Raw genomic sequence first — 72,089 nt, forward strand, 5'->3', positions numbered from 1 at the left:
ACCAGAAGGAGATAATAGAAGTTCCAAAAGGATGGCAAGTGTATTAGCTAAGAAACTGAGGTAGCATTAATTTTGCCATCCTTGCACGTATTTAAGATGAAAAATGAAATGCAAACAAGTTAAACTCTAGAAAGTGAGTTCAAAATGTTAATGTGATGGTGCAGTGATAGAATGTTTGCCTGGTCTCCACTATCAAGTCCTTATCCTGCCCATCCTTCCTGAAAAGTAACTCCTGCAGCTCCCTGTGTAATGGGTCTCTCAACCACACAGAAGTTGCCTGCTGGTTGCCCATCTTAGGTCTCTTCTTGATCTCTGACTGGGAATTTCTCAAGGATGCTGTTTTCAAGGGGATACGTTTACATTTGTTCACCTTTGGCAGTGGTCAGTATCTCCTAGTAACAGTACCAGTTGTGGGGCTTGGCTCTCCGAACTGCAGAGCATCATACAGTGACCCCACTGAAAGCAAGGGAAATTCCATGCTTATCCACCTACTTTGTGTGGAAATCCCAAAGTGTCAGAGGCTGTGGGAAGTGTTTGTGGTGCCAGTGGTTGTGGCAGTCGGAGATGTCCCAACTTCCTGAGGCTGGCAAAGACCCTGTAATAGATCCAACAGCAGGAGTTGTGTTGAGGGGTTGTTGTCTGTCTGGTGGTTAGGCAACTTAAATAGAGGGTTTTACCCATGGGTTAAACAAAGTGAACTGGTTTCATACCACACTGTGTAAGTAACACTGTCAGGACACTGCTGTTGTCATGGTGCTCAATGGCAGCAAGCAGCAGGAGACAATAAGAGTGTGAGCTACTCCGAGAGTATTTTGAAGATGATCTCTAGCAACAATCTCGACTTAGGCACCAAGGTGCTGTTGTGTTGCTGCTGAAGAGGCCTGGATTAACATGGGCATGGTTTTGCTTTCATTCCCTCCCATTTATTTCTTTGCCAGTTGCAAAACTGCAGAACAAATGTTTCAAATGGAATACTGAGATCTGAGCGGAATAACAACAGAAGCAGAAGGCGCTCACTGATGCCAGTGAATTCTTCATAGCTGGAGCTTATTCATAAACATGAGTAGATAAGTATTCAAGGGGAAGAAAGGACTAATTTTTAAGTGATTGATGCAATGTTTCTTCATGCAAAGTATCTTATACAGCACTAGGCAAATGTAGGGAGAAAGGTAAAGTGTTGCTTAAGAGAGAAGGAGTTGACACAAATCTAATGGAAATAGATCCCAAACATGTATTTAGCAAAAGGCATTTAGGCTGATCTCTGCATCGTTTCCCAGGGTTAATAAAGGTCTCAGTGGCTCATGGGCCTTAGTTCAGCTCTCAGTTATATCTATGTTTGTGTATGGGACCAGAATGCAGCTCTAGAAAACAACTGAAAGGTTGATCCCCCCCCTTCCACCCCAGCACGTCAAGAGTAAGGCAAAAGAAGCCTGAGGAAGCAGAAAGGATGCTGATGGCAGAGATGGGAGCAGATGTGGGCATTGATTTGAGATTGTAACTGATGGGATTCATGCAGGTGTGAGGCCTGATGCTGCTTTAGAGCTGAATCCCTGTAACTGGGCAGTGTGGTTGTGTTAGGTTGATCTCAGCCTATTAAACTTGTATGAGAAGGATCCTTTCTTTCTACCTCCTGTTCTGAAGATGACCTTGAAGGGTGAGATTTGCAGTAGTACCTTGAAGAGCCAGACCCCACAGAGGGACATTACCTGTTAAAGCCTTTTCAATGTGGTGATGTATGTGCTTAATGTCTGAGGCAGAGCAAATACACCTTGGTGTCTTTGCTTACAAAGGGTTTTGCTATTGGGAGTAGCTGCTGCTTCAAAGCCCTTGCCTCTGCAGTGCCCCAAGAGAGGCAGAAGGAAGCATCACTGCTTCCTGCTTTTGTGGATGGGCAATATGGATTCACAGGGATCACATCTCGGAGTGTCTGATGTCTTTGGCAGAGCTGTGAATTAGGAAATGTGCTTTCAAGTCCCACTCCAGTGTGTGAAACGAGAATGTTCTTCCTCACTCCTAATCAGATAGCAATTAGGAAAGAAGAGCAGGAAAAGGCAAAGGGGAACAGTGCACCAAACCTATGCATAGATTTGTTAGCAATTTCCATTCTTATTTAACTGCATAAATAATCAAATGTGAGTATTGGAAAAGCTGAGCTATTCCCCTTGGGATCTAGACCTGCCTTACATGTTTAATATATGTATATATCTGAGCTGCTAATTCTTCCAAGTCTATCAAGGCTGAGCAGCTATAGGATCTGCAGATGAAAGATGGAACTTTAAAAGGAAAAGAAAGCCATGTGTTAGGCCCATTTAATTTAAATGTGCTGTATTAAATCTAAGGCACTGTCTCCACTGTGTCCATGCAGTTTAGCTCCTTGTTAGTATTACTATGAAAGAAAAAGAGATTTTAAAGCAGGCATGGTTTGAGATGAAGGTAATTTTAAGTGAGTACAATGGTTTAGAATACCAAGGCACTTTTGTACTCGTCTCATTGTACTCTAAGGGGAGAAAAGAGGCTGGATGTGTGACAGCAGTGCTTTGAGGTGATGACTTAGCTGGTGTGATTCCCACATCTCCTGAGAATCCAGGAAAAGGTGTTACCTGGTGGTGCAGGAAGGAAAGAACAATGAAGGGCAACACAGAGGGCTTGCCCTGAGACTGTGATAAGGAGGTCAGTGAAGCACAGCCCCGCTCCTGGTGGTTGTTCCATGGGTTTTAATGGAGCATCACTGAGCTACACAATGAGGGAACTTGGTTCTTGCCTATAGAACTGCTGTGAGCCATCAAAGCGACCAGGGGCTTGCACACACTGCAAAGCAGCTCTGAAAAACTCATCAGAGAAAGGGAATATCTTATTTATTGGTGTGGAGCTTGCAGGTAAAGAGGTGAGACACGAGTGTGCTTTGGGCTTTGTCACCTCATTTTGGGACAGAGCAGCACCACCTGGTGACAGAGGGTCCTTCCTAAAGGTCCCTGGCCTTTGTGAAAGGTTAGGAGTTAAGATGAAAATGAGATTGTCTCTGGTTTTGTCTCTTTGGGAGGCTTTATTTTTATGCTTGTGTAAGGCCTTTCATTATGGGGAGCTGGCCTGTGATTGGGATTTCTATATGGGAGTTTAATAAAAGCAACAAGAGCTCATTTTGTGCTTTAATAAAACCTCAGAGCCTTGATATTATGGAGGTGGCAGTGCAGAATAATGCATTGAGCTGCTTAGCACTGGGAGGGCATTGCTGCTCCAGTTCCACCAACCCTACCAGGGTTTGACAGTGACTCCTGTGCTTACAGTTTTCCTTAGGAGCAAGAAAGAGTGCCTGAACATATGGATAGAATGGGATCTTTTTAGCTCTTTATGGCTTTGATTACTGAGGGAAAACGAAGTAGATGTGGGTAACACAGTGCTCCCATACAGGAATCTTTGCTGTTCTTCCAGATGCTCTTTCTGTTTGGTTTCTTTTCCCATTTAAGATGTTATCAGACCAACCCAATGAAGAGCTGCACTAGAGCTGAGTAAGGATCTTGCTCCTGTTGAGCTGGGCCTTTCTGTAAGAGCAATGGCACAGGAAGAACTGTGTTTGCAGTAGCATTTCTATTTGGATTCTAAAACGGATGCTGAACAAGCAGGAGCATTTGTTCCCCCTCTATTTACAATCCCTGTAGGAAACCCCAGAGAGCTCAACAGCTTCTCTGCTGCTTGTCTTGAACCTAGAAAGAGACTATGGAGGAGATGAATGTAATCAGTGAAGCTTCCAGAGACACATATTAGCAACACCATCGTTCTCAATCAGTTACTACTCCTCTTGGGTGAAAATATACCCAGCATTAGGTAATACTCTTTCAGTAATTGCCTATTACAGAGGTGTTTTAAGCTAATGAATAACTAGTTTGGGTTAGTTTTCAGCAGGGTTTGGTTCTCTTTCTCTGCTAGCATCTGAATGCTGCCCATAAAGTGCATCTACAGAGCACTTAATGGCAGGAAAATTGTTTGATGGAACCATCCCATGTAATGAGATATTCCAGCAATTTATTCCTCACAATCTGTTAGCACCAAAAATGAGAACTTTGGGCAGGTGGGAAAACCTGATAGACAGAACCTGTTTACCACAGAAAATGTTCCTTAAGGATAGGGTTTTGTGTCTGTGTGAAACAAAAGCAAAGTGATGCACATCCAGAAACGGTCATTCAAGTCTATGTTAGTCGAGAAGATGAATTAAAATTTACCATTACCCTGTTTGACACAAGCTCAAACCTGGCATTTGAGATCTAGGAGGTTGTTTTAACGCAGAGGAGAAACGGGTTTTGAGGTCAGATGTCCTTTGGATTCCATTCTTATTTATTACAGTCTCTATATGAACTCCTGTTGCCCTCCATCCATCAGGAATCGAGCAGCAGAGAAGGGTTTCTCTGCTCCCTTCTCCAGGCCTTTCTGTGGGAGCTGGTGACACTGATTGCAGCTGCCTTTGCTCCTTGCCTGGTTCACTCAAAGTGGTGGGAGGGCAAGGTAAAAGCAAACAGAGGACATAGCCAGGACCTGACAGTGCCACTGGACTGCCTTGAGAGACGTCTGACCCCTACCCCTGAGAGAAGCTGTGAAAGGAATGTGCTGGTACCTGGTTAATCTGACGTGATGCCAAGCGAGAGCAATTGTGCCTGTTCCATAGGGAAGGCAGGCTGAGGGAGATCAGGGAGGGCATGAAGTTCTGAAGGACACCACACTTCAAGTTCCTTTATGCTGCTTAGACAAAAGAGGCCATAATTAGACATCAGGCAGGCTCCCAGCCTAAAGAAACCAAGTGGGAGTTTCTTTATATGTCAGGTTAGCGACAGCATCTCCTATAGCTATAAACCTACTCAAGTGTTTCCAAGACCTGGTTGGCGTGTGAGCTTGCTGGGAGCTTTGTGTATCCACAGCTAGAGGCCTGTCACTTGAATGGAACATCCATTTGCTGTTATTATTGCATTGTTATGTGGGTTTTGGTCTTATTATCACCACAGCCTTGTTTAGCAATAAGTACTCCCCTCCCACAGCTCTGCTGCTTTGCTGTGTGCATTCGGAGATGGCTCGTGCTGCATATCAATGGGAGTTGGGATGAAACAAGAGAAGTGCTGGGGTTTCTGTAAGCCAATCCCATCATCTGTCTTTTTGTGAGCTTGGAAAGTTGTCAGTCAGCACAGAGAAGTGATTGGCAAGGCTGGCTGTTCCCTTGGAGCTGAAGGGCTTTCTGGAAGCACAGCTGAAGTCATGCAGTGAATCCTTAAACAAGTCGGGAAAGGCAGAAGTGAAGGGAAATGGGGCAGTCAAGGAGGAGGCAGGGGTTGGAGCTGGATGAGCTTGAAGGTCTCTTCCAACCCAAACCAGGCTGGGATTCTATGAAATTCATACCTTCCAGTAAAAATAAGGTATTTATTAACCAGGAAAATCAGGTGCAGCTGAATGGACAGATCAGACACTGGCAATAAGAGGTGGTGTTCAGAACACCCATGAACGTGAAGACTGCAATCTCTCCTGTTGGATACTAAGGACAGCGAGCTGGGAAGCTCCGAGTCATTGCACACAGACCAGCGAGTGCAGCAGTGGGAGGTTTTGAGTTCACCTTTCACTTCTTCAGTGTTGGAGAGTGTTGAAGCCGGTTCAGAGTCCTCAAAGGCTTCTTTTGTCATCGTTTCTGCTGCTTTTGAGACGTTTCATGCAAACTGAAATGTGGGCCAGCACATTCTGCTGCTTCAGTAGTGTCCCTTTATTCTATCATAGCAGTGCTTCAAGCCTTTGCTAAGGTCAAAGCCCTGTGTTAAATGAGGCATTGCCAGCTCTTACCATTACATTGTCTGTTTCAAAGTCTCATCTGCTAAGAGGCTTTACACAGGGACCCCTCCCTGATTTTGCATGTGCTGTACTTTTAGCTGCAGTGTCTAGACCTGAGAGGGAAAAAACCCTCAAAAGCATAACTGGTAGAAGGCAGATTCACTGTACATACATATATACGTATATATGTATGTCTTCTAATGTTGGTTTGTGTTTTAACTTCAACCTTGTAAGCTTTTTCTGCGACTTAGGGCTGATAATAGCATAGGAGGCCATCTGGAAGGTCTTGCAAATACTGAGAGTACAGAAGCTGGGTCAGAGTTGGGATTCTCCATCCCCACTGTGTCAGTGTTAACATCTTTCAGGTTATGGAGATCTTTGCTGGTTGCAGGTTCTTCCTCAGAGCAGCTTCCAGTGTCTGAAGGGGGCTGCAAGGATGCTATATAACCTTGCTATGTGTTTGGCCTGACACCTTGCAGTAATGATATCTCTTTGTCTTGATAAGTCTTCTCTTTCTGCCACTCCTATTATATAGCAAGCATTTAGGGAGCAGTGTGTGGACAGTGGCATTATTGTTTGAGCTATTGCCATGCAGTTTTGATGTTAAAAAGTTCAACTTGCATCCTAAAGACAAGCGGAAAAGAGATTAGGTAATATATGTTAGATTAGGTAATGTATGTAACTCTGCTGATGTCAAGGAGGTCCATTGGAAGGGACACAGTGTGTCCACAGAGGCAATACATCAAATATGTGTGAAAATACGTTTTACAGGATCTTTTTCTTCAGTTTCCATGATGGATTATTATCCTTTTTTTCCCTTCTACTGATGTATAACACAGGCCAAAACCCCAGCTGATGTTAAATGGTGCAGCTCCCATAAATGCAGTGGGGCAGCTGACCTCTTTGACTCGGTTATTTTGGAGGGTAAAGCAGTGCAATTAATTGAAAAACAAGAAAAGGAGAGAATTGAGAGGAAGGAAAGGGCTTTTCTTGGAATCTTTAAAGTAGATTCAGTGGCAGCAGTGGAATTCAGACCATTGAACCAGTTCCTCTGAACAGCTTCTGTCCTGCTTACAGGATGGTGTGCCAACGATGGCATATTTAAGTGATATCAGCTGGGATGGTCAGTATCAAATATTGTCCACAGAAAGAATGAATAAAATAAATAAGAAGTAGCTTTGCACCATGCTCCATTATTTGAGGCTTTGATTTCAGCAGTAACTGCTTATACTGAGTGCCCATCCAGATGAGTGTGGCGTTCAGCGACATTGATGCCAATGATGACACTGATGTGACATGTCTTATTAGGTACCAGAATTGCTTGTCCTGTCTATCTTGTTGACCTCAGTTCCATGGTGGTGTTTGGTATCTGGCAAATGTTTTGGCACAATCAGCTTGACGTGTTGCAGTGATTCTCATATGGAAATTTGTACTATTGACTTCTTCCTGGATAATTACCTGTTGCAACAGGAACCAAACCAATCCCACTGTTAAACTATTCCTGATCTTATTGTAGTAACAGTTTTCTTCCAATACAATGTTTGCCATGGAAAACTGTTAACTTTCCAATTCCAGAGCTCCAGGATTTCTCAACAATTCGAATTCCAGCCTAGTGTCCATCCTTGTTTCCCATGAACCAGAGAGGTGATTAATGAATTGCAGATATTGAATAGTCTGTGTTCTCTGGGACTCATTAAAACATGGGACCAGTGTCCTGCTGTTATTTACCTCGTCTCCCAAATCGACAGTGCTTTCAATCCAATCTGATGACAGCATCGCCAGCAATGTTGAGTGTTCTGTCATCCCAAATGAATAGAAACTGCAACTGTTCTGTTATTTTCCATCCAGCACAAATCAGGTCCATGTCCTAAATGAAAGTTCGTGCTCGATGCACCTTTCTGTTTCTGCCTGTTGCATATTAACATTGCCAAGACACACGCAGTAGTTAGAGCAGTTTGCAATCAGTCTGCGGTTTTCCAAGTCTTGTCAGACTTTTGGCTCATCAGTATTCCTGTAGGTGTAGTGGTACCTGCAACATTTGAATTGCCACGTTGATAAGTCTGTGACAGAAATGGACTCTGACTGAATCTGGTACAAAATTGATGAGCTCTTGCAGGGAGGAATTGGATAAAAGGGAGACATCTGCTAATATACACTTGTTTCGAACTGGGCAGATATAAAACATGTCTCCTTGACATCCTCATTCCTGAGGCATCATTCAGAGGCTGCTTACATCAAGAAATGGAACCTTTGGGTGTCTGGTTATGGGCTCAGTTGTTGAGGCACCACCCTCATGAGGTTTGGCCTCTACCAAGAGGCTTCTTGGAACTGAGTGCAGGCAGGGACATCACTGGTTATGTGTGAAGGCAGCTTGGATTTCCCCCTCGGAAACAAGGCTAGGTTTTCCTGTTTAAACTCCTGGTTTAAATAAATGGAGAGTCTCAGCAGTCCTGAGCAATGTGATAAACTAAGTACGAGTTCATTAAAACACATAGAAATGCAGAGCCTTTCCTTCAGATGCATGCTACTAAGTCTTAAAGAGTTATAATGGCATCAGTTAAAACCCTTGTGACCCAGACAAGTTGTTTAATGGCATAAAATATGTGTAACTTAGAGCTAAACTGTTAGCTATTTGCAACAGGGATTCTTTTTTCTTTGTTGTGAATGGTTAAAACTGAAGAAAACCTGAAGATCAGGACGAATTATAGAAAAGGTTTAATATGTGATGCCCCAGTGCCTTCCAGGTCACAATGACGGCGCAAGCAGTGTTTTCCTGTTGCATCCTGTATATATATAATGAATGGGCTGTGCACAAAGAACCTGCAGGTATGCTTATTATTGCTAATTATATACTTTGCATTTAATAAAAGGGTCCTGTCTCCTGTCAGAGGGTTTAATGAAATGTTAATTTTTGCTACTAATCAACTGGAAACCTAATAGCAGCAGCTCACTAACAAATCCTTTGTGTTCACCCTTTGCTGTTCTGGAAGGTTTCCAGGTCCTTCCTAGGACAATTCATCTCTCCTGCAGACTACAGGAAAGTAGCAGCTCAGCAGAACACGTATAAATCCATCACATTCCCAACAGTGTGTAACCAATTAAATACTTACCCAAGTTGTATTTTAGCCTTAGAAAATGCATTTTATCAGGGCAGGTTTTCTTCTAAGCAGCCCTGCAAAGGTCACTCTGGAATTTTCTCCTGATAAATAAAAATGATGTAATGCTCTGTCAAATGTAATAACTCACCTACCTAAATCCTGCCTCTCACACCGTCTTTCTGAACACTACTTAATACTTGGAGTTCTTGTGAGCCCCAAAATCTTCTGAGAGCTTTGAAAACCCTGCTGTGAAGTGTATTTCAGCAAGCTGCAGTACCTCTTCAAGCCTGAATAAAAAGCCCTCATGATGTAGTGAACAAAAAGTGTTTGCTTCAGAGTAGAATGGCTCTGTTCATGCATTTCACTCTAATTCAGGCCCGTTGTCTTTGAGTTATGTCTTGTTTTAAAGGATCCATTGACAGAGGCAGTGTTAGATATAAGGTTAAATACAAGGAAGGAGTTGTTCCCTGTGAGGGTGATGAGGCCCTGGAAGAAGCTGCCCAGAGAAGTGGTAAATGCTCCATCCCTGGCAGTGTTCAAGGCCAGGTTGGACAAGAGCTTGGGTGATATGGTCTGGTTTGAGGTGTCCCTGCCCATGGCAGGAGGTTGGAACCGGATGATCTTAAGGTCCTTTCCAGCCCAAACTATTCTATGATTCTATCTGGGGAAGGAAAGGTTGGGAAGGAAAAGAATTATTGGGTTCTTTTGGTTTCTTTCCTCCCCAGCTTTGGATGTTGCATTTGTTCACATTGCTTAGGCATGTGTTCTTGAGTAAGCATTTTGTAAGAATATATAATTGAGGGGTTTCTGCGTGTTTGTGGATCAAACTCAAAGCATCAAGGCAGTGATTCTTCATCTTTCACAAGCTGTGGTTCAGGGTTTCCTAAGGACCTTGTATTCAGATACTCTGTAGATACTGTGCAGAGCTCAAACTGGTTAAGGATCTCCGCAGCCCCTTTGTGTACGTGCAAGAAGAGGCAGGCTTCCCTCTACATTGGTTTTATACCTAAATAGGGCAAAACAGCCCGCTGTCAGATTAGTACTTACTACTCAGTAGAGCTGCACATTGCTTTTTGTACCATATGCAAGAAGAGTTCCCTGCTCAAGGAACTCGTAGGCTGAAAGAGGAGTTTACCAATGACAAATATACAATAGCGAGCAGCTAGGCTGAGAATTCTGTGTTACCAGGCACAAAACAGAACATGTTCTGATGTACATCATGTGGAGCAGTTGTTGATTGTGAGAGAAAGCCATATGTGTGTTGGAAATACAGATGCACCAAAAGCCTGTAGGTATCAATGATGTACAGGCTGATCATCTCAGCGCTAAATAGCAGTGTCTTGCCTTTGGTGTTATCAGCCATTCATTCTTTATTCCAACAATGTGTTGCTTTTAGCATGTTTGTCATTGATGATCTTACTGCCTTCAAATCTGAATGGCTAAATGGAGTTTCCATGGAGCAAACCCGTGTTGCTGTCTGTTGACTGAAATTGCAACCCAGCTCTGATGAATGGCTAAAATCAAACCCGTGCCCATGCAGCTCTTCAGAGTGGAAGGATGCTCAGATGCTCCAAGGTTATCTTTCTGGATAAGGTGAACATTTCTGTACTGATAAGTTGCAATCTCTTTGCAGTGTTTTACTCAGTACCTTCCTTTCTGGATTCAGAATCTCACTGGCTCTGGTTTAGGTGGGTTTTGGCTTGAGTGAATGCTGAGATTTGCATCCTTCTGGCAGCTTGAAAATACAGGCCCTTGTACCATGAGAGCTCAGAGTGAGCTCTTAGCAACTGCTTCATGGCTGAAGTCTTTGAGTTTGTCTTCCAGGGGCTTTGAAGAGTTGCCCATGTAGTTTCAAGGAGTCTCATTTTGAAGTGCTTTGAAGCTTGTAGGTGAGAGCTGAGCTTGACCGAGTCCTACATTTGAAGCATGGTGGACTTTAAGGCGTTATTTAAATCTGTGGTGTGTTCTCTTCTGCCTTTCCCCACACATCAGGTTTTTGAATCAAGTATTTCTGTTTATTTTACAACCAGTTATTATTTTAGCATCTTTCTGGGTTTTTCCTGGACCATTTCACTGAGACAGAATGGCCAGAAGTACAGGGGAGATTTACTGCATCCAGTCTCGCACATGTGTGTGTTATCTCTGCCAACCAAGCACGCAGAGGTAAACTCAAATCAGGAAGGTGATAATTGAATATATTGAGTAGTTGAAGTAGGTGAATTTAAGGCAAGGAGTAAGGAAAGGGGGCTGAAAACTCAGCGTTTTAAATGGCAGAGTCTTGAAAGGAAAATTGAAGCCCTAGAGATAATGCTTGAGTGACCTGACATTATTTAACAGAGTACCAAGAACTGCAAGAAGTGGAGAAATTGAATTGATGACCTGGAAAATAAACTCAGATTAAGGAATCTCCTGATGAGGAGGTTGCTGCGAGCCTGGAGATGAGTGATGCTGAGGTGATTCTTGCTTTTTATACCTGTCCTTTTTGCTGTTAATGCATTATGGGACAGGCTCTAGGTTGTGGTAATTCTGAACTCTCTGATCATAGAATCCCAGACTGATTTGGGTTGGAAGGGACCTTAAAGCTCTTCCAGTTCCAACCCCGTGCCATGGGTAGGGACACTTTCCATTAGACCAGGGTGCTCCAAACCCTATCTAATCTGGCCCTGAACACTTCCAGGGATGAACCAGGCTGCCTTTTGCTTCTGTAGGAGGACATGGGATGATAAAGGAACATCACCATGAGTGTTGCTGGTGGCATGTGTGATGGCAAACAAAAATGGCTTTGTGTTTGGAGTTGTGGTTCCTAATTAGTATGTAAATATAAATCTATTGTCTATGGGGGAAATAGGATTGTGCTATAGAAACCAGGCTGTCCCTCAGTGTTAGGAAATGGTGTTTATTCAGGCAAGGCTGAAAAATACATGCCAGGCATCTGCTCCGTAATGCATTTCCTGCTGGGAAGCTGGTGTCTGAGCTCTTCAGCTAGTATTCTAACACTTGTTTGGAAAGTGGCAGTAGGAAGCAAACAGAGTTTTGAGACATCTTTGTGCTTCCCATCATTCAGGGCCATGGAATTTCTTTATGATCTCGGAGGGGTGGTGGCTCAGAAGCCAACGGATGCCCATAGCATCCTTTGTAATGACTCTCTCAGCATGTCCTTGGGTTGCTCCTCACTTCACCTTGGAAGTGGGAATGGTACCAAGAGGCAAATCCTTACATTAGCTGCCAAGGTAAAAGTCTCTGCAAAAAAAAGAACTTATTGGGCCCTATTTTTCTGTCATTTGAAGGCTGTTACAGGAAGATCTTCCTGTAAATGAAAAACAACCCCATTATCTGTAATCATCCTCCTCCTTTTCACTCTGTGTCCCCATCTCATTTTCCCTGGGTTCAAATAATTGGACAAACAAGAATTTGCCCTCTCGGTGTGAGCTCTGAGCTTTTGTCTTGTCCTCATTTTGCTCTCTCTGGCTGCTTCAGTCATTTCAGTTCTCAAGGTTGGAGTGTTTGCAGGGGAAAATTGAGGCTGGACTCTTCGGTTCTCTGTCATTGCTTCTGGATCTCGCATTGATTCACTGAATGGCTCTGGGCCATGTCACAAAGGCTGGTTTCGGTAACGCTCCTGTGACCATTAAAACCAGAGCAGTCATTCTGCCCCGGAAAGCAATTTAAGATGTAATTAATACTTGAGGGCCTCACTGCTTTGGTGCAATGAGTAGGAAGGTCTGGTGATTTCTGTACGTAAGTATCCTACATTTGCTACTGGTTAAAACACTGATTTGATAGTAAGAAAGAAAGCAAGGACAGAAGGAAGCCAAAGTGAAGCTGATGGCTCGACAGCCATCCATATTCTTGGGTCTCTTTTATAGTTGTAGCATTAGATGTAGATTGCTCCTATGATCCTGTTAGATGGGTTTCACAGGGGCCTCATTGGCTTCTATGGAAGGTTTTTAGCTCCTTGGAAATCACACCCTCACCCATCTCCTTACCCCCAAGGGGAGATGGACAGCGTGTGGTGTTCCACAAGGGCTGTGCTCATCACAGTGACCACTAAGGTTTTAAAAGGGTTTGATTGCAAACTTACACCAGTAATGGACTTTGCAAACCAGTCCCACTGGGATGTCTATGCCCACACTTTCAGATTGCTCCATTTTGGGATTGGTTGTTTCATTTTTAGTTTGTGTTTTAATTTCACCATTTCAATGCCAAGCAGGGAATGGTTGTGCTATAATTGCCTCATTTCTCCTGCATAATGTGCTTACCTTGTTCTGACCCAATTTCCTCGTTGCTATATGAAACCAGGGTTGAAGGATCAGGAGAAGAAACGTTGCTACCTTTTCCCTTCGGCACTCGGGGCTGTATCTGCACAGCATTTTCTCATTGGCCATAAATCAGGATGTGAGCGTCCTATAAAGATTACTTTAAAAACAATCTGAACTATGACACATTTATGGGATCATGACCATATTACTGTGATATGAGAAGGAGTTAGTTCCCTTCATTTTTTTCCCTTGCTAAATGAGAGTGGGTTCTCCCTTCAGTGAAGTATGCTTCATGATGTATGGAATAAAGCCGGCCAGTAATTTAGTTGGGATGATTTATATGAGCCATACCTATAACTATTTTTCCTCTTGCTCTTATGGTGTGGTGCCAGGAAGGCTGTAAACAAATCATTGACCTTTCTGTGAGTGTGTAACCATTGACCGGAGGGCTCCTCACCATCGATCCTGTGTTTCCTGGCAGTGCGGAGGATGCTTTGAGAGGAGGGCAAATGCTTTTGTGCCTGAGCCCCCCCGTGTTTGTGGGGGCTGTTTACATCGTGGTGTCCTATTGCAGCCCCCATCCTTCCTGTACGAGGCCTGTGTGTCCTTTTCAAGTGAATTGCTTGAGGTTTAATAAGGGCAAATCAACGTCCAATTCAGAGAGAAAAGGTTTATTGCCTAAAAGAGGTGGTTACTGCCTCGTTAATTATACTTTTCATTCCTTAGGTGGCCTTGAAGCACTTTACAGAGTAATGTGAATGTCATAATTGCCAGATTACGTCAAGTTGACCCAGCATTGCAAACCACAGAACAGACCCAGTGTTCTGCCTGCAAAATCAGGGACCTGGTCACTCTGTCCATGGCAGGTCAGCCCCATCCACCAATGCAGGGGCTTGCCTGGACTGGAGCCGGTCAGTGAATGAAGATCTGCTCTGAGAGTGATGTTAAAATGAAAGATGGAATGGTGTCAAACACTGAGCCTCTGTTTTCAGAGGGATTCAGTGCACAGCCTACACTTAGTGGGGATTGCAAGTGCTCAGGAGTCATAAACATCAGCCTGCTGCATCTCAGAGATGCCCCAAACACATCTGAGCACAATATTGGAAGGCTTTACTGGGAAGCAGTGCTTTTCTCCCTCTTTCTTCACGCTTGCCATCTCCTTAATTAAATCCCCCATAAGCCAACCGGATTTGCTCAGCCACAGGGAGTTAAACAGGCTATAGCTGGGAAGAGATGTCTGCATTCGCCTCATTCTCTTACAGCATCACCTTTTCACTGCTCAGGCCTCAAAACTGGGCCACGTACCACTGCAGAGTCATGAACATAGTCCTGAATGTAGTGAAAAATCAAGGACTTTTCATCTTTTAGTTATTTTATGCTTATCCTGCTGCCAAGAAAGGGCATTGAGAGAGCTGCAGGGAACAAAGAATCTTCTAACAACTTACTGTGGGCTCCATGCAGCATAGCCATATAGTGTCCACAGCAAAGATGCCCTCTTGCTCTGTGTCTCCCTGTGACAGCACTGTGGCTATTCCAAAGGAAGAAAAGGTAATCTATGATGGCATATTCAGGGCCAGGTTGGACAGAGCCTTGGGTCACTTGGTCTAGTGTGAGGCATCCCTGCCCATAGCAGAGGGTTGGAACTGAAATGAGATTCAGATCCTTTCCAACCCAAACCATTCTGTGATTCTATGGTCACAAGCAGTTGCTGATTGAGGGGTTACAGAGGGAGACCAAGTAGTTTAGAAAGGAAGAACAGATGCTTCAGTGTTTGCTGCCCCCAGAAAGTTGTCGCAGGCAGCCCTCTGTTGTCTGTGTAAGTGAATCCCCTCTATGAAACAAGGGCTTTTTCTCTTGGCTTGAGCCTTCATGTATTCTTTCCTCCAGCTCCCTGCGTTTCCCTTAGTGCTGTGACATCAGTGTGTGTGTGTTGCCCAATCCTGCTGCTGATACGCAAGGTCTAGATCACAGTGCGCTTATATTTAGCTTGGATAGATTAGCAAAACTCTGTTGAACAATAAAGCCATTTATATAGTTCACCATCTTAAATTGAATAGTATCATCTACCCTGGGTGATAATCTGATCCAGCTAGCTTGTGAAAGCTGTATGTATTTACCTTTATTCTCCAAGCCTTTCAAATGCTGTGGGAGTTGCAGACATCACCAGCTCATTGCAAAAGCTTCATTGTAGCTTTGCACATAATTACTTCCATTACTTGCACCTTATTTAATACCTATACATTTTTTTCCATTATGAAAGCGTGTAACATGAGTTATCTACTTCCAGCAATTACTTCTCTTTTATTCATAGCCATTCACAGAAGTCTTCCTCCTACCCTAGTTTCTCCTTCAGTCTTAAAGCTTAACTTCAATTATGAGTTTGTTCCATCCCACCATATCAGAAAATGAATTATAAAACATATATTCTCTTCTTAATAGTGCCTGACCTTTTGGGTTTATGGGATGCATTTTCTCCTAGCTTCTTTGTTGTAAGTAATCACTGTTTAGGGGTCAGGATGAGGAGTAGGGAGGGTAAAGAGACTTATGAACACCCACATTCTGCTTCTTTGAACTGAGCAAAAGGCTGATTGGGGCCACTGCTGTGGCGTTTGACTGCTTCTCAGAACCAAATGGGATTCAGGAAGCTTGTAGGACCCAGCTCAGGCTTTCTGTACCTCTGAAAATAGTTCAGTTCTGAGAGATGGGTCAATATTATTGAGCAGGATCAATCCAGCAAGATTGGATGAGCCCTTTTCTATTAATTGATCAGTCTAAATGAATTAACTATGCAAGACATGGATTGAATATGCCATTGGCAAGATAGGCTGGGCAATCTGGGACCCCCAGAACTCAAGTGGGTTTTGAAAGGCATATGTGATTCTGTGCTATTGCGAGAATCTTTGCCTTTGGCTCCATAATGATTCCTCACACAGCAGTGAAGCTCTACATGTGAAAATGTGTCCTTGACACTGGAAGCTAACTCGTTACTTGACTTTTAATTACAGTGCCTGCTGGATGGTGATGGGTTTTTTCCCTAGGAGACTGGTTCTGTTGTTTGTCTTGCATCAAGAAGCATGCATTAGAAAGAGCAACGAGGGCAAATGCATTGCTGAAATCAGAAAGGCCAAGGTACTGAAGAAGTCCCTGCATTGAAACCAGTGGAAGTAAATATAGTCCTGTCAAAATAATTAGTATGATGAGTAAAAGTGACTTTTATAGCAGGGAACATAATTGCATTGTCATGGCCCATTATTTGACCTTCTATGAACCATCCTTCAATACTGCTAATGAGTAGTTCTGCATATGCATGTTGACAGCCCTTGTTGGGAAATAAGCAGCACCTTGAAACCCAGTGAAATATTAAGCATACAGGATGCTTGTTATCTATTAAAGACCCCTATTAATGTAGTTCCTCCATGGTGTAGTAATTGGGGAGAGCTTCATAGGACTTGTTCCCCCTCTGTCACTTGTGGAAACTCAGGGCTCTTCTTTGTAACATCCTATAAGCAGCTATTTTAGTATGTAGCCCTTAGCTTATATGTTTTCCAACGTAAAGTTAATGAAATTATAATTAAGGGATAATGAACAGGAATTCAGTGCTAGCTGCACACTGCTGCCTGAAGGATTGGCATTGTCATCCGATTTCTCCTAACTTGCCTGTTAATGCTCTGCTCATGGACAGTGATATACCTCAAGGCCTGCATTTTGATGCCGTCCTTCTCGGATTGATACAAGAAGCCCCTTATGTGGTGTTTAATTCTGCAGCTTCTCATTCAGAGGTGCTGCTTTAGACCAAAAGGAATCATTCTGATAATCAGCTTCTGCATCCCATGAAACAGGGACGAGAGAACCTTCCCTCCCAAACATCTGCCTTACACACACTTAATGTCTCTGAGAGCTCTTGAATGTGTTTTAGAAAGAAAGCCTTGATTTAAGACTCCAAGTGAGAGTTTCCCGTTCTCCTAAATCCACTGTGGAAGTCATTGAGTGCTTTCAGAAATGGTGCCTTTTACCTAAATTCGGGTCTTCCAAGCATCAGCTTTTGTTTTGCTGAATCTGGGGGGGCTCAGCTATTGTGGTACCTCTTTCATCAGAGATGCTACAACCTCAGAAGCTGCAGCTATTTCAGTGCCTCTTCAGCTCTAAAAACTTGTTCTCTAACTTGCTTGTGTTTTGGTGTAGAACAAGCTCTCTCTGTGGGTCTGGAAACCATCTTTTTAGCAGCAGCATTTTTTGCTATTTCTATAAATGCATAAAATATTTATCTGTATAATTCTGTGTATGCATTTGAAGGCTGGTTCGCTCCATCCCTTTGAACGCAGCTGTGTTCCTACATCTCCGTAGGAATCAGAGTTTCAGTACTTCAGATGATTCGTGTGTCTTTAGTCTGAATCTAATCAGTCAGCCACCAACTTTTGCCAGCTGGTGCCAAGAGATAAATACACAGCTCCCTAATCTTAAGGAAAGCTGAGAAAATAAGACCTTACAAATGATGATCAGGTCACCAACTGGACTCTTGAACAAAGAGATTGAGCTTCTGTTCATAGGAAAATGGTTTCATGATCAATCTCAGCTCTCCATAGGCACAGCTGATGGTGGCTGCATTGATGTCCAAACTCTGAACACTGGTGTCAAAAGTGTGGGATTAGAAACAACCCTCTTCATCTCCCATTTTAGGTGGCTTATGTTTCATTAGGAACTAAGAAGCGAAACAATACTGCCAGCAAAAGCACTTGCCAAATATTGCAGTTACCCCATAAAGCATTAAAACATAATGGGGGTTAGATCTGTGTTGCCAATGCAGTTATGGCAGTTGTAGGTACCAACCTTCTGTTCTAATAACCTGCTATGTCCTATTACTGTCAGCAGTTGTCTTCTGTCTTGACTGTACCACAAGCATCTCTGTGTGGTCACTTGAAGGGATGGAGAGAAGGAAATCAGGGGGGTAGTTAGAGCGTGTTGAGCAGAGGCTGCTGCAATCCCTACCCATCTGTTGTGAGCTTGTCTTGGGTTTATCCAGGCGGTTTCATAACTGACTCTTCTGGTTTAATTAATGTGTTTCAGAATTAATTGATGACCATGCTGTTGATGAACAGATCTGCGTAGGCTTTGTGAGTACAGTTGCAGCCACTGCTTACTGTCATTGTAAAGGTTTACAAGACAAAAACGTGCGTATAAGATGTATAAGAAGCATTCAGGAGATGGGACTTTGGTCCCTGACTCTGTTGCAAGGGCAATGAATTCCTTTGTGCTTTATACATCCCCTGAAAGATCCAGGGAAAGGTCCCCTCACCTATTGCTTGCCTGTCTTCTCTAGCATCACTAGTAGACTCCAGCTGGTTTAAGTCTTTTCACCTACAAGAAACATCTTCATTCTGTTTCTAGTTACCTACCTCTTGATTACTGTAGATAATGAGACATGGCTAGTGGGAAGTGTGGACATAAATCTGTCACTTTGGCTTTGAATTCGTTTCCATGACCTGGGTTTGTGCCTGTCTTTGTTGAGAGAACCTCTTGTTGCAACCATCTCTGCCGTTGCTCTGATGAACTGCAAATATGCCTAAGCTATTGCTCTCTTTGTGCAGCGAGACTGGTTTGCATGTACAGAGCTTAGGAAGCATGACCTAAGGGTGCCTCATCATCCTATACATTTGAAGTCTTGTGATGGTTCTGGTGCTAAGCATTTTTAGAGCATAGAAGGCTGTTTCTGAGCAGGCAGCTAAAGGATGCTGGAATATCCACCTTTCATTGAGGTCAATGAGACTTGGGATTCCTAAAATTGTCAGGGATCTCAGGTTAGGTGATTTGCACAGTGGAGCTCAATATTAACAACTTATTTCCTGCATTTCATCTGTTTCTTGCATTATAAACTCTTTATTGACTCCTTTTTAAAGACTTTGTATACGAGGCTGATTATATCCTTCCTGTTGAATCTCCCTGCTTCTGTAGTGTCTATCAGTACTCAGTCCTAAATGGAATGCCTCAGTAAGGCCACAGTCTGAATGCTTAGAGCTAATGCTAACCGTGAAGTAGCTGGTTTCTGGTGTTACTCATTTACAGCAAGCCTATTCCATCTGGAAAAAGACAATAACAGGGGTGTTGAAAACCTGTCTCTGTTCAATTTAGCATCAGGTGGCCTGGAGAAGTCATTAATTTTGTAGTGGTACCTGGGATTGTGTGGCTGCTGTATTGGGAATTTCCATTTCCTTCCCTTGCATTGAAAGTGAGGGCTGGCATTTGAAATGTATCCTGACAGATTCAACGGTTTTCCCTGTGCAATCAAAGGGATTAATTATTGAGCCTATTTTCAGGAAAGTAGGTTTTAATGGCAATTTATAAGGATAGGAAACGGGTTTGATTTCCTGTCTGTAGAGGATGCCAAAAGATAGGTTGCTTCAGGCTTGAGTATTCAGTCTAATGAGGTCCTAGGGGATAAATAGCAACAGCTTGAGCACCCTTGCTTGGAACTAGCAAACACACAGGACATGCCTGTTGAGAAAAAGGCCAGTTCTGGTTTCTGTGAAGCATTGTGGCTACTCTGCTGACTGAGCAGGAGCCATTGTCTGCACTGATCCTATGGAAGTTACTGAGAAACAGGCAGGAGAACTCATTCCTCACACCCAGTGAGCTTCAGCTCTGCTTTAATGTTGTCTTTCTCGCATCCAGGCTCCTGCCAGTCCCGGTATTGATGCTGTTCAACTAGCAAAGTTCCTGCCAAATGTGCTGTGGCTCTGACAGAGGGATAGGGAGTAGATCCTCTGCCATCACCAGAGTAGATCCAGCACTTACAGTGGCATTTCCATACTTAAGATATAAACTAACATGAGCACAGAGTGGTTTATTTGAGGGGCTTTTTGGTTGGGTTTGGTTTTTCTATTAGAGCAATTACTACTTTCCAAGGCGAAGAATTAGGACAGGAAAATCAATGTGCATCCCTTTGCAGTAAGGAGCAAGCCAGCACGTGTGTCTAGAGGAGAATAACGTGGGCTGACAGCAACATTTGACCTGGGCTCCTTGGAGAAAAAGACTCTCCTGTGCAGAAGGATGCTCAGTCTGGAGTCTGAATTGATGATTCCTGCTCTGTATCACAGGATAAAGTGTTATCAAGGAGGTATAAGCCAGATGGTTTCCCTGAACCACTGACATTAGCAGCCTGCAACTAGATAAATAGTTTAAATTGCCTGGTGAAAGAAGCTCTGGAATCTTCCCACAGTTGGCATTAACCTTGAGGGAGGAGAGGCTGGATTCTGGCACCAGTTACTAGCTTGGGAATTGCTGAAAATCATATCCCCTTCGACTGAAACAAGGAGTCTGTCTTGGGCTTAGCTCTCTTAGCCCAGCAGCCTCATAGGAGACTATTAATGCAATAATCACGTTACTTACTCCTCCCTTAGTTTGATATCTTTCTAGTGCCATAAAATTCCTACCATGGTTTGCTTTCCTTTTCATTTTCTGTCTTTTCCTTTCGGATTACATATCCCCCCATTTCTTGGCTATCCTGCATTGCTGAAGTGAGTTGTGAATCCCATAAGAACACAACTCAGTGCTGTCTGAGTGGTTCACGAGGCAGCTAAAGGAAATAAAATGTTAAACCCAAGAAGGAAACAAATAATATCTCAAATGTCAAGAGGAACTTACTCATCCAAAGAGAGGGAGGTAACAGAGAAGAAAAACTGAGGACTGGTCTAGGCAGAATTAGATGTCTCTCCGATTCCAGTTATCATTAGCATGGAGCAAACTTGAATGTTAGGGTTTCTAATGAGTCTAATCCTTCCAGTTGCAATGAGAGCAAGAGAGATTCCTGCTGTGACTGTGCAGTATTGGATACACTGAATTAGCAGCTCTGGGATTAACTGCAGCTCCGGATGAAAATCAAACCCAAACAAACCTTGGTTGTCTCTTGGCTGCATCCTGTTGTTAAGATGATTTAGGAGCTGGGATGACACTGGAAGCCCAGGAGATGCAGGTTTGTTGACACACAGGTAACACATCCCCAGCAAACTTTGCTTTTGAGCTCTGTGAGGGAAAACATTTTGTGTCAGCACTTGGCACCTCCTTCACACCACAGCACAAGACTTGCTGTCGTTACCGGTACTGGAGGCATCTGAGGGTTGTGTGACAACTCGGGGAGCTGAATTTATGGCCTCCTGAAGGCAGTGTTCTGTAGAACAGAATTCCCCTGCTAACAACATTCTTGGTTGGTTGTTTCTTTATGGAGCAGCTCTGGTTGGAAATGGTCTTTTTCTACTGGGAGCTTCAGGGTTTGTGTTTCTTTCTCCAGCCAAACTGTGCAACACTCATAGCAACAGGTTTTCCTTTGTCATTAGACTTCCGTGATTGAAAGCAAACCAGGCTTTTATTCCTCAGGGATGCCACTGTTTCTGAAGATGAGGTTGGGAGAAGAGGGGTGGAAATACCCTTTGCAACAGAAGTATTAAGGAGTTCAATTTATTAAGTTAATCAAAATACTGCTGAAGGAAAGTTGATCACAGCCTATCCCCACCGGGAGACGTTACGTGATTATAAAGGGCTGCTTATTCTGAGAGATAATGAAATAACAGTTTCTGGTAGCTGGAAGTTGTGTAGGAAGAAATCCCATCCCGTGCCACAAATCATGTGCAAACTCTTACAAATGAGTATTTGGAGAAATTGCTGCAGTTGTGGTTTATCCATCACTTGAAAGATGCAGCAACAACCCATGCTGAGGCTGCAGCCAGCCTGTGTGAAACAGCTTCCTATGGGAACCAGAGCAGAACAACACCAACATCTGGGTGCTGTTTCTGCCTCTGCCATTCACCTCCTAAGTGACCTTCTGCCTTCACATCACTCCTCTGCCTCAGTTTCCCCATTTTAGACTGACAGGAGAGGGATTTACCTCTGTTTGTTATGTTCTGTTGATGTAAAGCCATACATGCAAGGCTGCTGTCATCTCTCTAGGATCATTGACTTGTGTGCTTCCTTTCAAGCTCTGTTTATGGGTTTTCATAGTGAAGTTCTGCTACCCCGTTTCCTCCTGGACTCATCAAGGCTGCCTCATCAACATGGATCTGAAGTCTCCCTGCTGCTGAGTTTCACTCTGTACATTGCCACCGTGACCCACTTTGCTTTCTCAGATAAAAGCTGCCCACAAAGCAGCATCATTTTCATTCTCTCCACTCCCACATATTCTCCTTTACAAACACTTTATTCCTCTCGATGAATTCTTGTTATTGCTGCCGTAAGTTACTGATCTGCTTAAAAAAACCCACGTCTAAAAAGCCTTCAATTGAGATTTCAGAAGAATGAATGTAATGAGAAAGAAGACTCTATAAAACACAAGTTAATGGATGGAAACACAACCCCAGGTCTCTGCAGGTTCTGAAACATTAACTAATGCAGATAGAGGTGTGCTGCTGCTGTTTGCTTTGCTGCTGTTTTACTTGGTTTCACTTGGGAACCAGCCCTGAACAGAAGCCCAGAGTGCTGAGCACCAGAGCAAAGGGCATTTCTGAAACCCAGGAGCTCTGCACAGCTGAAGAACTTGCTTGAACCTTAGTGCCTGTCTCCCTTCTTCACACATTCACCTTGCAGATGCCCTGGTGAGAGGAGGCAGGAATGGTTTCGCTGGCTTCCACCTTCTCCTTCTTGTTCAGCAGACAGCCTGGTGTGTCCCAGGAGCAGCATCATTATGGTCCTTTGCCTGGGATAATGATCTTATCATGGGGAATGAGGCTGGTTGCCACATGGTGCTGCCTCAGCGATGCTGATGCTCGGTGCAGAGCTAACGTGTCTGTGCTGCATAAGCACATCACAGGGGAAAGCCCAGCTCCTATGGGGTGTCTGAGGGCTCGTGTTGGAGCAGGCTGCTGAACCAGGTCACCATGAGGAGATTCCATCTGCAGGACTCCTGCATGGAAACAGCTTGTCCAAGGCTGTTGGCCTGTTTAGGTTGGCCCTAAGATCGGGATAATCTGGACTGACTTATTGATATTGAATTATTTTGTGTTTATAATGTTAATTGTAGGTTAATTTTATGGCTAAGTCAACTGAATGGGGACATCAGGGTCCATTGCTAACGCCTACCACAGATCTTGTAGCATTAATAGATATATCAGAATCTCTTTATCATAGAATGAGAGAATGGTTTGGGTTGGAAGGGACCTTAAAGCTCATCCAGTTCCAACCCCTGCCACGGGCAGGGCCCCTTCCACTGGAGCAGCTGCTCCAAGCCCCTGTGTCTGACCTGGCCTTGAGCACTGCCAGGGATGGGGCAACCAAATCTCAGTCTCTGTTTCACTGGTTTTGGAGCTCAAATCCTTAGGGAAGATAAAACCTAAATATTTAGCTTTAGGGAAGCTCTTCCCTAGCTCTCTGCCTTGTTTCTATTTCTTTTTAATACCCTGTTGGAGACTGGGATTTCCCTGGTATCCATTCATTTTATTTCCCTGAGAATGGTCCAGAGCCTGCAAAACTTCACAGTTAGGGTTTTACTTGGCTTCGTGTCAAGAGCCATACACTGATTTTACACGCAAAGATCCTAGTTAGGCAGCAGGTGATAAAGCAAACTTGAGCTTGGCAAGGATTCTGGGGCTGCTAAATGCCATCGGAACTCTTAATGATCCCAAGTGCGCGGTCGGGTAGTTTTGCACCCCATCCAAAAGGAAATGGCAGGAGGGTTGTGTGTGCAGATTGGAGGACATCTGCTACAAACCATGGGGATGTGTTTTCTCAGGAGTCAATGGAAGTCTTACTGCTCCCTAAATGCACAAACACAGACGTTCCAGTCCCAAGCCCTCTGCACATGTGGATGGCTCTCGCTCTTGCTAAAGTAGTTCCTTCAAGCTTGCAGTTTGCAGCCCATGTCCAGTTAACTGTTAAGCTGCTTGGGAGGCAGATTAGTAGCTGGTTCCTATTAACCTGGTCCCTTCCACAGCCACAAGCCCCATTTCCTTACTGGTTTACAACCTGCTCCTAGTTAGAAATACTTACGTTCTGCATCCTTGACCTGGTTCTCCATCTGCCATTAGTAAGAACTTGGAGTTACCAGCTTTTGGCTGCACATGTTTGACAATGACAAGGACTGAATCACAGCTACAGGAAGCTGGCAGCTGGCACAATCAGCTTGGGTAGGGAGCATTTTCTCAATGGTTCATATAGATTTCACCTTTGCACCCCATTCCCAGGTTTGATTCTCAGCTGGTGGAAGTGAATTTGCTTCTGCTCATCTAAGGGACTTCTCAGTGCTTAGTTCTGATGAGCATCCAGCCCTCAGTTACTGTCTGTCCATTGAAATGCAGTCAGCATCCCAGCTAGATTTTTCTATCAGTCACTTGCAACCTGGTGTTTTTCCCTGCCTTATAGTAGGAAGAGCTCTGTTGGACTTCAGAGAGTGCCACTGAAGGGGAAGAATCAGATTGTTAAATGAATTGGGACTCCCAACCCACTGTGAATTTAAGTTGACCTAATTCAAGTTAAATGATATTGGAATCCTGTGTAGACCCCTTAATTCATAATTAAGTAGTCTTAATTTGCTTCTGTAATTCATAGAATCCCAGAATGGTTTGGGTTGGAAGGGACCTTAAAGATCCAACCCCATGCTGAGAGCAGGGACACCTTCCATTAGACCAGCTCAATTGTCTTGACTTTCAAGTGTTCTCATAGTGGTTGTAGTTGCAGTACTCCCTGTCCTGGCACAAACAGATCCCTACTCTTAAGCCTCAGCCCCCACCTCCATCAGAGGTGAGGACTTATTTGTATTCCTATATTTATAGAGCATTTAAACAAGCTTCTTCCTTCTTCTGCCTGCTTGAATCTTATGTCTAGGAGGAAAGGGCAGGAAGCTCCCCCTTCATAACAGCTACAGACCACCAGCTTGATTCCCCACCACTTTGATGTGCTTGTGCACTCGTTTTGCACAAGTACAGAACATCCCCACCTGAGGTGAAACGCAGGGAAATCAGATGTGTGGCACACTTGAAAGCTCACTGCTCCTTAATCCTCTAACCCAGTTTGCTGCTGCTTTTAATGTAACCTCTGTGTTGGCAGCCATGGGAGAAAGAGTGAATAATAAAGGGAGAAAACCTCAGTTCTGGGTGTAATGCTTTTCTAGCGTTGAAAACTCAATAGAAAAGCAAAGGGTGAAGAAGATTTCTTTAATGTAGGAGAGGCTTTCCAACAGCATGATAAATAGGTCTCACTTCTCCCATTCTCTGCTACAAATCAGAACAGACTTCCCTGGAGCTAATGATGTACTAGCAATATACCAGTATGAAAGGGGGATCTTGGCACTTGTTTTTTGCTGTTCTTTAATTCATGCAAATGTTTTAGGCTCTGGCAGGTTTTAACCCTCTGGGTTCAACTGTATTTGAGGTGTGTGTGAAACCTGTTCATGGGAGAACTTCCTGGCATCACAGCCCTCACTTTGAGATACCAATGGCAAAGACTTGAGCTGCTGTTAAAGGGTCCTTTGGTTTGGATGGGCACTGATTTACACCAGTCTCACCTCAGAGCTGGCAATGAGAAGTTGTGGGCTCTTTCTCATCTTCTGTAAAAGCACCTTTCTATTGCTTTGGCCAAACAGAGCTCTTTGCCTGTCATTTATCTCCAGTCTGAGCCTGCTGTCAAATAGCTTTGTGCAAATGAGATGCAGACGGAGCCAACCACTTGCTTTGTCCTAAGCTGAAGTACCCATTTCTGCTGATTAATCTGGTGTGTGTTGGGAGGGGAGCTGCTGCTGATGCTGTTTCCTGCCCAATTGTGTTAAATTCCTTCATGCCAACGATATTTGTGCATGCCTCTTGTGCTCCCGAAGTCCAGACCTGGAAGCAGCCACAAGGCTCGGAAACCTGGGCTCCTCCTTATAGCTTTCACTGCTCAAACAACTCTCTCCTCCGTTCTTATCCTAAAGAGAGGCAAGAGAGAAACCTTAGGCTGTTGCTCACGTTGGTTGCTGATTTAAGAGAAAGCACAAGAAGTTAGTGGGGTTTTATGGTGCATGAAGCCACAATGGGTTATAGATACACATGTATGCCAGGTTGGATGGGGCTTGGACCAACCTGCTCTAGTGGAAGGTGTCCCTGCCCGTGGCAGGGGTTTGAACTGGATTAGCTCTAAGGTCCCTTCCAACCAAAACCATTCCATGATTCTATGATAGATTTCCTTACCCAATGGATGAGATATAGGCTATTCTAGGATATGTGGCCATTTCTACCCCTTTGAAAGACCCCCAGTGTTAATTCTTGTAACCCTTCTCCTGTAACTCCAGATGTTCTTTATTGTGACTCTCTATTCTGACCTCTTGTTTTCCATGGTACCTAAATCCAATGCTGAAAGAAACTGTATTTATCCTCAAGGATATTTATCAATGGATGTACATTCTGTTTTCCCTAGGGATTATTTCCTCATACTTTCCCTCTGTTATTAGGTATTTTCCTCCTTTCTAAGATAAACACTAGTGATTTTTTTCAATATCTGTAGCATGGGTGTTAAGAAAAAAAGGCTTTAAATCATCCTATTAAACGTAATAGGAAATGTTGGCTGTGCTATATAATTCTGCTGGGGAGCTTCTAAAACCCTACAGAAAGGTTATCATTTTCTCTAACAAATAAGGACTTTTAATGCACTTTCTCCAAAATCCTATTGGGCTTCATTCCTATTAAACTCTATAGGACTGAAGATGCCCCTAAGGATTATTGTGATAACAGCAAGAGCCCATTTTGCTGGGTAATGTATCTGTTTTCAAGCTTGCTTTTTTGCAATTATCTGGTACAACTTTATCACCCTCCTTTAATTTCTCAGCTGTCTTTGCCATGCTGAAAAATGCTGATGAGCTCTCTCTTCCTGCATTTCAGATGATAAGGCTGTCAGAAGTGTAAATATTTCATAGGTGATGATGTGGCTTTCCCGATAAATGAGCACTTCTTGAAGTCCCCCAGAACTCTTTTTGGGCCGGGTTGATAAAATGTTGGCAGTTATTGTACCAGCACCTTGCTTCTGCCTTCCTGCTGCAGAAACATGCATGGAATCTAATGGCCACGTGCTTTATTTTGTGGCCACATTGATGCTGTGAGGGCTGGAGCAGCTCTGCTCTGGAGCCAGGCTGAGAGAGCTGGGCTGGGGCAGCCTGGACAAGAGAAGGCTCCTGAAGGGGAGACCTGAGAGCAGCTCCAGTGCCTAAAGGGGCTGCAGGAAACCTGGAGAGGGGCTTGGGACAAGGGCCTGTAGGGACAGGCCAAGGGGAATGGCTTGAACCTGCCCAAGGGGAGACTGAGCTGAGCTCTGAGGCAGAAGCTGTTCCCTGTGAGGGTGCTGAGGTGCTGGCACAGGGTGCCCAGAGAAGCTGTGGCTGCCCCATCCCTGGCAGTGCTCAAGGCCAGGTTGGACACAGGGGCTTGGAGCAGCTGCTCCAGTGGAAGGGGTCCCTGGGTTGGAGCTGTATGAGCTTTAAGGTCCCTTCCATCCCAAACCAGTCTGTGGTTCTGTGATCCCTTTCATGAGGAGTTTTTGTAGATGATGAAGGAAATGCTGTGTTGACACTGGCTTTTTCTCCCTGTTGCTTCTCTGCTGTGATACACATGCTAGTTGGTCCCTTCTCCTTTGGTAGCAAAGGTCTTGGAGTACCCTTCTTCTCAAGCTCCAGATTGCCCCAAGCTGTGGAAACAGTCCAAGAGCTATTCAGACTACTTTAGATCCATCTTAAATGCTCTCTTTCCTGTATCACCATTGCTTTCTTCCCCTCCACAGGGAGCTTTGCTCAAATCCACTGAGTTTCACCTAAATTAGATCCTTGAAGTATCCATAGTGTGAAAGCCTTCTCCAGGGATCACAGTGGCAGTTCTGCCTAGGCTTGTGCTGCACGACATCTCTCCAAATGAGCTGAACATCAGGACATAATGGTCCTTGCTGGCAGTCCTCTGTGTGCCATATGTTGAGTGCAGCTGGTACGTGGCACCGTCGCTGAAGCAGGTCATTTACTGCAGGAAGAAGAAACAGACTGTGCATGCCTATTTATCAAGGTTAAAAACAATGGCAAGGAAGACAGCATGGAAAGGGATGGTGGAGGAAGATCTGGACCATTTTTTCCTGAGAAGGAGTAATTCTATAGCAATTCTTTACATTGTTCTGCAATTTATTCCCCTAAAGGGGAAGGTGAGGACTGCGCTAGACAAGGATTCCAGTACATTTATTGGAGATGGGAACTCCATCTGATGCTCCAAACCTTGGCATCATCCCCAGTTGGAGGTTTTTTTGCAGGGCCCTGTGCATGAAAGAGATGAGCTATATCTATAGGTGTGAACTTGAAAGGGAGAAGGCAGATTTGGATCATAGTCTTACCTTGGGGGGAAAAGTGTGATGCGCTGATAAGATGTGGTGCTGTGAGACTGGGAAGAGTTGTGCTCCTTCTGTAATGGTGATGTTAATGTTCCCTTCATTTACTCAGCTGATTTAGCTTGGTTAATCCAAGTGGGACTGACTTTCCATGTGGGTGTGTTTGGCCTAGGGGGGCCGCAGTCTTTGCTATGTCTATACTCCATTGAAGACCAGATTTATTACAGTTGCATGAAATAATGGATTTCATTCAGCATCCAGTTTCCTGAGGTTGCTCTTTATTCCCTTTGTCATTCCCACAGCACTGAATCCTACTTTGTATCCTCATGTTGCCTTATGGAAGTAGAAAATAAGCAGTCCACCTGGATGTAAAACACTCCCTGAATGATCATGCCTAGCACCTTTCAAAAGTAAGCGCGCGCTACACATGCTTACCTTTTATTCCCTGGTTAGGCTGAAATATGTCTGAACGCCTCACATTGTTATTAAAGCACTAGCAATGATGTTGAGCAACATGATATAATTAGAATAAATCTGAGTGGAGTGTCTTAGGAGAGAAGAATCATCATTTCTCAGAAATATCGTTAGAAGAAATCGGATTTCATGCGATGCTCTCAGCCAAAGTACCATGCTAGCTCATTTTGGCACATTGGGAATGAATCATTGCCTCTGATTGTCTAGTCTAGGAATTCCCATTTATCAACATCCTTCTAAGAAACGGCAAGGAATACAAGAAAGCAAATTAACTTTCAGGCACCCTTATTCAATCCTCTGTGCCTAACTTAGATGAGATTAGGGATTTAGCTTCCCTGGCTGGACCCCAGGACTTTTTCCTATGATTAAACATAACCAAACAACAGCTTAACACAATATATGTCAGGATCTTTTAGAAAGCCTGATTTTATCTTGCAAGATAATCGTGCTACTTCATTAGGAGCTGGGTGGCTATTTTGAGCCGATGCCCAAAGGATGAACATCCAGCACTGAAAACAATAAACCTGCATGGATTGAAGCAGCAAATGTGTAAGTTAGTTGGTTTATTGGCTGATCTACAGTGGTGTCAACAAAGGGCTCCCTTCTTTCATATCTAAAGCACAGAGTCCAAGAGTTAATATCCTGAATTGATGTAAAATTGATTCCATAACCTTTAGGGGGAAAAAAAACAACTACTTTCACGTGGATAAGAGGAAGCAATTTGATAAAACCAGGTAGAAAATACCATGCATTTGGGGGTTGGTCCTTTCCATCCCAAACCATTCTGTGATTCTATGCATTTCTTGCCCAGATATAGCTACTGGATTCTGTGGTTTCAATTTAACGTGATTAACTTCATCCAGGAAGATGTGAATCATTTGACATCTGCGATTCAAGGCCTTGTAGTGACTCTTCTAATCTAAAGACAAAGCTGGAGCTCTAAGTTCAGGCCTCTGGCAGAGATTAGTGAACGAAGGCATCAGCACAGAGCCCACAGCAAGTTGTGTTCTTCCCACGCACCCCCTCATCACCTTTATCCAAATGGTTCAAGCTCACTCCTAAACCAGCAGCTTTGTTCCTTCCTTCAAGACAGTTTGAGTCCTTTTATTTCCCCTTTTCTCCCCCACTAACTAAATCACATTGGACATTTCACACTGAACACGCTGATAGTCTCTAAAATATCAAATGCTTTATCCCTGGGAGCCCCCTGGGAGCTGCTTTTTTAATGGATTAACTATGACAGGGACTGCACTCCCACAGTTTTTGAACTATACAATAAGTATATTACATACTTTCAAAGCTATAAATAAGATTTATACACAACCCATGGGGATTTTCCATTAAAACTTCATAAATCACATCGTGCTTTTTAATCCTCAGCCTTGCAGTGTTAGGCACCAAAAAATTACATTTAACCCTGTATAAAATTCAGGAGCACGTATAAAGAAGGGTAACAAGAGCTTTTATGTGCTCTGGGTTTTCTTACCCTAATGCATTTCCTTTCCCTGGCAATTATTTGTAATAGGAGCAGTTCTCTCTCGGCCCTGCTTTAACTGAAAACCTGCGTGCTCTGCCTAAATAGGTCCAGTACAGACCAGCAGAATAAGCTTTTCCTGTGTTATCCTCCCTTTAACTAAAGGCATCCCTGTTATTTGGTGCTAGGAGAAGGGAACTTTCAGATTCCACACCTCATTCACTCTCCCCTTACTGATCAAGCTCTTCCTTTCCATTGAGCAGCGTAAGAAGAGGAGCACTGGTCTAATTGCATCCCATTGAACTGCCTTCAGCTGTTTGACCTGCTTGGTATGTCTCAGGATTCAGAGTAACAGAGACTACCATTGTCTCTGCCCCCTTGGCAGTGGTGTTCCATAGGAGCTATGTGATTCCCTTTCATACCCCCTTAATATTTTGGGAACAGAACAAAAATGAGGCCCTCTGTGGTAGGATCTTGGTTCCAGGGAAAGGAAGGTGTTCATCCATAGGAAAGGGTGTTGTCTCCTCTTTCCATGCATTTAGGCTGTAAGCTCTTTAAAAGCAGGACCATCTCTTCCCCCTCTGAAGAGTAGAAGGGAAGGATGCATTCAAAGTACATGTGCTATACTGTCATAGTCTTCCAGCGAAACCCCATCACCTGCAAGGTGATGGACAAGCTAACGTGTTGCTTCCGTGTGTTTAATGATGTTCAGGATGTTACCCAGAAAATAATGACAACGTTCTTGAACACTGGGATGCTTCTAAACCCCTGGAACATGCAGTGCAGCTGCCTCCCCACCAGGAGCCACTGGCAATGGGACTTAATTAGCAGATCCCTTCACATCTTCCAGCAGGGATGTTGTTTTGTGGAAGAGCATCGTCCTCGGTGCTAGGAAGAGCACTGCAGAGACAAGCAGCAATCTGGATCTTGCTTTAGAGGCTTTTAGAAACAAGCAGCTCTGATTAGCTTATTGCTGGCCCAGCCAAAATAATAACTCATCTGGCTTGGAAGGCTCCATTTGGGAGGAAGACAGGAGGAGCTGCTTGGTTTACAGGTGTCTTGGAGGACAGGCAGGAATTTCATGGCAGAGTAGGGCAGCCTAGATGCTGTGGTGATGGATGGGGTAGATCCTGTCCTGCTTTAGATGGATGATAATCCTCAGCCGAATGGTTAACTCCTGTTTTGAGGGGTTCTGTCAGGAAAGCCTCCATCTGATCATGGATGTGAGGTTTTTCTCACCCAATGCAAACTATTACTATCCTAGAACAAAGTGCAGTAAGAACTAAAGAGCAGAACTGTGCTAGGAGGAACTGATACCTGCCCAAGTCAACCTGCAGCCTAAAGATGAGCTGCAGTCTGGAGACAGAAGAAGCAGCAGAGTTGTGGAGTGATGGGTTTTTTTTTACTTGAAAGAGAGAAACAAAGGCAAATACAGAACCTGTTTGTCTGTGTGTAGATAAGAACTGTTATCTACTGATCTACAGTGCTTGTTTAATCAACAGGGTGTTAGTCTGGGAATGTGTATCCAGTCTTACCCCATGAGAAGTTCCTGCAGGGGACTTGCTGAGTGTCTGGTTGTGTTCTCCATAATAGCATAGTTTGGGTTTGAAAGGACCTTAAAGTCATCCAGTTCCAACTCCCCTGCAATGGGCAGGGATACCTCACACTAGACCATGTCATCATAGGTGAGGGATGAGATTCCAGTGTGGTGTGTGAGACAGCAGAGGAAATGAGAAGGTGACACTGGGAGATATTGGTCAGCAGTGTCCATTGACCCAGATGACATGTCTTTAGTACAGAAAACAATGACATATCACCCTTAGCTTTAGAGCTGCATGTCAGCTCCTGCTCAAAGGTGAGAAGGTTGTAGGGAAGCATCCTTGGCAGCTGGCAGTGGAATGGGAATGGAGCCAGTTGATATCACACTGGGTGAACCACTTGAGAAGTGCTGGCATTTGTGCAATGGCATCTGCTTACACAGCCCATCGAAAGGCGCCAGATGCTGTCTGTGCAGTTAAGAGCTTCTCTGCTTTGGCATTTGTGTCCTGCAATTTACAGCTCTGCCTCATCAGTGTTGGGAGGGGACGAGCCCATGCAGCTGAGCACAAATCCAGCTCAGAGAGGTGAGCTCTGTGTGGAAGTGCCTTGTCTGATCCCAGGTAAACTCCTTCCCCATCCACAGAGCAACTTGAGATCTCTGGAGATTCCTGGCCCTGCTTTTATGTCTTGACCTCAGTGCATTGGACCAGTTTATTTAGCATATAGGTTTGGGAGGAATTACCTTTTGTTCTGTAGATCTTCTACATGGGAAGTGGATTGATTTACAGGACACCTTGTGCAGGCTCCCTTTGACATCTACATTTGCCTCCATCATGCTAAGTTTTAGTGGCAAATGTGAGGAGAGCATCTAACATGAAAGAAGGACAAAACACAAGGGACTTGGGGTTTGGTTGCCTTTGTGGAGGGGGAGGCTCTGATTTCCCTGCTCTTTTCTTCCCCACAGCCCAAGAGTAGCTGACAAATATAAATATGCATGAGATGAGAAAGAACAGATACAGGTCAGAATGTTTCATTAAGCAAGGTCAGGATCTTTCACCCATTTTAAAGGGCAGGACAGAGGTGCATCCCTTAGGATAAAATAGGTTTTTCTTCATGGATTTCTTTTTAGGTTTTCCCTATGAAGAAAGGTGTTTGCCATAAAAAGTGTGGGTATTCTGTCCACGTAGAGTGTAGGGCAAAATCATTTGGGTTTATACGCTCGCATTCCATATGTCAGGAAATTAAGGAGTGAATGTAATGTTTGAATGTACTGGTCAGATATTTGTGATTCCTGGTGCAACAGTGGTGTTTTCCCTTTGGGATCCAGTGCAGGAAACAAATGTGGCTAATGAAGGACTTAGAGGGCTAATAAGCCCTAAATCAGGTTTCCCAGCTTTTTAATTATGCTGCATAATTATTGGAGGTTTGCCATCATCTCTTTAATCTGATTGACTAATAGGTAGCTTGGCCAATCCACAGAGCAACCTATTTACACTTCCCTGCTGATGGACTATCAGTTCAAGAGCTACAGAGGCATTGCCTAAGCAGGAAAAAATGTATTAGTCTCTTGTTTGTATGGAGCACATTTATCATGTGTGGAAAACCTCAGCAGAGGATTTGTTTCTTGCTTTTAACAGGTCAGGAAGTGATCTGTTTGTCAGCCCAGGCTCTTCAAAGGAAGCCTAAGACAACCAGAGTACTTCCAGAAGGGGCACAATGTTAGAGGAAGAGGCAATAATTGTCCTGGACAAGAGAAACAGGGCTGTATTTATAAGTGAAGCCCAAAGGCAGATGAATGCTGGTTGGGATGGGATAAGAGGAATAGGGCTGCCTTGCTACGTGACTGCTGCTCTGCTGCTGGATGTATTGGTGCCAAGGGAGGAGCCACTGGTACTTAAGCTGCCTTTGCTCTGCTGTTCTTCTCCCCACCTTTAAGTCCATGCCTGCTACTGACCCATCTGCACCCAGCCTTTTGTACAACTGGAGTTCAGCTGGCTTTTAGGCAGGGTGTTTAGGGAGTGTGTGAGCTCATCCGTGCTGCTGGGGTGGGTGAATTAGCTTTCTGTACATAGAATCATAGGTTAGGCTTGGAAAGCACCTTAAGATCATCCAGTTCATGAGCAGGGACACCTCACACTAAGCCATGGCACCCAAGGCTCTGTCCAATCTGATCTTGAAACCTGGTCCAACATGCACCTCTGCAGAGCATCATGCTCTGTGGGTGGGTGTCTAAAGGGTCCCAGTGGATCCCTTTGCTACTCTCAACCCACAGCAGATGCATGACTTAAAAATGAACTGGAAATGATTTTTTTACCCCTTCCAATGAACAGTTTTTCCTATTTATTTCTCTTTTTTTACAGGATTGTACAATAATTCAGAGCAGGTATTGCACAAACCTGCTTTCTTCTGATTCTGAGTGGTACGAGGAGGGAATGCTTTTGCTTTTATATAGGGGTTGAAATGTATTATTAGATGCAAAGCCCATTTAAAACATGTATCTTCCAGCAGTAGAACTCACCACCACTTATGCCTGATCCTTGCCTAATACATGCTCTGCTACTTCTGAATCCGTTTGAGCTAGGCTGCTCTGAGCAGATCTGACCCATCTTTTTTAATGATACACCTGATTTCTTATTTGTATATCTATTGAATTCCACTTTGGAATCACATGTGTTTTAAATGGTTATGTATGCTGTTTAGGGCTCGAGAGACACTGAGCACATTGTGATCGCAGAGATTAGGATCTGAATACCTCCTCCACCTGCATCCCTCTTGGAATAAAGTGTGCCAAGGTAATTACAGCTTGGAAAACCTTCTTGTGCTGAATAATTCAGTTGAAACAGGACATATCCTGAGCTCCTTGCACTGCCTGGATCCTAGTGGAGCTGGAGGAATGCTTTAGGCCTTGGTTTTTTGCCCTTTGCATAGGAATGGGATTCAGCCTCATTTTCCTGAGCACATTTCATTTAGTTCCTTCCATTCTTGTTCCCGGGATGAGCTGTGGCACAGGCTCTGTCATTCCCTCAGTGACAAGCCTGGTAAACCACTCAGCATTGGTTTTGACTACTGATGGTGCAGCCTGTTCTGGAGCAGAAAGTTCAGCACAGGTATGTTTTACAGCATCACCACCATGCATATGCACAGATGCCATTCGCAAAGTCCCCTCCCCGAGCCATTCTTGGCAGTGAAAAGCCAACTGCAGTGTTCATAGGAAGCAAACACAAGATGTGGGCATGCAGGCAGGACTGAACTATATCTGGTTAGCCATGGCAATGAGCAAGTATGATGAGCTGCTTGTGCGGTTCTCTTTCAAGCTGCCCATCACTAAGCTCCGACCTTGTATTTAATGGTTTCACCTATGGCTGAACATCAGAAGTGTTTGAATGTCCCAGAATAAGGCTTATGAAGTGCTAATTCCCCATTTAGGAGTAATTTCCCTCTAGTGGAAGGTGACCCTGCCCATGGCAGGGATTTGAAACTGGATGAGCTTTAAGGTCCCTTCCAACCCAAACCATTCCATGATTCAATTATTTATATACATCCTGTATATGTTATAGATTTAAACAGGTCTTCATCTTTTATCAGCAATAAGACTGAGTTCTTCACATAGAACATGGACATTTTAACTACTTGGTTTGGGATGTTTTCAGGGCTTTTTGTTTGCATCTCATCTTCTGCCATTTGTAGGGTGCAGATCCACTCATAACTGTGTGTCTGGTTAATGCCATGTAGTTCAGCTTATGATGCTGGTAAAGCTAAACCCTTAGTTATGTGATAGAGACAGAGCATCAGGCAAGGCTTTTTTCCCTTTCTCAGGGATGGTTTAGACCTGTGGTTCTGGTTCCTGGCTCAATCCCTAGTTTTAACAGTGCTTTGGATAACAGGTAGGACTGTTACCTATTCAAATGGACCCTCTCTATTCAAATGGAACCAAAACTCCAGCTAAATATAATTGGTTTCCATAATGAAAATGTCTATCAAATGTCAGCCAGGAATGATTTTATATCTTTTTATATCTGTTTTATAAACCTCGGATATAAGAGGTTTTAGCACAACTGCTGACAGGCTCTTAACTGTAGTAGCACAAGAACAACAGTACAATATAGCGTGACAGATTTTTCCATGTAGAGGATATGTGAGCTGGTGTAGGATAGGTTGGACCAAAATTACCCCCCAAAATTGATTAGATCATCATGTAATGAGAATCATCATTTTAGCCGTGGCTTTTTGACATCCTCTTGACAACATAATTAACCTGGGAGATGTTGAGGCAATGAAAATCAAAAGGAAACCTCTGTAATTATGGGCCATAAAAATATAACCAGAAATGTTACAGAATAATAAAAAGCTTCATCTTTTGCCTTCCAAGCATATTATCATAATTGCACCTTTTAGACCATTGCCCCACATCCTGATGCTGTCCTAAATGTAAAGGCTTTTTGGTGAAGAAGCATCTTCTCTCCATCGCTCTGCTTGTTCAGAGTTGCAGGCAGGCTCATCAGTGGATTTTTACCACACCCAGTTAAATGAATTAAGGAGAATTAAGTAATGCCTGTTATTAAGGAAAAGGTGAAATTGGGTAAGCAGTGCTCAGTGAAGAGGAAATTATACTGCTCATAACTGATGGAGCTGAATGGAAATGTGTCCGTAAAGTTGCAGCATGCCCTGAACTGCCACTTTTGGCAGGTGAAATATGTAGCTTTTAATTACCTTGATTTAAGGCAGATAATGGAGTCACCTCGAGTATAGTTATGTTATTGTTATTTATCTCGGCCCAACATTTAATTTTATAGGTATCTTCATAAACCTGCCTTCTGGCTGAATATATACCTGGTAATGCTCTCCAAACATGCTCTGCATAGGGCATTTGTTGTACAGTAAGTTGAACATATACCTATCCCAAATGGCTGTTTTCACCTTCCTTCCCTCTATGTGTGTGTTTTCTCCTCTGGGTCATCTTTTAGCACTAAAGGGGCTCAACAGGGAGGGAGAGGTGCTACTTGTAGTTCTCTTAGCCCCATAATCTCTGCAGTCATTAATGCCAGCATGAAGAAGGGAACTTGCAGTGTTCTCCATCGCTGATGGAAAAGACTATAAGAGATACAGAGCAGTAGGACAGGGTTGTCGTGTGGTCCATGTAAACATCTTGATTTGGAGTCAAAGCATTTTGGCATCAGGTTTGCAAAGGCTTTTCCAAGGTGCCCAACAACTTCAGTACTTCAAGCTTGCAAATGTGGAGTAAACTCTTAAGGCCTCTGTTAAAGACAGTGTTGAGAACTACCATGGATAAGCCCCATCTCTTTAATCTATAGAAAGGATGAATTGAATCTCAGTCCTGCATATTCCTCCCTTTGTAGGGGACAGACCACACTGTGCCATGCTGATCCATCCTTAAAATAACAGCCCTGTACTACGTAGGAACCTAACTGTGGACACAAAGCTGTGCTTCCCGGTGCCATTGTAAGGACAATGAAACCTCTTCCTTAGGAGGAGCTGGAAAAATATGAGTCCAGATTGGTGAGGTAGGTTATGGTGGATCTCCTGATCTATTCCCATATATGATACAGGTGGAAGAGGATCTTCCTCTTTCCTATCCCACCCCAGCTACCTGGTGTTCTCAATGGCCTTTGGGGAAGAGGGGAGGGATTCTAATGCAGTTCTGGCTGTGATGTGACAGAAAGTGTGATGCTGAACCTGTAAGAACAATGAGCTGTCAGCAGACCTCACTGTGCATGAAGTTGTAATGCAAACCTAATCAGCTTGAAAAGAGCTGCTAGCACGATGTACACCACCTCTTCAGCCTATAAATAATTGCAAGTGACTAGGCTAGCTGTTTTTTAATCATGAGCAGAGGGTGAAGTTAACCCCTGCATGGAGGAGCCATTGCAGAATAGGGTTTCCTGGCTTGTGTTTTGCTCTGGTCCTTTGCTCGGTGTCGAGATGCTCTAAACACCCTTTTTGAATCTCTCTCTGTCTTTTGTCTCATGATCTCAAAGCACTCTGCAGTAGAAATCAATTCAGTAGAGAATCCCAGCCTGGTTTGGGTTGGAAGGGGCCTTAAAGCTCAAGTAAGGCTCACAGCATCCCCAGGAGGTGGATAAAGGGGAGCAGATGAGCTGCCAATGAGTGGGAAAACACAAGTACCCATAGCAAGTGTGTAGGAGCAGTTAGAAGGGATTCCAGCTTTGGCCAGGGAACAGGGATGCTGCTTCAGGAATGTTTTTGCTAACAAACTATGTGCAGTTGGTCTCAGTTGTGGCAGTGAAGCAGGAGGATGCAATGACAAGTGTGAATGGAGGTGTGAGGATGCGGTTGAATTGGTTCAGGTCATGACAAGCCCTCAGGCTATGCCACCCTATGTCCCCTGTCCAGTAGCATGAAGTGCAATAGAGTTCAAGCTGAAAGTAGCTGAGTGGGTGGGGAAAACCTGGGATTAGTGCCTATGACTGACTAAACTAGTGTGTATATGTACTTTCTGCATGGTTTTAATCATCCCATTGCTTCCCACACCTCACTTCTTGCAAAAGGGGGTGTATAGATTGAGCTAAAAAGGCTGCACATGGCCACAGCTTTTGAGAGCATCTCACATAATAGGACCCAACTTCTACTACCATTGGGCTTATTTAATAAAACCCCGTGGGTGATGAGGCACTGTGTGATGCCTTTAGCAGGTGATGTCCTTTGGAGGTGAAATAGCAGGAATTGTTGGCTTTTAAAGAACTGAGATTTGGAAAAGAAAAGGAGGCTGTCATGGAACGTGCATCCTTCCATTCTCCTGTGAATGGTTCGGCTTTCCTCCTGTTCTTCCAGTGTACATGGGATGAGTACAGAAGGAAAAGCAGATCTTTTCCATTCCATTGTAAGGGAAGCAATGCCCCTATGGTTGTCTTTAATCTCTTTCTAACCCATCAGTGAGAGGGAAGCTGGGTGGGGACAGAGGAGCACAGGAGCGATCCCACACCCTCACCAAAGGGATGGATGAAGGATGCAATTACTTGGCCTGGTTTTGCTCCAGTCTTTCTGCCTTTGACAGCAGCAGCAGGAGGAAAAGGCACCCAGGGAGCTGGAAATGGAGCTTAAAGCTGAATTTGATACGTGCTAGCAGGGGTGATGAGGTGAGGGGGTGGCAGGGAGGAATTGCAGAGCCTCTCATTATATATTGACATGGTACCTGATCTTGCCATCAGAAATGTGGTTAGGGAGGGAAGGATTTAATAGAAATATGTGAGATACATACACATTTATGCATTTACACATTTGTATGAATATGTGCATATCTTTTGGGTGGGTGAGCTGCATATATTATTATTAGGGGGAGTGATCTGGAAATATATTTTGTGGTCTCTCTGCATGCACTTTGCAATCCCTAAATCAGATTCCCTGTGATGTGCAATGCAGCTGAATGTTCAGGATAAATGCAGTGATTGCTAAATCAAAACAAAGCATTTAAAATTCACTGGCAGCTTTTATAACTCAGTGACCCAAGATGTAAAACCCCAAGCACTGGGATGTGTGTGGTTTTAATGTCACCTTGTAAATCACAGTGGTAGGAAGCGGGAGAGGAAGATGGTGTTTCCTGAATGTGTATTTGTAGAGGTGGGATGAGCAAAGCATTTTAGATGTACAGCTCGCATGCCTGTGTGCCACAGGAGGTCTGAAGGCTCAAAACCTGCTCAGGACCATCAAGTTTAGCTCTCATCCCAAGAATCAATGGGCAGGCTGGCATCCTGCACTGGTTTTTCCCTGTTGGAACTGCCCTGATCCCACCAGTGGAGGTGGAAGCAGGATTAGGTGCTTTTCAAACGCACTCCAGCTTCTGCAAACAGGATAGGAAATTAATGTTTAGCATTTAAACCAATGAGCTGCACAAAGGAAAGGTAAATCAGTGCCACTATCAGTTCATGGAGCAAACAGATGCCATGATCAGCATTGGAAGAACTCGGGCCAACATTCTGCTTATGTAACCAATATTTAGGCATAGAATATGGAAACTTGAGCTCAAGTTGAATCATTGCAAGGCTCTGTTATAAAATAGTTGCTATATATTTCAGTCTGACTCGGTGTGTACTGAGATTGGCAGCTGCCTTCCTTGCATATGCTGGGGAAGAAACCCAAAAGGTTTGGAGGTTCATTGCAGATATTCCAGTTTGTCCTTGGCTTCTTTGAAGCATGAGAGCTCTTGAGGTGTATAAAACGGGGCTGTAAATGTAGTGGAGGGCAGACTTTGTCAGAAGATGCTGTGGTTTCCATCTCTGCCCTTGTTTGGAGCTCATTGGCATGAAGAGATGACCAAAGATGAGAGGAAGAAATGCAAACACAAAGGGAACGTGCAAAGTCCATTTGAGTTGTGGTTTGACTTCTGAGCCTGGGGATGGATTTGTTTAGCTTGGCCTTGCTACTGAGCAGCTCCACAGCGTTAACATGAGGGGAGCCAATAACACCTTTTTGTCCTAAACTCCATTGATTTACATGAGTCCAGCTGACTTTGGGCAGGGGATTGTGTCTGAAATAGATTGGACTCAATTATCTTTGAATAAGGAGAGTGGAGATGGGACCTTACCAGCCTTTTACCCCACATTGGCCTCTGTGTGATGTCCCTGTTTCCATAGGGATCTCTCCATAGAGAAGTGGCTGGTGGGTTTTCCTGGTTTCTGGTTGCCTCCTGGAAATAAGCAGATTTCCTGAGCATGGGAAAGCAAATGCTCTGTTATGTATGTGGGTCTTTAAAAGAGCTTCAAAGTGACTGCTGATGAGGTGGGATATAATAAGGCAGTGCAGTCCTTGCAAGCCCAGTTGTTGGTGGCTATGAGGGTGTACTCTTTGCTTCATGTTTGGCTTCTGGTGCCACTCTCCTGATGTGCCAGGCTCATACAGGACATTTGGACCCGATAAAGCCTTTTTGATAGCTCACTAAGTGCTAAAGTTAAAGCAACTGTGGCTGCCCTGAAGGAGGGCAGTAACATCACCACTTCAGCATTGCTTATCCTAATTCTGAGTGAATCCACCCTGTGGTGCAGGCTATCCAGATGGTGTCTTTTACACCTCCTCTTCACCAGCTTGGGTGTATCTTAGCACATTCTCCCTTGTCATCTTCCCTGGCTTTGACAAGACTCAGAACCCTGTTTTTTCCTGTGTTTAAGGTCTTGTCAGTGCAGATGGGTGAGATGGGCTTTGAAAGGCCAAAAGGTGGCAATTGGTGCTGTTGAAAATGAATGGCCATAGGGACTGAGTGGCCCAAAGGAGGCAACAGGAGAGAGGACAGTACCTGCTTCATAAATACTGAGCTTGAGGTTTAACCACCTCTGATAAAGGTGGAAAATGAGGGGTCTTGTGCATTGTGTTTCTGGGAGTTGGTTGTCCATAGCCATTAGTGACTACTAAAGGAAAATGAGGCACTGAAATTTGCTGGTTATAGGTCCTGGCATTGCTGTGAAGAGCAATGAACCTGAGGGTATGAAATCCTAATGGTTGTGTTCCCTGGTTTGTTTGCTATTAGCAATGAGCTCTGTTCCTGTATTAGAGCTGTGATACCCTGAGCAAGAACAAGCACTGACCAAAGCCTTTGTTGGAGGCAGCGCTGATGCACTGAGGACGGAGAACTACACACTAGTGAGAATACAGCACCTAGAGAGATGGTGTGATGTCTTTGAAGTCCTGTGGATGGAATGGGGGCTCCATTTCTGTTTCCTGAGCCTTTCTTAAGCTCTTTCTTTTAGCCAAGACCATTTTGTCATGTGAGGGATTCCTGCTGAGAGCTTTCTAGCCTCCCTTGTTTCAGGGTTAATTCAAATCAGGCTGAATTAGAGGAGGAGGAACTGGAAACCTCAGTCAGCTCAAGCTCCCGGAGAGGGATGCATCCAACAGATGTCTGTCTCTTGTACCCTTTTGTAAGGAGAGCTGCTAGCTGGCTCTGCAGAGCACAGAACAGTGTGGTTTGTAACACATATGCTAGAGAGGGAGGTGTCAATAAAGGTTTGTGAGGCCAGAGGAATGTCCTGCAGGCAGATACACGGTCAGGGCACATTAAATTGATAGAAGATGTATAAATTCTCTCTGACTGCATCCACATTAGTGCCAACTGACACAGACCACAGCAAAACAAAGCACAAGCAGCTCCAGAGGCTGGGATCCTGTGGATAACAGATCCCTGTGGCTCTGCAGGTGCTGCACAGCAGGCTGGCTCTGGAGCTGCTCCCTGCAGCAGCACAAGCAGAGCATCAGTGCCTGCAGATGCTGGGATAACTCTGGTTTGGCCCGTTGTTTGCTATGGGCTGTTGTGTGGATGGCCTTTGGCTCCTGTAGGTGCAGATGTGACCAGCAGGAATGTGTCAGCCCCATTGCCCTGAGCTGAAAGGAATCCAGCAGTGTTATCAGTGCTGGCTGCTCACAAACCCGGAGTCAGGTGTGCTAAACCAGGAGGGAGCAGGGCGAGAGAGGGGTCAGGTTTGGCCTGGGTTTTGAGGCTCAATGTACACTTCAGTTACGTGTTCAGTTACGTGATGGAGGTTATCGTATATGTACAAAGAGAAAGAGGGGGTGGGAACCTCAAGGATGCTTTCTCAGGCACCAAAGTGTGGCCCTATGGAATTGGCAGCTACTGAATATTACAGGAAGCAGCCAAGAATAGCATGGTGGCCTCTGCCCCTGGGCAGCTCAGTGCATCTTCAGAATGGCTGCAGGCAGGGCTGAGATTGTCCAGGCTTCTCTTGGTTCTGATCTCTTTGCTTGTCCTGTGTCCTTTTCTAGAGCCACACCATTGAAGTTTCCTCTCTCCAACCAGGAAATATATTAGGAAGAACGATTTACAGAAGCAGTTAATCAAGCTGAGGGTCAACTGAGAGGCTCAGGCACCCTTTCTGCTTATAGCCTGATGCTAAGTGCTGGCTTGGAGTCCAACTGATGGAGAGCTGGCAAATAATGCACTTAGTGCATCCAAAGCAGCCAAAGCCACAGTGCTTTGTGGAGAAGGGACAGCATCCCTGTGCTCAGTAGCAGTGGTGACACTGATGTGGTGTGGAGCAGCTCTTATTGTCAGAGACCTAAGTGAAGACTGAGCTGCTCTGGGGGGAGATGCCCACTAGGGCTTGGGCTGCAGGCAGTGCCTGGTGTCCCACATGGAGCCTGGGACAGGGCAGAGATGCTCACCATGGAGCAGTGTCTCTTTGGCATGGAGGGGAGCTGCAGGAGGGAATCAGGAGGCTGTGCTGCCTCTGAGATGATGGCAAAGAGAGCGGTCAGGTCTTTGAGACCTTGCCCAAAGCCTTGGCTGTACCAAAGGCAGTGCCAGCAGCATCTGTGCTTGGCCAGGTGAGAAGTGGAGACTCACCTCATGATGACAGCTGGATGCTGGTGACTTGTGGCTATAGAAGCTTTGTTCTTAATGTGCAGGTGGTCAGATTCAGGAATAGGTTTGCCCAGAGAGGGTTTGTGGACTCTCCATCCTTGGAGATACTCAAAGCTCAACAAGACAAGATCATGAGGGCTTGCTTTGAGGGGGGTGTTGGATTAGACCATCTCCAATGGGATCCTGCCAACCTCTGTGTGGTTCTGGGTGTGAAACTGTGAAGCTGTCCACCTTTTCACTGCAGGGTTGGCTGTTATTAACCAGCTAAAGATGGCTCAGAACTCTTTTGTGCATGCTGTATGACTACATATTCGGAGTTGGATTGCCTTGCTATGCTAAAAGAGCACAGGCATTGAGGGAAAGGAATTCCTTTTTATCTGTTTAATTTCTGTAATGAATTTCCTGGGATTTGTCCCTTGCTGTTAGCATGGGGGTTTGCTTTGAAATAGAGGTTGACTTGGAATGGGAAGTAATGCCAGCCTTTTGTGCGTTTTGTTTTTGTACAGATTACAAAGAAGGAAGAAAGAAAGAAATGCACCTGGGCTTAGATCCAATTGGATTACTGTCAACCCCATCCAGCTGAGAAGGGGAAAGACAGATGTATTGATGGGCACTGAAATGAGATGGAACAAAAGACGACAACCTGAGCAGGGAAGAAAAGGTACTCTTTTAAAAGGGCTGTATTTTGATGGTGCATTATCCAGGTCTTTCAGAGCTTCCTGCATATCCCTGTGTGCCAAGTAATTGCCCCTCCTTTTCCCCCCCTTTTTGCCTCAAGGACTTTCATTATTATTATTTTTGAACTCAGAATTGAGCTGTTCTCCTTTCTTCTCCCTGTCCTTCATCGCAAGCAAAGTGGCACATTTTTAGACCTTTATAACCTGCATGAATCTGCTGCTCTCCCCTTCTTTATGATCCGGAAGATGCAAAGCCCTGGAACCTAGGGCTGAAGAAAAGGCCTCTCGGTTCCTTCCATTTGTCCGTTGTGTTACGTTTTCTGTGTGTACTTTCCCTTTTGGATGCCATTGTAAGGTCTGAGCTCTCATATTGAGTGAAAACATCGGTTTTCTTCCCCACAGCGTGCTCAATGAGTCACCAACCACACACAGTTTTGGCTGTTAGCTGACTTAGCTGCATAGATGCAGACAGAGATAAGTCCAGCTGGCACCGTGGTGCCTGATGGACCTCAAACGGTCCAAGCCTCCCTGTGTACCATTTGGTTAGATCATTGTGGTCCAATCACAGGTATTTTGGTACCTAACTTCTATTGTGGTGGCAGGGACCAGTTGGCTGAACACCTTTAGGATCTGTCAGAAGTCCTTCCTTGTTTTGCTGTAGACATCCTCCAATATAGCTTGCCTTCTGGAATGCAATAGTCTTGGTTGTTCCATCCATCAATTTGTGTTTCCCTCTGTCTATTGGTGAAGGAACAGCCCACCATCTCCAGAACACACAAACTCCAACCACATAGGTATAGGCTTCATTTTAGCCTGATATCCCTTTGATTTGGGTAGATCAGGAGCACACATCCAAGTACTTCCAGTCAAGGAGGGTCTACACAGGAATTTGTCTACTGTGGTTTGAACTGTTAATCTTTGCCTTGATTTACCTGGTTTTGTGTAATGGAGAAGTTGATGCCTTCCTTTCTGATTCAAGCTTTGTGTGTTGATTTATGGGAGTCTCTCCACTGAAAGGTGCTGTGCTAAAGTGTGAACTCTTCTTATTATTCCTCTAAAGCATGTTGTCCATAACTGACAGCAAACGCAGTTCATGAAACATGGTAGCTATGCAGTTTTCATTTTTCATCCTTATTTATTAATGCCTGTTCAGAGCACTTTAGATAAGTATTTGGAAGCCTAGTTAGAGGAAAGTTGTCTTCTGCACGTTTCCCTTTAACTGGGTAGAATATTGTTTTCTGATTTTAATCATAAAAATGAAATGCTCCTAATAGAGCGGAGAAACCCAATTTCCTCAAGAAGCATTTGCAGGCTGATCTGGCTCAGATATTCCTGCCAGCACAGGAGAGTAATATCTTGGGCATGAGAAAATGTTCTGCAGTATACCTGAAACAAATATAGCTGTACTGGACAATTATGTGTTTAGCATCATTGACTTCCAACTCAATGGCTAAGATGCTCTTTACTGTCCATTGTCAATTATTAACCTTCACAGCTAGAGTGCTGCTTAATCCTGGGTGTAGCGTATGCATCAGATGGAGGCAGCTGGAGAACATGCCATCTAGAGCACTGTAACACGTACAGGGTTTCATGAGGGCTCTGCTGCATTGGCTCAGTATTTGCACCTTGCTCCTTGCCTCTTCCTCCTAAATATTCCCCACATGAGCAGTTTAGAGGCTCAGATGGGACAAACTCTGTAGGTGCTTTTAAGAGTCAGAGCTTAGGGATGAGCTTAGGCTATGGCAGAGTGACAAAGTCCCACCAGTTCAGTCCTTGGCTAGGACCATTCCTCCCTATAAACTCAACCCTGCTGGGTGCAGTGGAGTTGTCAGCCTGGATTTACAATACAGCAGGGCTGCTGAGACCTGAATTTATTCTCCATCACTTTGGACCAATCAGGCGGTGGAGGCAAGCAGGGCTCATAATGAAGGATAGTGATTTCTCATTTTCTCCTGGATTGAATTCTTTTGTTCTCCTTAGTATTTGTCATTCCTGGCTTCTCATGATGGTGTTTGTGCCAGACCCTCAGTTGGTATCATCCCACACAAGTCAGTGCAGCTACACTGATTTACACTAGCAATCATCTGCACCCTGTGTATATAAAAACACCCAGTGAGTAGAAGGGATGCTCCTTAACAAAGGGTCAGGCACAACAACATCAGCTTCTTGTCCTATGGGTTTAGGCTGAAATTCAGTGATGCCATTTCTTTGACCTATTCTCTGGCCTTTTTGTTTGTATCTGTAGTAAACTTGCTGCTGCATTAACTCAAATTTAAGCTTGTTTTACTAGGCGTTGTTTTGCAAACTGTAAATAGAGACAAAGTGTAGAGAAAGAACAAGAGCCCCTGCAGTGGGAAGCAGCAGGTTGCTTACTTTATGCATTGTAGGCAATGGAGATTTTCCCCTTTCTGTGCCCCTCCTTCCCAAATCTGAGCTAACATCACTTGATTTTTCAATATATATGCAAACAAATCCCAGCGAGTGATTTCATGGTCAGTGCTAACAGAGTGCGTTTGGAGCTGCACGTTTGGAGAGCAAGGGGATCAAACATCAAATTAGGTTGGCAACTTGTAGCTGGGACTGTGAGAGGATTCAGAAGCTTAATGTGGGGACTGGAAGTTGCATTATGGGATGAGGAGGCAACAGAAAGCACTTCAGGCAATGCTTTCGAAACTGCCTAAGTAACCTCAGGGGCCTTTGACTTTCAATTAGAGCTATGGAGGGTTCTCCACCTGAGATGGCAAGGAAGGTGGGTTTGCAGGCACTGAGATACCTCTTGAATTGAGCTCAGCTTGACTCAATTGCTTTGGTTTGGTTGTTTTGAGGCGGATGTTTTATCCGGAAAACTATTGAATTCCTTGGGAAAGCTTCCCACTGATGTCCTTTGCCTGGAGTCCTTCTTTCTTCTGTTTCCTTTTCTCATCGTGGGCAAGTCCAGCTTGTCCATGTGCTGAGGTTTATTATTGATATATTTGCTATCATTTTAGATGCCTCGGTGTTCTCTTGGTGGACTTGATGATATTAAGCATGCAAAGTCATGTCTCCTCCCAATGTTTAGCCTTGAGAGCAGGAATGTTTTGTAGGTTGACGGTGTTGTGGGGTTTTATTCCTTTATTCCAAGCCTGCAGAGAGACTTCTGGATACTGGGCAGGGTCCCAGTATCTCCAGTTTGGGACTTCTGGTTTTTTCCTGATTTTTAGGTTCTGCTTTTTCCCCTGTCACTGATGTTTTCATACTGAGGTCACAAGCTCTTTAAGATGGGAATTGGCTCCCACTGCTGCTTGCTTTGTATGCTACCTACCATGAGGAGTCCTTACTGCAACCCAGCTGCAGGTTGGGGGGAGGAGTGAGTCAGAGCAGCCTGAGGAGAAGGACTTGGGGGTGTTGGGTGAGGAGAAGCTCCCCATAACCCAGCTTCAGTGAACGCTGGAGCCCAGAACCCCCCTGTGTGTGGGGCTGCACCCCCAGAGCGTGAGTAGCAGCTCAGGGGGGGGATCCTGCCCCTCTGCTCTTGTGAGACCCCCCCTGCAGCCCTGTGTGCAGTGCTGGGGTCCCAACATGAGGACATGGAGCTGGTGGAGCAGGTACACAGGAGGCCACGAGGATGCTCAGGGGCTGGAGCAGCTCCTGTATGGAGCCAGGCTGAGAACATTGGGGCTGGAGAAGAGAAGCTGTGAGGAGACCTCAGAGCAGCTTCCAGTGTCTGAAGGTGGCTACAAGGATGCTGGAGAGGGGCTCTGCATCAGGGATTGTAGGGATAGGACAAGGGGTGATGGGTTCAGACTGAAACAGGGAAGTTCAGGTTGGGGATAAGGCAGAAGCTGTTCCCTGTGAGGGTGCTGAGGCGCTGGCACAGGGTGCCCAGAGAAGCTGTGGCTGCCCCATCCCTGGCAGTGCTCAAGGCCAGGTTGGACACAGGGGCTTGGAGCAGCTGCTCCAGTGGAAGGGGTCCCTGCCCATGGCAGGGGATGGAGCTGGATGAGCTTTAAGGTCCCTTCCAACCCAAACCATTCCAGGATTCTGTGATCAATCTTAACAAACTCTTCCAGTGAAATTCCCACTACCAGTTCTGATGATTAGGTCTGGATGTGCCTGGGTATCCAAAAACATCAGATTGTTCAACTCTATCATAAAGGACTCTGAGATTCAAATAAAGCAGTGATTTGTCACTGCAGGGTATTAGGATTTCCATCTACACTGGCATCCATCTCCTGCAATATTCACAGCAATTGCATGCAGTCTCTCTCCCAAGTGAGTGTAAGTGCTAATGAAGCAAGCATATGTTCAAATACGGGATGGGATCTTGTTGGAGTACTATACCGAGGAGATGAGATTTGGCTAAAAGTAGCACATATCATAGTCATTTGGTGTGTGTTCAGTGCAGTAAATATTTATACAGTTTTTAAAGGAACAAAAGCCCCAAGCAGAGGAAGATGCACATCGTGGGTATGTGCTGGAGCGTGATTTTGATGCTTGGTTTTGTTCCACCATGGGCTGTCCCCTCCTGCACTTTGTAGCCTTAAAATGCTATAAAATACCCCTTTTGTACGACTTTAGTTATTGAATTCCATATTGATGCTGCTATCTCAGCACCAGGATTCTTCCCTCAAACCTTCCCCAATCACACTTAGATTGCAGTCTGTTTGCATTGTATGGGAGTTCCAGTCCTATGCTTTCCCATTGGTTTTCATTTTTTCTCTCTGAAATAATAGAGGAAGTGATAGCTCAGCTTTAAAATGCTTGCAGGGTACTTTTCTTATCGGGTATGAGGAAAAGAAAGCAGCATAACTGAATGCTTGAATCTGCTAAGACCCCAGCTCTTCATAAACTCAAGTTACAGATGGAGTTCACAGCAAGTCAGCTTGAAACCTGTGTACTTAGGGTGCAGCTTCATCACTAGATAAAGTTAGGAGATTGATTTAAAGCAGTTAATAGCTCCTTCCTCTGAGGGCTGTGATTTTTCTGCCATTCCCTGTCACAGGAGGTTCTAAAGGCAAAGAGTATTGAGGGTCACACAGTGATCACACAAAACCATAGGCAGTAGGTGCATAAATGGGTGCCAGAAGAGCTGTTTGATGCAACAGTTCTGGACGCTGTGGAAATGTGAGGGGAACAGAGCAAAGAAATGGCTTGAATTGGATGTTCTGCCTAAACAGCATCTCATATTGCCACTCAGAGGCAGAACTGGTCACTTCCACAGTGAACAGGAATCAGAGCCTGTAAGGTGTTTTGTAAGCTTTTATGTCTGGGGTATAGCTCAGTGTAAATAACTCAGTACATCCCTGCAGTGGTGTTTGAAGAAGGAAATGCACATATGAAAATGTCATGGAAAACTCATCACAGAAGCAAATAATCAGTTGAAGAAAATTGTATTGTTTTATCTGGGAGGGGGTGATTTGGTTCTAAAGTGAAAATGATGAAGCCATATCTCCCCAAAGCAGCCATTTAAGGTATATGTTATGATAGCTATTAAGCTCTGTAAAGTCATTAAGATGATGACTTTCAGACTGTAAAAGTGTTCATTGTGGTATATAGCATCAGGCAGTGAAGATGACTGTGTAAGGCAGAACGCACAGCACACAGGGATGGGTTCCACTGAAATAGAAAGGAAAGGACAGCACTGGAAGCCTTGGAAAAGACACATTTGAAATGGCCATCCAGGGAGAAGAGAGTGGGATCATGATCCTGCCCTATCCTAGCCTGGGATTTACTGAAAATACTGGGTTTGGTTCAATCATCAGGCTGGAAAGACCTGAAATCAAGTTCTGCATCACTGAGCAGTGGCTTCATGGGACTTGGGTGACATGGTCTTAGTGTGTGGTGTCCCTGCCCATGGCAGTGGGTTCAGAACTGGATGATCTTAAGGTTCTTTCCAGCCCAAACCAGTCTGGGATTCTAGGACTCTATGGCAGGGGAGTAGGAGGAAAAGGGAGTGCTGTGGCCAGGAGCATCCTGCTCGGGGGCAACAATCCCTGTTGTGGCACAGTCTTCACATTATTCCTTCTTTCTGTCTCTTGACAGCTTACACAAAAGGCTGAGTCACACTTCCTCTTGCAGCTTATTTTTCCCCTGACAGGATATAAAAACCACCAAACACATCACCATAAACTATTAGTAAGAACTAGCATGGTGATTCTTACGTCTCCAATGCTGAGTAACACATACCTTCTAGCTGAACATCACTCGGTGCTGATGCATGTGAGATGAAGGATGCTAATTGGACACAATCATTACTTCCTTAAGATCTCATAGGTATTTAATGGGCAAGTTGGATTGTTTCTGTCTTTGCCAGTGCTCAAAGAATAATAAGATGGGGTAAGTTGTAGTTTTCTCACAGAAGGAATTATTTACTACACCATGGTGACATGCATTAAATGTTAACAGACAATATCTTGCAAGATTTACTGTAGGAACCTCAGAGCTTCTCCATTTTGAGCTATGGAGTAAAACTGAGAATTATTGCTAGGTATGATGAACAGCAACAGTAGCTTGTGATAAGTTGGGCCATAACTCAACATTTAGAGCAGGTCACCACTGCAATGATAATGCAGAGGAAATTAATCTCTGGCCCTGGTTAAATGAATGCAAGCATGAAAAGCCTAGCACAGAGGTGGCTAGCACTCACACGAGACTCTGCCATTAATAAATGTATATAAAAAGAGATTCTATAGTCCATAAATGCTGTGTGCCTCATCTTTAGCTCAGATATGAGGTGAAGGTGGAAAGCTGAATTCCTGCCTAAGACCCCAAAATGGTGACAGAGAGGATGGAGAAAACTCCAAAATCACATCAATTCTTGGCTCAGTATGAAGTAAAGCTGTGGAAATCCATAGTAAATCCTTGCACCAAGAAACTGTCAGACAATGAAGTCAGGGTGGTGGAAGAAGAGGTTCCTGCACTCATTAAGAGACAGGGCATTACTCTCAGTCTTAGTGAGTTCGTCTAGTGCTACGAAGGATGGAAAGGATATATAGCAGCTCTGGGTGGCTATTTGGTGGGCTATGTTAGGCTTATAAGCTCAAGTGGTATGTCTGAGTGTGATATATCTGAACCTCAGACCCTCATCCTCTTCTGATGTGTTACCTTTGGACATAACCAAGGGGATTCACTCACCTAAACAGATACGACCAAGGCTTCTCCAGCACTGGTGGGATGAGTTTGGAAGACTTTGCTGCAACATCCTAGCCTCATTCCAGGTTTTGCAGCACAGCCCATTGAGATAAAGCCGATCCCGTTCCATGTTCCACCACCAGGCCAAATTCCTTTTCTCTCTATTCATGCCCACAGATAGGATGCAGAATGAGCTCTTATCTCCTATATTTGCTGTCCCTTTATTTGCTTCATTCTTCTGTCTTTAGAACGTTTCTGAATGAGCAGGAAAATCAACCAGGGCATCATTGAATCTGTTCCTTTTAGTCTGAAACACAAATCAGCTTCTCTGTAGCTCCCAGGCAACGTTTGCACCACTTCAGAGAGAAACAGTCATGGGGATCATGTTCACAAACACGCCTGTCTTCAGCAAACCAACAAACCATGTTACTGTGATGGGCATTTAATCACTTATGAGCTATGCAGGTTTTATCAGCGACGTGTGCCTGAGACGGCTCCTCAGGTGGAAATGTTCTTGTTCAACTGAGACAGATCTTATGGACCATGAAGAATTTAGGTCTGATTTATCAGGAGAGGCTGGGAAAGGGAAAGAAACCCTCGGGAATTCTTTCCATTGTCTTTTTGTATAGCACCAACCACCTTGTGAAACAGCAAAACGAGAGCTTGGCCATCCCATGGACTGTTCCTTGCATTGATTTTCCTGGCCCTCCATTGGGGATCAGGAGTTGTCTCATTTCAGGCTTTGACACTGAGGAAAATCAGGGCTGGGAGTGATTCTTTGTCTCATTGGGTCTTGTGGCTTCATCAACTCAATGCAAATCACGACTGGTTTGGGGATGTTATGGGTGTATAATTAAACAACATGTTGTGTGAAACAAGAGCTGCCTCCTCCTTCACCAATTACTAGGCTTAGGAAGCCAGGGGGAGTCCTGATCCTGCTTGGAATGGGCAAACTCTGTGGAAGAGAAGTGGTTTAACCATCATTGTGAAGCACAGCTTGTTTTGAAGGCAGAGGGTATGTTGAATATATTAGAGAATTGTCACCCTACTTTCTTTCCCCCCCCTTGGTGAATATCATAAGTAGAAATAGTTAATGAAGGCCAAAAGACATCTCAGCTGTCTAAGGAATGGTTGTGATTTCCCTGTTCCCAAGATTCTCCCTGAAACTGGCCTTATTTAAAGTTTCTGTTAAATTTAGCCAGGAAGAACTGTGTCTCAAACTGATGTTCTGATTTCCCCCCCTCCCCTTTACATCAAGAAGCACAAATATAACTGTAGCTGCTTATAGGCAATCAAATGTAGTAATAATTAGCGGGGAAATGCTATTTTACATTTATAGACAGTCATTATGTAGGTCTGTTCCTGAAGGTGGGAAAAGGAACGTTTGAGGGAGCTCAGATGATGAAAACCTGATTGATTTCCACAGCTTTACACTGAAATGGGCCCCACTGAAGTAAGTGCATGTTGCCATGCAGATAGAACACTGAACTCAGTCCTGTGGGGCTTCTCTTTCGCAGGTAACTCTGTTGGTTTTGCTGCACCAGTTGTGCAAGGACCCCTTCCCAGTGGAGGGGTTTTCAGGTAATGGAATGACCTAGACCAGTGGGGATTTGAGCTCTACCCTTGGCTCTCTCGCACGACTCATTGTGACTTTGAGTCTGTCAAGTAAGGACAATCATAGCATTGTATCATAGAATCCCACGGACCTTAAAGCTCCTCCAGCTCCATCCCCTGCTATAGCAGGGACCCCTTCCACTGGAGCAGCTGCTCCAAGCCCCTGTGTCCAACCTGGCCTTGAGCACTGCCAGGGATGGGGCAGCCACAGCTTCTCTGGGCACCCTGTGCCAGCGCCTCAACACCCTCACAGGGAACAGCTTCTGCCTAAGAGCTCAGCTCAGTCTCCCCTCTCTTGGGCAGGTTCAAGCCATTCCCCTTGTCCTGTCCCTACAGGCCCTTGTCCCAAGCCCCTCTCCAGCTTTCCTGCAGCCCCTTTAGGCACTGGAGCTGCTCTCAGGTCTCCCCTTCAGGAGCCTTCTCTTGTCCAGGCTGAGCAATCCTTTTTCACTCTCTGATTTAGATGTCTCATTTATTTAGCTGGGTGTTTTGGAATAGGGACCATATCTGACTTGCTGTGCTTGAGATTCCCAACTCCAGTAATGCACTGACTGACAGGAAAAGCAGCCTGGAGTTTCCAAGTACTCAAAATGAAGCTATAAAAGCCATAAGACCCCATGGGAAACAACAGCACAGTGGGTGACTGAGACCATTGTTGAAGTACAGAATCTCAGCCCTCTAAACAATTGGGGTGAGCAGCACATTGTAGTACAGGGACAGTGCCAGCTTGTCTGCCCAAGAGCAGAGAGCAAGTGGGGTCAGTGCAGGAGCAAGCCTGATGGGGCTGATATTCCAGCATTACAGCCAGCACAGCTTTCCTTGTAAAGGGCAAGCTGCATTCAGCAGGGTTACACTGCACTTGGAGCACATTGCCAGCCAGTAAAAGGCTCTGAGATGGAAAGCTGGATTTCAGGGATGTTAGTAAAGACAGACACTCCTGTTGTCTTTAATGGGCTTCTCTGGCCTACCCACCTCATAAAAATCACCTGCGAAACATCTTCCTTAGCTGATTGCTTTACTTTGTGCCTGTGGTACTCATTTTTCCTGGCACTAAGTCTTTCCTGAGAGTTATTATGTGAATTACTGTGTTTTGCAGCCATAAACCAGTTGCCTGTCGGGATGCTCTCGCTGTAAAAGGGACCCGATCCTGCAAACAGGACCTCTGTCCCACTGCTTGCTCATAGGAAAGCTCTCACAGCTGCACACTGCTGGGCCCTCAGTGGTAATGAGCTGAGAGCAAAGACAGCTGAGCACATAAAGAAGGAAGAGAGGGATCAGGGTGGGTTTGTGGCTGTTAATGCAGGAGCATCTCACCGAGAGATGTGTGGATCAGGGAGCTCATGTTGAAAACTCATTGGCATCCAAATGCATTAAAATAGTGAGGACAAAAGAGGTTTTAGCTACTGCAGAGGTGCCCCCAGGCAGTCCCAAAGGGAGAAGTTATAGAAAGTTTCTTAGTTTATTTCCTTTCTATTTGTTTTCTTCATCCATATTACAAAGCATTGAGGGACTATCCTGAATCTGAGATGCTGTTTCAAGCTTTCCAGCAGCTTTCTTCTGTGATGTTGGGTAAGTCACTGAGTTCCTGCAAGCCCTAAAAAAGGGACAAAATCCTTTTCACAGGAGGATTTGGGTCCTGTGGTTGTGACAACCAGAGAAGTATCTTAATGTCCCTATTGGGAGCAGGTATAACCAGTGCAGATTTGCTACTGGCAGCTGTAATGATACCATGCCCCTCAACCCATCCTCAGTTTGAGGGGACTATATGTAATGAATGCACCTGAGGAACTGCTAATGTACTGGAAACAGAGTGGGTGGCCTCAAGTAACACGTGTGTAAAGGCAGGCTGGAAAACGCTTTGCAGAGCTGTATGAATAGTTGAAGAGCTCTTGAGAGCATAGTCAGTGTGACAGGGCTTTCTGGAGATCCTTTCTTCAGAGGCATTTGTCATGAACCTCGGAATAATGCATGATGCGCTTGAGGAACAAAGGGACTTACCCACTGCCTTTCAAAGGGGAGGCTTGTACACTTACAGCTGCTCCTAGGGCAGCCTATAGGCAGATCATGCTGATGGACTGTTCTTTCACAGGTTTCTTGTTCAAGGGCCTGTTGAGGATAGAAGAATTACATGTACACCTATGCTGAGCATCTAACAAGACCTGAGATTAGGGTTCCCCCCCCTTTATGGAGCACGCTCTCCCAGTTTAGAGAACTGCTTGCTTTTCCTGTCTGGAATGAAAGTTTCAGCAGCCTTGGGCGAGGAGGAGCAGCAGGGTATAAATATTACAACTAATAACACCTTTGTACCAGTTTAAAAAGGAAATTGAGAGACTTGGGCTTAAATCTTTTAAGAGCTCTTGTCTCACGTTTATAGGCAGCTTGTGCTCAGGTGTGGGTAGGTACTGGTGGTGCTTACAGCCCTGGAAACCCATTTTCCACCCATTTCACCATCTGCAGGTGAAGCTGGAGCACAGATTACATGATTCCCAGCTGGATGCCTGGTGCACTCTGCCATTCATTTAGTGCAGAGTGTGCAGGGCAACCAAAACCCAGCAGGGAAAGCAAGAAAGCAATAGAACACTTGCATCCCAAACACAGGTCTGGAGCATCAGCTAGGAGAGCATGGCAGAGGCACTGTGGACCACGGTCTGCATCCTTGGAAGCCTTGCTGCAATCAGTGCAGCTCAGACCAGCCAGGGCCATGAAAACCTGGCCAGGCTTCATGGAGAGCCAGCAGCCAGGCTGTGCATGGGAAGCACTTGCACTGTTTTCTGTTGGTTTGGAAGAGGAAATGGGATAAGTGCTTAAAGGGGAAATGTGTGGAAAACAGATGAGGATCTCGGGGAATATGCACTTCAGAGGGGGGTTTATTATGGTTTTGTTTAATTTTACTGAGGGAAAATATTGAACTGATTTTTCCTACAGATTCTTTTCCCAGTCATGTTTGTTTTGTGTGTACAAAGATAAACCCAACTGGCTACCAAAGATGCTCTATTTCTCATCCAAGCAATAAGCCTAGCTATTATCACCCTGACTTTCCCCCATTTGGCACCAATACAAACCATGTAATTATCTCAACACCTCTCCCTTTTGCTGGCTGCTCTGTTTGTATCTATGCTTTGTGAAGGACTTTCTTCTTGGTGCTGATAGCTTTGCAGGTCAGCCTTCAAGCTGTGCTCAAGAAGAGCCATGGCTCTGCTTGCACTGGAGAAAAATAACCTCAGCAAAGCCATATTCATCCAGGCACAAGAAGTGGTGGATCTGGGAAGCCATCTAGTCTCTCCTGTAGTGTTTTCCTTAGCACGGTGGGGGGAGATTGAATTTGCTTGACACCATTATCTTTGTGCTGGCTGACTCGTTGTTTTGGCTGAAATAAGGGATTAAATGATGCATGAATTTAAGTTCAGAACATGGGGAGAGGCAGAGGACGTGTTTCCAGAGGAATCCATTGTTGAAGGGACTGGGAGGCAAGGCTTTATCAGAGGGAGGAGAAGCTGCTTTGAAGTGAGCAGCAGAGCTGGAAGTGGTGAGATTCCTCATTCCCTATCAGCATCCCTCTTCCTGAGCTGCTTGTACTCCACTATTAGCAACCCACAGCTTGGTCCGCCCTGCGCTAGACCAGTGATGGGAATCACAGCCTCATTTGTTGAACAACCTTGCCTAGGTCTGCATAAAGCTTCACAATGTGAAATAAAGCAAACCAAGGCCCTTGATAGCCCCAGGAAGGCTATTTATTACCATCGCCCTATGTGTGCAGTCCATGTGTAGCATACCCACTGTATGTAATTAAAAGTCTTAGAGCTGTAGCACTCCATGATTAATGCCTTAGGTAGGCACTTTGGCTCCTAATACTAATAGGAAGTGACTTGCTCTAAACTGCAAGTGGTGCTCGGGTACCTCAGGAGTAATAAAGGTTGCTCGAGGCATATTGCGTGATTCCTTGACTCATTAATTACAGCTGCTCAAAGTGGAAAGTTTATAATTAAACATATAGTTTACCCTTCTACTTTTGGATGGAGAGTAAATTAAGGTAATTAGATTTCTTTTCCATTAAGCATATGGAGCCACTTACCAAGCACATAGGTGCATGGAACCAAGGAGCTTACTGCATAAGGGGGCTTTGTCTTGAGCTCATCTGAGATCCAGCATGGAATGATGTTGTGTTTATAATCAAGCTAATTCTGTTTAATGACCTTTATAGGTGGGGTTTGACTCTTAAAAAGGAGAGGGATGGAGTGAATAGGCAGCTCCACTTATTTGGCAGGAACTTTTTATTGGGATGGAGCCAGCCCCTTTGCTTTGCTGCTAAATTGAGTGAGAGGTTTTGATTTGAAAACATCAGAACACGTCAGATAAATAAAGGCATGCGTTCCAATGCAGGCATGTGTAGTTAAAAGCACAAGGGTTATTAGTAGGATCTGTTAAGCATATTGTGTGTGTACCTGTTCATAGCCACTACCGCAGTACTTGAATGTGAATCTGCAGCAAACAAGGCTGACAGCTTGGCTTGGTGGGTTTGTTTTGGAATGGATGTTGTAAAGTGAACAAGCACTCAGTGCAATTTTCCATTGTCAACATCATGGCCCCCTTGTTTATGTGCATCTAATTCAGCACAGGCTTATATAGAGATACACGTAATTTGGGGCTTTTATACACACGCACACGTAGGTAGGTGAGCACAAGCAAGGAGTGTGGTGGTTCAGCCTCCTGTGAATTGCTCTGAATGAAAGCAGAGAGAGCTATTTACACAGGGTCACACAGCGAGCTGGTGAAAGCCAGAAATGAATGATGGGGCCCTTGGTAGCTCCGCTCTCGTCATGGGTCTGGTCCTCAATTCCATTGCCAAGAGCTTTGATTCGTGCGTTGGCTGGAACTTTGAGGCTGGAGCTCCAGTGTTTCTGCTCTGGGTGCAGTTGAGTCAATACAAGTCAGACTCATTAATCCTGGCCTGCGGCAAGTCTTTGTGGCTGAGAACAGTACAAAATGTCTCCTAATGACTCGAGCAAGGATGGGATGGAAATAAGGGAGTCTGAGTACTTAGGGCTTCATGAACGTGTGCGTGGTTTGTTTAGTGTCATCCCCCCACATCGGTTTTTGTTCCCTGTTGTGGCTAGATATGAGGTGTGTATTGATTACCTGGAGAGCACGAATGGCATTTGTTTCTTTGCAGAATTGACATATACATAATAATGACTTTGCCAGGCTCTGCCTTTAATGAGCTTTCCCAGGCCCTGTTTGCAGCCCTGCAAGGGGCTTTTCTGCAGCTTATTTATATGGAAACCAAACATGAATGTATTAGGATGTGAAAAAGATCTAAGGCAGAAGCTGTTCCCTGTGAGGGTGCTGAGGCGCTGGCACAGGGTGCCCAGAGAAGCTGTGGCTGCCCCATCCCTGGCAGTGCTCAAGGCCAGGTTGGACACAGGGGCTTGGAGCAGCTGCTCCAGTGGAAGGGGTCCCTCTCCATGGCAGGGGATGGAGCTGGATGAGCTTTAAGGTCCCTTCCAACCCAAACCATTCCAGGATTCTAAGGGGAGGTCTTTGTCCTTGCAGTAGTGCAGCACAGCCCTGCTGTTGCTCGACAAAGGAGCAGCACTGATGTGGGCTGGAGCAGCCATCAAAAGCTTTGTCCTCATGGGGTGGTCTCTAAAAGGAATCTGAAGCATTGATTTCTGTTGTCCAGTGAAGCAGAATGTCACTCTGGCTTTGTGCATGAGCCTTATCTGTTTCCTCACTGAGCAGAAAAAACCCAGCTCCTTATCTTTCCCTTGATTTCCTTGAGCAGGGAAGGGGAGCAGGTTTGTTGCACTTGGCTTGTCTCAGAGCATTGGAGCTAGACAAGGAATCCCTGATGCTGTTTTGCCCGGTAATGCTAGCACTGAGGCTGTCAGTGGCATTGTGCTATATCCCCTGTTGTGTGCTCCTCCACACCACACCAGCTCCCAGTGCTCCCCAGTACCTGCCAGCACACATTTCTCTTGCAGGGGGGATTCTCTTTATCCAAGAGCTGGCATCTGTTTATTCCTTAACATTGGTACCTGGGAATGGTGAATTTGAGATTACTCTCAACTTCCTGACCTCTAAGGCCAGGTTATTTCATTGAAAACACTTAGAAACTGGCTTCAAGATCTGGTTCAGCACTGGCTGCATCTGCAAAAGGAGTCCCATTGATTCCAGTCCTGTTTTCTTTGCATGGTTATTCCCCAATGAGTTTCTGTTTTGCTTCCTGATGCAATTCAAGGCACTGCCTTTCATCTGTGAATTTGTGTGCACTGAGCCTTGTTCTGCTCCATCCTGACTATGGTAAAGCTCAGAATGACGTCTGCTGGCTTGGGCTTTCAACCCAACATGTGTAATCAGCTTGGTTGGTCTTGGTTCATGTTGAAAGGTGCCAAGCAGGCAATGGGAGTGTTTTCATACCAGTGTATTAGTGCAGGCAAGACAAGCACCTCATGAGCTTGTCCAGTATCTAAATGGGTCACAGAATTGAAAGGAGCAGCAGGGAAAGGCTCAGACCTTGTGCTGGGGGAAGAGAGAAGCAGGTCTTCAGATCATATGCGGGCAGAGAATGGAACAATGCCCTTGGAGCTGCCTGCAAACTGAGGTCCCAGTCTGCTGTGAAACCCACAGCAAACCCTTTGTGTGCCTGTCGGGTGAGTGGAGTGATCCCACTTCATCCTGCTGCAGCAGAGAGGTTGCTAAATAGGGGGGTTTTAGTCTGGCTTCTCCAAGAGGCATTGTTCAGCTCTCAGCTGGGTCAGGCTCTTGCATGACCTGTGGCTTTTGAAGGCATTTGCATAAGAGCTGCCATCCACCCTGCAAATATGGAGAGGCACTGGGGTTCCAGAGCTATGGCCTGTGGGGAAGGCGATGGTCAAACAGTCAATTAGTGCATAAGTCTGAAATGCTTTTGATTTTACTCCATGCAGCTTCTCTGACATAAGGAAGTCGTGCAGAACAAGCTGAAGTTTGCCTGTCAGTGGCACAGTATATTGCAATCCATGCTGTGTCCCTGCCCATGGCAGGGGGATGGAACTGGATGATCTTAAGGTCCTTTCCAACCCAAATCAGTCTGGGATTCTGTGATTCGATGAAAACTGAGGTACCAAATAATAGCAAGGATGCTTTCTTGTCTAGGAAAAGAGGGACTGTAGTTGGCTGTTTGCATTAGTAATTCCTACCAGCCTCCGCATCAACTAAAGCACCGAATAGCATCTTTATTTAAAGGATGTCATGGAAATGAAACTGAAGTAGAACAGGATGGAAACCTTCTAGGCTATGAATGGAAGGTCATCACGTGAAAAGCTTAAATGTCACATTTGTTGCTCAACTTAGCGGTATTACATCGGGAACAAAGTGTAGCCCTTCGGCTCTGCCACGGCAAATAAGCTGGAGTCAAACAGAAGTCCTTGAGTGCAAACACACAGATCAGAGTTAAATTTCCTTCTAACTCCTGGGTAATAGAGTTCTGTCAGAGGCAGGAGTCAATTAAGTGGATAAATACGCACATAGTTCACTAACACTTAGCATTGCAGCGGTATTTTGCTGAAGTAAGCACTTAATGTGATTATTGTGTTTCAGCCTGATTTAAGATGACAAGTTTTGCATTTCCTAAATATTAATTAGCCCTGAATTCCTATTGATTTCAACTGGGAGGCAGCGAGTGAGCAGTTGTGTGATTTACCTCCATCTCCTGGCACTTATCTCATCTGGGCCATTTGAAATGCAATTCTAAACAATTAGCCTTCATGCTTGTCAGCATCAAGAATGAAGAATAGAGCTTGGTCTGTTTGTGGGGGGGAATGATCATCCTCTCAGTTACATCTATGAGTGCAGAGATCTCCTTTTGGAGCTGGCTGCAGGATGAGGGGTTTGGGGGTGTAATCAGGGAAGGGCAATAGAGGTTTGAATGGGTTTTCATTTGATTGGGTCCTCCAGAATTAGGCTGTTCCCTTAGGGCTGGCTTTTAGGGACCCAGTGTTGCATTGCTTGTGTGGTGCTACTGGTGTAGTGCTCAGGAATCTGCCCAGCAGTGAATACCTGAGCTGAGTATGTTACATGGAAGGGGTTTGAATAGTGTTATAGGAATGGGAATGGGAGAGAGGGTGAGAGTGGTGCCTGGCACAGGTGGCTTATGGAAGAAACCAGTTTCCACAATAGTCCTCACTACAGAGACAGAAGCACTTTCCACATCAGACCCCTTCAGAGCATCTTGGGGTTGTCTGCATTCCTTTGACATCTCTGAATTGACATCTCTGAAAGCTTCACCCTGTGATAGCTAAGAACTCAGGGGCCAACTGTGTCATTCAACTCACCGGTGGCAGGGATGAAAGATGGGTATTTAAAGCTTCAAATGGGCCGAGATGAAAAGACTCCGGGCACCCAAAGCTCCTTTTGAATCTAATGGGAATTTGTGTACTCAGCTGCAAAAATAGAGGTGTTTTTTATAGCCTGGAGCATTGCAAATCTCCCCCCAGGACTTCTGCTCCATTTCTCCAGTCCAATTATGGCCCTCGTTGCACTCTTTTTGCTATTACTCTATATGTAATGAGGTGATGGTTGAGGTATTTCAGCTGTAATGGACAAATGGCCACTAACTTGCCTTGAAACACGTCTTTCCCTTTTAAATGTTTGGACACTGAGATGCTGAATGAGTTCTGTTTCCATGGGAGAAGTTGTTTGTGATGATAGCAGGAGCATGTCACCAAGTGGTCATCTGTCTTGCTGCCGTGTATTAAATACTTTGGGTCATCTTCTGGTTTGGAGGCTTATTTTTAGCTCTGTACTTTCTGCATGTGTTATTGGCCACCAGGCAGAGAACAGCAGGGTTAATATAGCTCTTGGTGGAGCTCGCCCATCTGTTCCAGTTCCCATCCAACCATGGAGTTTTACGAGAGCTCTCTAGGAGGGTTTGGAGTTATCCAATTTGTAGCATCCTCTAATATAGGCGGCTTGGTAGTACTTGAGAAGCTCTCGGTGCCAAACAGGAGGGTCTAAAACCTGCTCCGAGACAAAGGAGCTTGGGATGGTTTTTACATTTTGAGGAATTACGTTTCTTTCAATTCATATTGAAATCAGAGGCCGGAACAGATGGAGGGATTGTACAGGAAGATGGGATTAGCTGAGGCTTTGACACTCCAGTGAGGAACTAGAAGGCAGACACTGCTGAGTGGGTTTTTCTGTGGGCTCTATTTATGGTTTATTTATGTCAACAGCAACACATCCATAAACGGGCTGACCCAGTCCTATGGATGAGATGGATCATCAAGGCTTGCTCAGTTGGGCATGTGCCATCTCCTGACATACATGGGCAGAATTCACGCTGTGTTTTATGGAGCTGTGATGGTAGAACACAGACATTGGATAGGATTTGGGGAGATGGTGTTTGAAGTCAGGACTGAGGGGATGCCACAAGCTTTTCCTTTGTCTGCAGTCTCAGTTGTCTTCACTGATCTATGCATCAGGATACTTCTGTCTTCAGGGTTGTGTTTTTAATGGTGGGCTCCATCCAACAGCATAGTCGCCAGTACAGATGTTTGCTCTGATTAGATCCCAACACAGATTTTGCATGTGGATGTGGCTGCAATGAGAGGAAGCACTGACTGCTCTATGGGTGTTATATGCCTTCTGTGGGCAAAGAGTTTCTAGCTTAATTTATGATGTCTTTTCTCCCTTTCCATTGGCATGAAAGTCACAGAATTAAAGGAAACAGAGTAATTGAGATCCTTCCATGCTAATACATACGGGCAGCCGCTTGGAAATTGAGATGTTATTACAGAAACCTAATTAAATCATTGTTCACCACTTGCCCCCGGCCCCTGGCCATGAAATAACCATGAAGTGGGTGACTTTTCTCCAAGCAGCCACCATGAAATCAGCACAAATGCTCCATCAAAAAGGGACAAGTGTGAAGATTAAACCAAAGAGCGCCGGAGGCATTAGGGCTGTGCTGTGTAATTAAGTGCATTTTTCTTGTGGAGCAGGAGGGCTTTTTTCCCCCCTTTGTTAACTAGAATAGGGCCCAGACTGTAGACAACCAATGGAGGAAAACACCCAAAGAACTAGAAAGAAAGGCTTGGTCCTCTCAATGAAGTTGTAGGCAGTTGCAGCCATTAAAGATCCCAACTTGGAGCAAGCTGCTCCAATGGAAGATGCCCCTGCCCATGGCAGGGGTTGGATCTGGATGAGCTTTAAGGTCCCTTCCAACCCAAACCAGACTGGGATTCTGTGAGTGACTGGGTTTAGGGTTCTGAGGTTTGAGATAACTGTACTTTGTCCCAGGAGGGTTCCAGTGAGTGAAACCCTGCTTAGCAAAGAGACTTGATGGGACCCTAATGAAATGTGTGGTTATGCTGATCTATGTATCTGCACAAAACTTGCCAGCAAAGGCCTGAGTTTTAAATACAAGCTCCATCTCAGCTAATGCTGAGGTTCCTATTGTCTGGTCTCAAAACTGAAATGCTCTTTAATCAACAGTATAAATGGGAATCAACCAATTGCATTCTCTTTGTCTTCCTTTCTCTGTATCGTGTGTTCATTGCTGGATGACCAACATGCCCAGATACCCACTAATAGACTCCTCTGTGTCCTGCCAAACGTTGCTGAAGAGCTAGGATCTCCTGTTTTACCCTTCCTCCTCCTTTCTTTCACTTCCTTGATGGGAACAGCTCTCAGAATCACTTATTGGAAGGAAAGAACCATCCTGGCCTAATTAAAGGGAATGGAAAAGGGTGAATTTGTGTTTCTTTCTAATCTCCTGACAACCGTGGCAGTTAGGGCTGGTGGTTGAATCACCTCTTTGAGACTCCAGGTTTAAACTGCATTTCATTATTCTCCATTAATGGTGTCCAAGACAGAGGAGGAGACTTCCAAAGCTTTGCAAATGGAGGAAGACACCCGGGAGCCCAATGGTTTTCAGTGGGAAATGAGCATCTAAATGGTCCTTTGTGCCTTTGAAAACCTCCTCTGTTAAAGGTAGCTTCACAGTGGAAGAAGCCCTGGTGTGGTTTAGTCCCTGTTACCTTCATTAGAAGAAGAAAATCCTTCTAAAGGTAACTTGGTTGTGGTTTATCAGTGCCCACGTGGGGAGGATGTTTCTGATCATGGCAGAGTATTTAAACTGTCTGACAAAAGCATAGCAAGACCCAAGAGTGGGAGCCTGAAAGCAGCCAAATTCACACTAGGCATGGAATGTGTATTTTAAACAGCCCGAGTTGTTAACCCTGGAAAGAACTTGACACATTCTCCATCTCTAAGCTAGATTGATAGTGTCTGATGCAAGCTGCATAGGGAGACCAGATCCAGCACTGCGGACACCAGCGCACTGATCATTCCAAATGGATGCTGGGATGTTGTAGCTACTGGGCTTCTGGGACAGAAGCTGGATCATCCACATGGGTATGTGTTGGTCTTTTGGACATGGCAGGTTTTCAGAGCTGATTAGGCTGTGCTCAAGGCAGCACTTCATTGCTCTGTGCAGCTGGTTAACGTTGGGGTCGAGCTGCACAGCAGAACGAAGTTGCAGGCAGGATTTGAGTTCCCTGCTGTGGTTCTGTGCTTGCTATAAACACTATAAACAAGGGGCATTATGACCAGATGAATTACTTATGTTTTTCAGTGCCTTTTGCAAACCTGTGTGCTTTTTTGATGCCTTAAAAAGCAACTCAACTTTGCTGCAGTCTCCAAGTAGCAGTTCAAATCCAGCAGTGGTTAATACTGTTTTGAGTGTAATGCCATCCTGGCTTCTTCCCATTACCTGTGCTCTTTGTCCTGGGACATCTGTTCTTAATATGTATGATAATCCAGGCTTGCAACCCCTGTGGCCACGTCAGTAGCATGGCATTTTCTCAAGGACAAAGGGGAGGCTGAAGGTCGCTCTTTGCTGGGATTTCACTGACATCCTTGTTCTTCAATAGGAACTTATCACTGTGTGACTCAAGCTTTTAATTGAATTGGTGTCAAAGGGATAACAGTGGCTGCCTCAGCCCGTCCCAGCATTGCCACCAAGGTTTTGTTTGTTTATTTCTCTTTTCACAGCTCCCAAAGCCTTAAATACTTCTTATCTGATGTTACTTCAATGGGGAAGGTGATGGGGACTTTTGAAAGAGAAACTGAAGTCAGGTACCCACAAGGAAACTCTTGCTACCAACACCTGCTCATTGCCAGCCTCAGCACAAAGCTGGGGACTTACTAAGCAGAGTTCAGATAAAGCACATATAGGGCTTGATCCTGCATTCTTGATTTCCTTCTCCCTTTCGATAGTGCTGGCATCACTGATGATGGTGAAGATGCTACAAGAGGAGCAGCTGAGAGGTGCTAGAGGGGTGGGAATAGGTGTCAATGGTGATAATGAAAGAAACAGGGGGAAAGGGACATTATAACTATGGAACTGAGCTCCTGGCCTGTTCTGTGGAGTCAGGAAAACTCTCTGGCTGCACATTCAGGAATGTTAAATGGAAGGGTTGACTGTCGAAAACGCCAAGTGATCATATCCAAACCGGATCTACCTCCTTCCTCTGCCTTCATCTATCACTGTGATGCTGGCAAGATGCTGGCAGTCTCTTCATCCCTGAGAGCACTGTCCATGCCAGGAGCTGGCTCCTCACCACTGACATCCCTCAGGCCATTATCATTCTCCTTGAGGCCCTGAAGTACTTGAGGACACATTTTGGTTTAAGCACATGAATACTCCCATTGAAATGACCAAGAACTGTATGCTCTAAGGTAAGGGCAGGAAGTCAGTGCTGCTGCAGATGGGCTTTTCTTAATGTTCCTTGTTTTTCTCCAATAGTCACCAAATTCAACAACTTCTATTTCTTATGGTGCAATGCTGTGGGATATCCATAAAAAGAAATGGCATTTGGTCCTTTTTCCAGTTTTCTTCAAGTATTATTTGCTTTAAATGTTTTTATCCCCTGTTTTATTGGTGTAGCCCCATGAAATTGTTGCTATCTATGAACACATTTTGCATGGCTGGCCTCAGGCCAGCAAATGTACAGGGACATGGTTCTGGTCCTGCTCAGATTCAATATCTTTCCATTTGTAAGGGGGAACGCATCCTCCAAGGAGTCCACACAAGGTCCTTGGATGCAGCAGATCGCCTTGGGCTGTTTACTGCAGCAAATACATTCGTAGCAGCACATTCTGGCAGCTGGTTCTCTATGGACACTGCAGCAGCAAAAGATGAAGGAACTATTTACAAGTCCTCAAATATACCCTGCTCAAGCACCTGAGTCTGTTTTGAAAGCCAAAGGTGCTTGAGAGGTCACTGAGCTGCTGCAAGTGAATAGAAGGCAGTTTTTCACTCGATCAAGGCTATCTTTCAAACCTCCACCATCAGGTTTGCTCACAGGCATCAGCTAGGCAGGACAGTGTGGTCAGAAGCTGGATCTTGGTAGCCCTAATGCTTTGTGACTGTTGGCAGGATGAGGGCCACCACTTTGCTGTTTGCTGGGTAGCGTTGGAAAGGATGCAGAATGAACTGCCTAAGGAGTGAGGAACGCCGTGATGCTGAGCCATGAGATGTTCAAGTGAAGCTTATCTTCTTGTGGCTGAGCAGCTTGGTCTGGAAACCCAGCTCTGCATAAGGGAAATGAAGGCAGGGGTATGTGCAAAGGGACAGTTCTGCTGTCACCTTCAGTGTAGGGTGTGAAGATGTGACAGCTTCATGGTGATACAGGTGTGTCCTTCTTCCTTTCCCAGCTCTGCTTGCTCATCTAAACCCCTTCCTCCTTCCAGCTCTGTGAGACCTGGTGGGTTGAGCAAGAAGCTCATGAAAGCCATGTGAAACTGGGTGGGATGCCAAGGTATGAAGCAAGGCACATCACCCATTGTGTTTGCTTGACAGAAGGTTCTCGGTGGGCTTTTGTTAATAACAATACTTTGTACCACTGATATCTTTCATCCAAGGATATGCAAATATTAGCTGATTGAGAAATTCCCTGCACTCAACTTGATGGCATTTCTGTGTTTGCTTTTGTATAATGCAATAACTTCTGAATGTCAGATCTCATCAGAACAAAACTGGAGGGGGAAGAATGCTCATCAATAAGCAGAGATTTGGAGGTTTGAAGAGAGCAACACCAGTCTGGAAATGCCAAAATGGAGAGGAAGGAAGAGGGAAGGGAACAGAGCACCTGGAGTATGAAACAAGCATGAAACATTCTCTGAATCAAATAACAGAGGTGAAGGAATGGTAACAAGGATAGAGAGCAGCCAGGGAAAGCTGTTATAGTGAGGAAGATGAAGGAATAGACAGATCCTTTGGTATGTGTTGAGAACTGTGCTGGCAAAAGCAACACAAGCAGGTAACTGATGGCAAACCTGTGAAGATAGCATGGAAGTCAGTGGCAGCACTAACAGAGCCAAGGCATCCTCATCTAGGACACCTGCCTTTCAAACACAAACCCAACCTCTTAAGGCCAGGCTCACAGCTGGTAGGAGCCTGCATTGTACATGAAGCAGTGTCAGTTTATGCTAGCTGTAGATCTAGCCTGGGATATCTTGATTGGAATCTATGGTGGTAATTATTCACACTCTCCATTTCTATTTTGGGACTAATTAACTATTCTAGGTTCCTATAAAGAATATTGTCAACTATTTAATGGCTCATTGGGTTTAGCAGGATTTCCAGCTTCTCTTACAGTTTCAACAGAATACTTACTGTGATTTGTGACTTGGACTAACAGCTAGTGAGCTGTGAGCAGACCGTATTATGATGTTGGTTCTACCCTATGACAAATAGGTTTTAATTGGCTTTACATGGGTTCTCCTTGATAATAAAGGCATTTGGAGACAGAAGATGTTAGAGTAGAGGCTTCCTTAAAACATATACAAGTAGTGCCTTTGTGCTAACGTGTGTTCCATGGGTGCTTCTCAACTTTAGACAATGAGGATGGCTATTTCAAATGAATTCCTGTGTTGGCTTTGCATCTGTCTTTATGAAGACGTTCAAGCCAAGGCCTTCAGCCTGATTTTGCACTAACAAAAGGACTTCAGATTCCTGACTAGCTCAGTGCTTTGGTTGTTGAATACGCCTGGAAATGTCTGTTAGTCCAGTGAAGGGTGTCCTGTTCTGAAGATGTAGCCCTCATTTTTGTTGCCAGTGTGTTAAAAGCATGGCCTGGAGTGCTTCTGAAATGATTAATTGCTCAAATGAGTCTTGGTAACTCATCTCTCTGCATTTCCATGAGGAAATGCATTTGTTGGGATCTCAGACCTGCGTTTCTCAAGATAACAGGTTCCCGTGCTTAGAGCATCCTATCTGCAGCTCTGCTGCACGAGGATCTGAGGATGTCTGCCAAAGGAGACTCCCAAAGTATTTAATAGCCACCTCTGTTTCAGTAGATGGAGAAGGCAGCTTGATCACAGCCTTACTGGGGCTTTCTGCATTGAACTGTGCCCTTGTGTTTCCTCACAAAGGAGCTGAGAGCAGGCAAGTGCAGTGCTTTGGTCTGGTTGAGTCCTTGCCCTTACTCATGCTTTCATGTATTTAAGGGGTGTGAATCACAAGAAACTCATAGCTGAGGCTGACCAGGACAATAGGAAGAAAGAACAAGTGACTGTTTGAAATACATCCTATTTACAGAAGGTTTTAGGCTTTTTGCCATTCAAATACAGTGGCAGGAATACAGATATACACACGCATATAGTTTAGAGGACAAATTCTGACATCTTGCCCAAAGTGTAGCCCCATCCTCACAACTTCTTCATTACCACCGTTTCTTTGCCCATTTTGCTTAATCTTGTGCTTATTTCCATGAAGGAATGGGGGCAATAGAACAATTTCTACACAAGTTTTTGCATGGACATTGTTGTCATGTGTTTTATCTGCCCGAAGGATGAACTGGGAGGATCCAAGTGTTCATAGAACCTTTAGTTCAACTTTAATGTAGTACTTGAGGAGCAGTGAACACAGATTGCAGGCTCCTTTCAGGTGCAGTAGGCATCTGAGGTTGTTGTCAGGCTGAAAGGAATGAAAGCCACTTACCCATGGGCAAAGTTCTGTCTCGAGTACCCAGAATCATCCATTCACCTGAATAAGGGGAGAAAATAGAGCCCTTTTGTTTGCTTTGTAGAAAACCACATAAGCTGTTGTTATTGCAAAGGAAGTAAACACCCAAACACAGGCGGACTTGAGCAGGAGTAATATTGACAGTGTTATCAGGGCACAGAAGAGCTGGGAATCGGGTGCGTGAGAGGCAGAGAAGGGTGGCCAGAAGGGATTTATGCTAATTCCCTAGTACGTGCTTCCCATACTGTCTCCTAGTGCCTGTCTCATCACCGTGTATTGTGTCTAAAGCAACTGCACCCAACTGAAGTAAACATTTCCTTCTGCCCTGCAAGATTTCATCCGAGATAGGTGTGTGGCATGAAAGAATTCCCTGTCATCAGTGTCTGTGATGTGTGGTGACAGCATTCAAATGAGCCTCTATGGGAGACACTCAAATCAACCCACCCCAAACAATCTCCTAAAGTAGTCTTTTGGCAACAGGTCTGCTAAATCTTTAACAGCCTCCTCTCAATAGGGAAGCCAATGTGCAGGTTCCTAAGTGAAGGATGGCATGTGCAGGCTTGCAGGCCACAGCAATGCGACTCAGCTTGGAGGCCCTTTCCTTGTTGCACAATCTGCACTTGGCACCTATGAGATAATAGATAAATCCGAGTGGGAAAAACACCCTGATGGAAATGTATTTATTGACATCTCAGCTCTGGGAAGGAGAAGACCCCAGGGGATGTGGAGGTGGGCAGTTGATTTGATAGAGGATGCAGGAGGGATGCTCTTGGTAGTGTTTTGCTGCTTGCTGTTCTGCATAGGGATTAGAGTCAGGCTTGTGCAATGCTGAAAATGTAGAACCAAGACCTTGAATCAGGATTTGGTTTTGGCTGGATGCTCTCTCATACACTCATAATAATGCCCTTGTTGTGTTTCACTCGGTGCCCTAAAGCAGCAGAGGACTTAAAGTAATCCAACAAGCACAAAAGCTTAGAAACAGGAGATAGAACTGATTATTCTGCTGATAAATGGTCAGTATTTATCTTCCATATCTCCCCCCAGAAATGCCCAAATCCTGAAGCAGAAATGTGACTTCTGCAATCTGTATTGCACATCTTTTACCCAGCCTGCAGATTTACTGAGTGCCCATGTCTGTTACACCTGAAGACCTCCTGGGTGCAATCTCTCCCTGTTTTCAGTCTCTGCCAGGAATAGGCAGGTTTCAGGTTTAGTTTTATTTATTTTTCCTGCTTTGTTCTCTTTTTTCCCCCCTTCTTTCTTCATTTCACCCTCCTCTGCAGCCTTTTGTTGTGAAAATACCAAGGCAGATACGAGTCACTGCAGAGGCATCGGCTTTGATAGGAGCTGCACTGACAGAGACCACTTGCTTTATGCTGTGGCTGTAGAATACTAATAAAGACTCCTTTCCCCACAATATAACAACCTTTTCACCCCAAAGGCATAGAGCTCTGTGGTGGGGACCTTTTTGGATTAGATATATGGCCAGAAGTGACCTTTAATGTCTTTTCTTGTCTTGTTTTCATCTGATGCCATTTGCTTTGCTGTCTTGCAGTGAGCAAGCACGTACGAGTCCCGGTCCCAAACTGACTCACAAGAAAGAACCCCACAAAAACAACAATTTGGGTTGGGTAACAGCTTCATAGGTAAACTCAGCTGTTCAGTTTCAGCTTCATTTATATGTGTCAGTGCATATATGCTTTCAAGGCTCCCTCCCCTTAATATGAACCACTGTTATTAATCGCAGCGATTGTACATGGAGGCTGTATCCATCCCCTGCCCCTTGCCCCAGGTGTGCAGTTTGACTTTAATAATACAGGAATCATGAGGGTTTTAAGCACAGTCATTTTTTTTTCCTGGTTGGATTCAATGGACATCACAGAGCTGAGAGCAGAAAATGCAATCTGTCTTCTGTGAAATGAACTCAGTCATCCTCCCGTTTATTGAGTTGAGAGGGAATGCAACACAAATCCACAAATGTCAAAGCGGTCCACAAGGGATCATTCCATTTCGTTTTCCATTTGTTTCCTTGATTAAAATGATTTTTAACTGATTCCTCTCTTAATTTTATATGGCCAACTATAATTCACTTGAATAACCCCCTGCCAAAGCTTGTGCTTGGCTGGATTTGCTGGAAATAGGGTGGTGATGGGGAGGGACCTTGCTGATTCATACTTGTGTGTGTCAATAACCTCTTTACTATAACTGGGTATGTGATGAGAAACATCCTATCTGGCCTCATGGTGGGTTCCTATTGATTGGGGTGGGCTGGCAAGATACCCCACTAGTGATCAACTGATCTGTGGGCTGAAAGAGAAGGTCCTTTAGCTGTTTTTGTGCCAATGAGCTTATTCTACTGGCTCAACAGTTCCCCACCAGCACATTCTGTGTTCCCTGCATCCATGGGGCCCTTCGGAAGCTCCCAGTCCTGGATTCACAGTGTGAATGAGGTCAGTTGAACTTCAACACACAATTCGTTTTGGCCTGAGTCAGAGCAGCTACATGAGGATGTAGAGCACAGGACCAGCTCATTGTGCTCACTCTGGCTGTAGGAACAGGGAAGTGTGCAGCTCCCCAGTCGCAAACCTTTCCAGTTAGATCATACAGTGTCTTTTCTGTTTCCTGGTTGAATACATACTTGTGTGTAGGAGGTAGAAGTATTTCCCACATTCCATATGGGTTATGAATGAATCCCCTTAGCAGTCACTTGGGGCTAGAAACAGTTATTACACCCTCACAAGAAACCCATAAAGTGGCTCATCCAGCATCATCCAGGGCAGAAACAGGATTACCCAACCCACTCTTGTGCCTTATGACACAACACAATTTATGCCTCATCCACAGCAAGGTCCTAATTCCCTAAAAGCTTCTAAATGAGAGGATAGCCACATTCTTTCTGTATTCCCAAGTAGCTGTGGCTATTCTTTGAACTGTAGTGCCTAATAGGAATGAGTAATGGAATCATACAATGAAAATGAAGGTTGTGAAGAGCTCTCTTTCTGTAACAGTACAAGATTGCTTAGGAAAGAAGCTTCCTCCTCTGCTAAGGCCATTGTTGTTTTATCAAATCTGATATCCTGGCATGAAAAGAAAGCCTTAAAAAGTTGAAATAGAGCAGTAATGAATTAAGAGCCACCAGACATTGTTAGTTTAATATTACATTGTAAAGAGCTGCATTTAAGTGAGGGATAATTTAACTAAGCCACCATTAGTATTTTTTCTGCATTATTTTTAGAGCCAGATCTGAAATGAGAGTAAGCTTGTGCTAGTGGGGGATCTGAGCATTTCCAATAGGATATGGAGCTGGATTAGCAGCCCTGGAGGCTCTGTTCTCCCTCTGCCTGAACAACCAGGCCTGGTAATGGGAATGCCCTTTTCCCTTTGCC

Source organism: Melopsittacus undulatus, chromosome 18 (assembly GCF_012275295.1).
Source record: "Melopsittacus undulatus isolate bMelUnd1 chromosome 18, bMelUnd1.mat.Z, whole genome shotgun sequence".
In the NCBI taxonomy this organism is placed as follows: Eukaryota; Metazoa; Chordata; class Aves; order Psittaciformes; family Psittaculidae; genus Melopsittacus; species Melopsittacus undulatus.